General features: G+C 40.5%; 1 protein-coding gene across 1 annotated transcript; it reads left to right on the top strand.

The window, feature by feature from the left end:
* The first annotated feature begins 28,029 nt into the window (after positions 1–28,029).
* Positions 28,030–56,991, top strand: ZNF235 (zinc finger protein 235). Its single transcript, XM_034986681.1, has 5 exons — positions 28,030–28,323; positions 29,787–29,849; positions 32,702–32,828; positions 33,765–33,848; positions 54,009–56,991. Exons 1-5 carry the CDS (start codon positions 28,096–28,098, stop codon positions 55,946–55,948), a joined length of 2,442 nt encoding a protein of 813 aa, XP_034842572.1. The 5' UTR covers positions 28,030–28,095; the 3' UTR covers positions 55,949–56,991.
* Positions 56,992–72,089: the final 15,098 nt, after the last annotated feature.

Here is a 72,089-nt window from a genome sequence, read left to right as displayed (position 1 = left end):
TTATTCTTTTCCAATATACATATTTAATTATTTATATTTCCTTCAAAGTATGGCTTTGGTTGCATTCCATAAATGTTTATATGTGTTATTTTTATTACCACTCAGTTTAAAATATATTCCAGATTTCACTGAGTCCATCCACTGAGCTCTCATGGATGAAGAATCCACGGTTAAGACTGATTTTCTTAATCTTCAGACACACTCTAATTGTCTAGTAAGGATTTTATTACTGATTTTTAGCTTTACTGAATTTTGGCCAAAGAATATACTTACATCATTAAAGTGTTTTGAAATTTTCTGCTATTGCTTTATGGTCCAGCATATGGTCAAATTTTGTAAACATCCTATATATGCCCAACTAGATGCAAGCCGAAGATACTACTCTGCATAAAAGTATTAGATCAGATTTCCTGATAGTGCCAGATCTTTCATATACTTAGTGTTTTTACTGTTTTTATGCCTGTATTTATTCCATTAGGTAATTGGAGAATATTTCACCTTGTAGTTATGCCAATTATTTAAAAAATATTTGAGGGCACTTATTACATGTATAAAAATACACATTTGTGTTATGTTCTTGGAAGATTGAATCTCTTTTTCATTATGATGAATCCATTAGTAATTCCAGCATAGTGCCTTTGCCTTAAAGTTTATTTTGCCCATTATTTATGTTGTAGTTTTAAACGTAGTCATAATTTGTAACCAAGGATGATAATGTCTTTCTTCCACAGAAAATTTTATTTGCTGCTGCCAGTTAGCTGTGAGGCCATCAGAAATCCAGGATCAGCTGAAAACACTCTTGTGGATAGAGATGACTTGGAATTGGGCTGAAGGTCTACTTCCCTTTCACTGTGACTCTCAGTGTGTACTGCTTTGGAGACCTCTACATAAAACAACAATTGAAGGGAAAGTTAAATGACAGATGCGTCAGGAAACTGTCAGACAAATCCAGTATATGGGAATCCTACATGACAACTGATATGCTTCTTCAGCAGGTCAAGAGGATTACAAAAAGGAGGGACAGAGGTCAGTTCTAGATTACAACAGACTCATCAGACATACACAATGATCATGCAATGAATGGACAGGTTTTGATATGGATTCAAGCAAACCAAGTGTAAGGACTTAAGAGAGAATTTGGAACTTCAAATAAGGATTATTTGAAATTAATGTTAAGGAAGTACGGTTAATTTTCATTCAGTGTGTTATGGTTGTGTAAGGAAGTGTCCTTATATTTTTGAGAAATATATGACAAAAATTGATAAAATGTCATGGATTTGTATTTAATTTAGTTTGGTAACAAAAAGAAAACAAAGTGAGATATAGGAAGTGCGGCAACGTGTCAATAATTGTTGAATATGGAAGATGAATTTATGGACATTTAATTACTTTTTCCGCAATGTGTTTTTTTAAAGCTTTCATAATAGAAGAATATTGCATTTTTATGCAAGAGAAAAGCAGACAAGGGGCGCCTGGGTGGCTCAGTCGTTAAAAGCCGTCTGCCTTCGGCTCAGGTCGTGATCCCGCAGTCCTGGGATCGAGCCCCGAATCGGGCTCCCTGCTCGGCGGGAAGCCTGCTTCTCCTTCTCCCACTTCCCTTGCTTGTGTTCCTGCTCTCGCTAACTCTCTCTGTCAAATAAATATATAAAATCTTAAAAAAAGAGAGAGAGAGAAAAGCAGAGAAGACAGTCTTTCTGGGTTGTGTGTGTGTGTGTGTGTTTTCTCTTAATGGTGGTTGTTCTAAAATTTTTCTGGACTTCAGTCCATATCTCACAGAATAAATCATGACCACTCTGATTTCAATTGGTTTGTGGAATAATAAGGTATGTTATTGATTTATTTTATTTGTTATTAAGGATAGGTTAGAAGTAGGTGATGTTAGGGCGCCTGGGTGGCTAAGTCACTTAAGTGTTTGCCTTCAGCTCGGGTCATGATCCCAGGGTATTGGGATCGAGTCCCACATTGGACTCTCTGCTCAGCAGGGAGTCCGCTTCTCCCTCTTCCCCTCCCCCGGCTTCATGCCCTCTCTCTTTCTCTCTCTCACAAAAATAAATAAAATCTTAAAAAAAGAAGTAGGTGATGTGATACCTAAAGATGAACACAAAGAAGAAACATTTTCAAGGTTTTTTGTTTTTTGTTTTTTTAAAGATTTTATTTATTTGATAGAGACAGCGAGAGAGGGAACACAAGCAGGGGGAGTGGGAGAGGGAAAAGCAAGCTTCCCGCCGAGCAGAGACCCGATTCGGGGCTCGATCCCAGGATCCTGGGATCATGACCTGAGCTGAAGGCAGATGCTTAACAACTGAGCCACCCAGGCGCCCCCATTTTCAAGGTTTTATACAGGATTTACTCCTTTAGATACTGCAATGCTTTCTCCAATCCTCTGCCAGTGAAGCTTTCATTCATCTAAAGAGACCACATTTCTTTAGAGTGAGCAATTAAAACCAAGGAAATTCGAGAAGTTTTTGCTGCTTCTACATGACCTGATTAACGTTTGCATTTTTGTCATTTCTTGGTACCTTGGAATCCACAACTCATGCCAGCTAACAGTGTTAGAGTTCCAGATGCATCCAGCTACACATGGAAAAAAGAAAGTCCAGTCCAAGTAAGATTGACATTGTGTTCCTTAAATTTGTTGTCCAGTGCAGTTCAGGCCAATCCTCCTTCAAGATCTCCATTTTTAACCTACACATGGCTTCCATTTTATGATGGTCTTCACTTTGTGTATTTCAAACTTTACTTTTCTCTCCTATCCAAGATATTTTCTTGACCATTGCTGATTAGTATAGTTACATGTATAATTTTTTTAAAAAGCAAGAAAAAGGGGGCACCTGGGGGGCTCAGTTGGTTAAGCGACTGCCTTCGGCTCAGGTCATGATCCTGGAGTCCCGGGATCGAGTCCCGCATCGGGCTCCCTGCTCGGCGGGGAGTCTGCTTCTCCCTCTGACCCTCCTCCCTCTCATGCTCTCTGTCTCTCATTCTCTCTCTCTCAAATAAATAAATAAAATCTTTAAAAAAAAAAAAAAGCAAGAAAAAGGAAAGACTGGGCTTGACCGGAGGCGCAGAATTCATCCAAAATGAACCTGATTACAGGTTCCCACAACCTAAAAGTACAGCGTTCCTTCGAAACCTTTCCTAAGCCAAATGGCATGACAGAAGAGTATCCCCCACTTTCTGAACATTGGAACTACTTAGTTTTTATGAAAGACTTACATTAGTATGGTAATGGCTTTTTTCGTAAAAGTGAAAATACTCTTTGGATTTCTTCTGGGTAGCAAAGCCAGTACTAATGTAAGTCTTTTATAAAAGCAAAGTGGGGCAAAGCGAACTTTAGGAAACAAGGGATACCTGTATTTAAAATACCAAAGGGCCACCTGGCAGGAAGCACTTCTGCGCCAGGCAAGCGTGTCTGTGGCGCTCAGTCCACCAGAGCTCTGGGTTTTTGGAGACGTTTCGGCTCCAGAAAGACAGGTCTATGGAATAGTTTCCCCTCCAGGATTCTGGGAAATTTAATCCCAAATACTCGGTGTGGTAATCCACATCTCTGCCAGAGTGTCTGAACTGTAGTCATTGCTGCCCTTGGGCGTTGCAAGAAGCAGAGTCCAGACGCTCCCAGGGGCCCCAAGCACTTGTGCCCCTGGGAAGCGGGACCCGTGGACTTGCTCTCTCCCGACACTCTGGAAAGTGGAGTTCGGAAGCTCGGGGTAGTGGGAGGCACTTCTATTCCGCAAGGGCGGGGCTGTGGATGGTGTCCTCCTAGGCATTCTGGGAAATGTAGTCCCGGAACTCCATGTAGTCCCAGGCACTTCCGTTCCCGAGAAGCCGGTCCTGGGAAATTCTGGGAAATGTTGATCTAGAGCCGCTGGTGGGGGCGGGCACTTCCGGCTCAGGTGGGCGAAGTTGTGGCCGTGTTTTCCCTCCCGGTGGTTGTCAGTCGGGTATCCTGCTTCACTTTGTAAACCTGCTGTTGAGTCAGCAACAACTCAGTAGTCAGTTGGCGGGGGCCGGGGGGTGGGGGGTGGGGGGTAGGGAGAGCTGATGCTTGAGGTATGGGGAGAACAGTTGTAGTTCACTTAGACGGAGCCTTCTCGCGTTTGGGAAGGTTCTTGCCTCCCTGGGGTGGTGCAGCTAGGGTTGCAATTATCTCCGCATTCCACTCCCCACCGCCTCGCCCATCTACCAGCCATATAACAGTACAACATTGGGAAGAGTTACTTAATCTCTCTGTGCCTTTGTTTGCTCATCTGTAAAATAAGTTGAGAATAGTGCCTTGCTAATAGTGTTGGAATGACCAGTGTGGTTTGTTCTGGGGATAGTGATATTTCACAGCCTCCTTTCCTTCCCCAGCCCTGATTTCTCAAGAAGGACTGCGTGGAAGTGGAGGCAGTGACCCCTTGGCTCCTGGCATCAGGGCCCCATGTGAGTAGGACTTAGCATTCTTCTCCTACAAAGATATTCACGTAAGTTGGAGAACATGTGGAATGTGTACTTGGTCATGAGTAATGCCAGTAAGTAAGCCTTAATTTTTAAGTTCCAGTCTTAGGGCTTTCTTTATACTGTGAAAAATAATAAAGGGAAACATCATTTAAAATGGAGTGGGGAGGGGCGCCTGGGTGGCTCAGTTGGTTAAGCGACTGCCTTCGGCTCAGGTCATGATCCTGGAGTCCCAGGATCGAGTCCCGCATCGGGCTCCCTGCTCGGCAAGGAGTCTGCTTCTCCCTCTGACCCTCCCCCCTCTCATGTGCTCTCTCTCTCAAATAAATAAATAAAATCTTTAAAATGGAGTGGGGAGACCAGAAAGGGGAACTCTCACCTCCTATACCAATTGAGGTCAATCACAGAAAGAATTGTCAATTACAGACCCTTACAGAAGAATCTTCAACAGGAAAGAATCAATTAAGACCCCAAAAGGAAAAAAGGTACATTGCATCTCCTACAAGAAATTGCCCCAACACCTTAGCCAATGAGAAACCTCATCACTCTGAACTGTTGCCTTTCTCCAATGGACTTTCATTCAAAACCCCTCCCAATTTCCTCCTTCTCTATGAAATAACGTGCCTCTCCTTTGTTTGTTGCTCTTGACTATGGTTTTACCATAGCTTCCATGTCCCAAATTGCACTTGTCTGCTATTCCCAAATAAACCCATTTTTCCTAGTAAAATAACTTATTATTTTGTAAATTTATTTATTATGTTCAATTAGCTGTTTTATTTTTAAGGTCAACAATAACAAATTACATTTAGAGTGGTGCTATGAAATGTATTTTGCTATTTAGGAATTAGTACTTAAGCTTTTAGTTTATTAATTTATTTTTTAAAAAAACCAAACCTATAACATGAGACCATAAGTAACAGCATTTATGAGGAAACAGTATTTCCAAAAACAAACTTAATGAGAAAGGTGGTAATGTTTTAAATTTTTGTAAATCTCTTTAATTTTTCTGCCTTTAAGAAAAACAGCTGGATTGTCTTATCTTCTGTGTTCTATCTATTGTGATAATATTGTTTTGGTTGAAATAATGACAATCCAGCCTCCCACAGTTACAGTTGGAAAATAATTACTTTATCTTTTTCAAACTTTATTTATTTTAGGGAGAGAGTAGGGGGAGGAGCAGAGGATGAGAATCTCAAGGAGACTCCCCACTGAGCGTGGAGCCTGACCAGGGGCTCAGTGTCATGACCCTAAGATCATGACCTAAGCCAAAATCAAGAGCCAGCCACTTAACCAGCTGAGCCATCCAGGCACCCCGGAAAATACTTTAATACACTACAGTATCTTCTTTGATACTACACCAAAGTTCCACGAGTGATAGTTTCTTCTTTTTTTTTTTAAGTAGCCTCCGTGCCCAGTGTAGAGACTGACAGATGATAGTTTCTTAAAGATTATTGCAATGTAGAATCTGAAACCATATCAGTGTACTTTTTGTACTCTGTTACATTAAAATCCTTTAGTCTGTCTTGTACTTTGTGTCTTTTTTTTTTTTAAGATTTTATTTATTTATTTATTTGACAGAGACACAGTGGGAGAGGGAACACAGCAGGGGGAGTGGGAGAGGGAGAAGCAGGCCCCCCCCCCCGCCAAACAGGGAGCCCGATGCAGAGCTTATCCCAGGACCCTGGGATCACGACCTGAGCGGAAGGCAGATGCTCAACGACTGAGCCACCGAGGCACCCCTTGTACTTTGAGTCTTTTATACATTCGTGCTTTTGGGACATTATGCATTGCTCATTTAGAAAATATTAAATGGCTGAGTTTTGCATATCTTTCAGATACTGACACATTTGATTTTACAATATTTTTAAAAATTACAATCATCAATATCACCACTCATATTATCAGAAAAGTTTTGTTTCTAAAGACCTTAAGTCTTTAAGTAATGGGAACTTGTCAAGTTCTCAGTGGTGCAATTTTTTCAAAGTTCTGATATTTGCTTTACTTCATAAATTTTGTCATTGACAACAAATGCTGTCAGTAATTTTTTCTCAAGTGACAGTCTTGTTTTGTTCATTTCCAAAAGTTCTGCCAAATACCTAGGTGTGAGCAACTGTAGTTTGTTAGTTCTTTCAAGAGAGGGGTGTCCAATGGGAAAAGATGCCTAATTCACCTCTTAGCTCAAAGAATGGCACAACTGCTTTTCCTATGAACAATCATTGTATGCAGCAGTGCTTTATGCTCATCTGATAAGTAAGTAAACATAAATTTTACCACAGAATATTACAAGAACATATACTCAAGGATTGAGATGCAATAAAATTTATAAGTTTACTATTTCATCAAGTAATTCTTAAGTGAAACTTGGGGTGCCTGGGTGGCTCAGTCAGTTAAACGTCTACCTTCAGCTCAGATCATGATCCCAGCATCTTGAGACTGAACCCCACATCAAGCTCTCTGCTCAGCAGGGAGCCTGCTTCTCCCTCTCCCTCTGACCCTCACTCATGCTTGTTCTCTCTCTCTAGTGCTCTCTCTCTCAAATAAATAAATAAGTAAAATCTTTTTAAAAAAAGAGTTCATGGTTGCTGACTTACAAGTGTTTATAAATCTAGAAAATATGATTAGGTGTACATGTTGTGCACTAAGATATAAGCTCTATGAGAGCAGAGACATTATTCACTGCTGAAGCTACAGTCTTTTTTTGCCCAAAAAGCTTATATTTTATTTTTTAAATATTTATTTTATTGCTTTAATTCCAGTACAATCAATGTACAGTTTTATATAAGTTTCAGGTATACAGTATAGTGATTCACCAATTCTATACATTACTCAGTGCTCATCATGGTAAGTGTTCTTGTAATCCACTTCACCTATTTCACCCATCCTCCACCCACCTCCCCTCTGGTCACCATGAGTTTTTCTCTAAGGTTAAAGAGTCTGCTTATTTTTTTTAAAGATTTTATTTATTTATTTGAAACAGAGAGAGCGATAGAGAGAGCACGAGCAGGGGGGAGCGGCAAACAGGCAAAGGAAGAGGGAGAAGCAGGCTCTCTTCTGAGCAAGGAGCCCAATGTGGGGCTCGATCCCAGAACCCTGGGATCATGACCTGAGCCAAAGGCAGCTGCTTAACCAACTGAGCCACCCAGGTGCCCCAAGAGTCTGCTTTTTTTGTTTGTCTCTTTTTTCTGTGTTTCGTTTCTTAAATTCCACATATGAGTGAAATCATATGGTATTTGTCTATTTGGCTTTCTCTGAATGACTTATTTCACATAACATCATTCTTTCTAGCTCCACCCATGTTGTTGCAAATGGCAAGATTTCTTTCTTTTTTTTTGTGGGTGAGTAATATTCCATATATATATATACATATATATGGAGACTATATATATAAATCTCACATCTTCCATATATATATGTACATATATATATATTTATATATATATATATGAGAATATATATATCTCTCACATCTTCTTTATCCATTCATCTGTGGATGGACAATTGGGCTGCTTCCATAACTTGGCTATTGTAAATAATGCTGCAGTAAACATAGGGGTGCACATATGTTTTTGAATTAGTGTTTTTGTACTCTTTGGGAAATAACCTGTGCTGGAATTACTGGGTCATATGGTAATTCTATTTTTAATTTCTTGAGGACCCTCCATCCTGTTTTCCATGGTGGCTGCTTGAGTTTACATTCCCACCAACAGTGCAGGAGAGTTCCTTTTTCTCCACATCTTTGCCAACATTTTTTGTTTCTTGTGTTTTTGATTTTAGCCATTCCGACAGGTGTGAGGTGATACCTCATTGTGGTTTTGATTTACATTCCCTGATGATAAGTGATGTTGAGCATCTTTTCATGTGTTTATTTCTGGGCTATTTTGTTCCATTGATCTATGTTTATTTTTGTGTCAGTATTGTACTGTTTTGATTACTATAGCTTTGTAGTATATCTTTTAATATGGGATTGTGATGCTTCCAGTTTTGTTCTTTTTCAGTATTGCTTTGGCTGTTTGGGGTCTTTTGTGGTTCCATACAAATTTTAGGATTATTTGTTCTAGTTCTGTGAAAAATGCTGTTGGTATTTTGATAGGGATTGCAATAATCTGTAGGCTGCTTTGGGTACTATGGACATTTTAACAATATTCATTCTCCCAGTCCATGAGCATGGAATATCTTTCCATTTGTTTGTGTGTCATCTTCAATTTCTTTAATCAGTGTTTTATAGTTTTCAGAGTACAGGTCTTCTTTCAGTTCCTTGGTTAAATTTCTTCCTAGGTATTTTTAAAAATACCTTGTAAAATAGGATTGTTTTCTTAATTTCTCTTTCTGCCACTTCATTATTAGTGTATAGAAATGCAACAGATTTCTTTATATTGATTTTGGATCCTATGACCTCACTGAGTTCATTTATCAGTTCTAGTAGTTTTTTGGTGGAGGCTTCAGGATTTTCTATATATAGTGCCAAGTCATCTGCAAATAGTGAAAGTTTTACTTTTTCCTTGCTGATCTGGATGCTTGTCATTTCTTTTTCTTGTCTGATTGCTGTGGCGAAGGCTTCCAGTACTGTGTTGATTAAAAGTGGTGAGAGTGGATGTCCTTGTCTTGTTCCTGACCTTAGGGGAAAAGCTCTCTATTTTTCACCATTGAGTATAATCTTAACTGTGGGTTTGTCATGGCCTTTATTATGTTGAGGTATGTTCCCTCTAAACCTACTTTAAGACTTTTAGTCATGAATGGATGTTGTACTTTGTCAAATGCTTTTTCTACATCTACTGAAATGATCATTTGGTTTTTATCCTTTCTCTTGTTGATGGGATGTTGATTTGTGAATACTGAACCACCCTCACATCTCAGGAATAAATCCCACTTGCTTGTGGTGAATGATTTTTTAATGTATTGTTTGATTCAGTTTGCTAATATTTTTTGAGGATTTTTTGCATCTATGTTCATCGGAGATACTGGTCTGTAGGGTTTTTTTGTGGTGTCTTTATCTGGTTTTGGTATCAGGGTAATGCTGGCCTCATAGAATGAATTTGGAAGCTTCCCTTTCTCTTCTATTTTTTGGAATAGTTTGAGAAGAATAGGTACTAACTCTTCTCTCAATGTTTGGTAGAATTCACCTGTGAAGCTGCCTGGTCCTGTACTTTTGTTTGGTGGGACTTTTTTGATTACTGATTCTATTTCATTGCTGGTAGTTGGTCTGTTCAAATGTTCTATTTCTTCTTGATTCAGTTTTGGGAGGTTATATTTTTCAGGGAATTTATCCATTTCTTCTAGGTTGTCCAATTTGTTGGCATATAATTTTTCATAATATTCTCTTATAATTGTTTGTATTTCTGTGGCATCAGTTGTTATTTCTCCTCTTTCATTTCTGATTTTGTTTGAGTCCTCTCTCTCTCTCTCTCTCTCTCTCTCTCTCATGAGTCTGGCTAAAGGATTATCAATTCTGTTGATCTTTTCAAAGAACCAGCTCCTGGTTTCATTGATCTGTTCTACTGTTTGTTTCTATTTCATTCACTTCTGCTCTAATCTTTTTATTTTCTTTGAAGTAAATATTTATTATTTAAAGGTGTGATCACTGTGGCCATATCTTTCTTTTTTTAAATTTTATTTTATTATGTTAATCACCATAAATTACATCATTAGTTTTTGATGTAGTGTTCCATGATTCATTGTTTGCGTATAACACCCAGTGCTCCATTCAATACATGTCCTCTTTAATACCCATCACCAGGCTAACCCATTCCCCCTCCCCCTCCCCTCTAGAACTCTCAGTTTGTTTCTCAGAGTCCATAGTCTCTCATGGTTCGTCTCCCCCTCCAACTTCCCACCCTTCATTTTTCCCTTCCTACCATCTTCTTTTTTCTCTTTTTTTCTTTTTTTTTTTTAACATATAATGTATTATTTGTTTCAGAGGTGCAGGTCTGTGATTCATCCGTCTTACACAATTCACAGTGCTCACCATAGCACATACCCTCCCCAATGTCAATCATCCAACCACTCCATCCCTCCCACCCCCCACCACTCCAGCAATCCTCAGTTTGTTTCCTGAGATTAAGACTTCCTCATATCAGTGAGATCATATGATACATGGTCTAATCTTTATTTCCTTCCTGCTACTGATTTGAGGTTTGGTTTGTTCTTTTTCTAGTTCCTTTAGGTATAAGGTTAGGTTGTTTATTTGAGATTTTTCTTGCGCCTGGAGTTCAGCCTGTATTGCTAAACTTCTGTCTTGGAACAGCTTTTCCTGCATCTCCAAAATTTGGGACTATTGTGTTTTCATTTTCATTTGTCTCCATGTATTTTTTTATTTCCTCTTTTTTTTTTTTTTTGAGCAATACAAATAGGAAAGTTTATTAAAGTGAGAGTATACTCTCAAGATGTGAGAGTGGTGCCTGGGGTTTGGGTCTCTTTTATACTCAATTAGCCAACATATAGAACATCATTAGTTTCAGATGTAGTGTTCAGTAATTCATCAGTTGCATATAACACCCAGTGCTCATCACATCATGTGCCCTCCTTAATGATTTCCTCTTTGATTTCTTGGTTGACCCATTCATTGTTTAGTAGCATGTTATTTAACCACCATGTATTTGTGTTCTTTCCAAATTTTTTCTTGTGGTTGATTTCTAGTCTCACAGTGTTGTGGTTGGAAAAGATGTAAGGTATGACGTCAGTCTTTTTGAATTTGCTGAGACTTGTTTTGTGGCCTAATTCATTTGGGACATATTCCTCTGTCTCCTCATTTTGTCTAACTCTCTGTGCCTGTTTCTATGGGTTAGGAAAGTCAGCTATGTCTCTCGATCTTGAAAGTAGTGACCATATGAAGAAGAGGCCCTGTAGTGCCCTGCAGTGCGATACCCCCGTATCCACCAGAACCTGGCACTTCAAGTGTGTCTCCTCTGTGTTGTGTGCACCCGACTGTTGTGGCTGAGCTACATTTGCCTTCAGTCCAGTCATGTGCAGTGCCTCTGTTTCCTGGCTATGGGCAGGCTATTTGGCCTTTGTGTTGTTAGTGAGAAGTCTGAGGCCACCTTGGGCTTGAGTTGGGTCAGATCAGGCATTTGCCAGAGATGCAGCAGTACTGAACTGCAAGGCACTCTCCCTGTGTTGTCTCCTGAGAAGCTTTCATTGGTTGGCAGGGCCTGCAGTCAGACCAAATATTTGCCCCCCAGCCCATTGCTAGGGCCACAGTTGGACGGATGTGTGTGCTTATCTTTCCTTATCCCTGGAAAAGGAGTTACTTTGGAGTGGTACCGGCCTCTGTTGTGGCTACTTGCAGACTGCCATGTTTGTGTCACCACTTTGGATGGACTCCTACTGAGGGTGTGTGCAGGAGAGTGCAGGGCACATGATGTTAGCCAGGTTTGCACAGGTCTGCTTTGGGGGACCTGTAGCCACTTTGGGATACTGCTGAGGGTGGGCTAGAGGGGGTCATCTGCAGGAGACGTGGTGGTGGAGCACACTGTTAGCAAGCTAGGTGGAGAGTGTTCACACTGCACTGGTTCCTGCAGGTGTCTATGTATCTAGACTGGGGGAGTGGAGGGAAATTGTGCCTGCCAGTTCTTTTGATCTTGCAGAAGTCTCCTAAAAATCCCTGCCCCTCTAGCACATGTTCTGAGATTAATAAATAAATCTCCTTCCCATATACCCCAGGCATTTTTCAAACTTCTGCTTCTATGCTGTATCTCAGTGGGGCTGTTTGTTATGCTCTTTTTAAGTCGGGGGGCGGGCGGGGGGAGGCTCTGCTACCTGTCACCCTCCAGTTCTCCCAGAGCCAAGCCCCACTTATTTTTAAAGTTCTAGGTATTAAAGCCCACTGATTGTAAGAACTCACGAGGTTAAGCCACTCTGGTTTTCAAAGCCAAATGTTACTGGGATTTGTCTTCCCATTTGTCTTACCCCATGCCTAGGGTGCCTGATGTGGTCTGCTTCTCTCCCTTCTCTCTACTTGAGGCATCCTCTCTCGTGTACAGCCCTGCAGGTCAGTTTGGTTCCTATCCACATCTTCACCCTTCCTACCCTTCTTGATGTGTCCTCTTCTCTACATTTAACTGTAGAGAGTCTGTTCTGCCAGTCTAAGAGTCATTTTCTGGGTTATTTACACAGATGTGGGTGTTATCTAGACGTATCTGTGGGACAAGGAGAGCTTAAGATCCTCCTACTCCCCCCTTCCTGAAGCTACACAGTCTTACCACTGCTTAGCACTTTGTAGCTGTGCCCAGAACTTGTTTGTTAAATAGGTAAAAGGGAGAAAATTATATTGAGTTAATCTCAAAAATTTCATATAAAATTTATTCAGAAGAATCCTGCAAAAGGTCTTAATAAAATTAATTCAGGTAAATAGTCAAAATGAAGGCCAATGATACCGCAGTCCGTGATACTAATTTGGCCTGACACTATTGTGATCAGCTCCCATCCTCTCCAAGGCCTCTGTTCTTGTAGCTCAAGTATTTGGGAGGTGATCAAAGGAAAAGACATGACCACGAATTGGCAGTAGCACAGAATGCGTTTTATTTGCGTGGTGCTTTGACAGATATTCGTGTGAGGGGGAAGTTTCTCACAACACAAGAGCTTCCAGAGACAGCAGGGTGTGGCCCCCACCCAGAAGAGGAAGAGGCAAGGGAACTCGAAAGGGGAAACAGAAATTGGAAAGGGAATTTATAGGTCCAAGTGATGGTGCAATAAGGAGTCTCTGGGGCAAAGACTGCAAAAGGTGGCAGCAGTTTAGGGTCTGTTACAGCTGTAGGATTTGCTTTATCTATGGCTGTCAGATACTGGATGCAGTTTTGCAGAATATACAAAAGAAGCATGCCCTAAATGATTAAAAATGTGCTTATTTGGGCTATAATTTAAACAATTGAATGTGTTTAATTGGATTTGAGTGTGGCACCATCAGGCTTCTAAGCTAATGGTCCCAGCCTGCTCTGAAGAACTAAACAACATAGGGCCAAGATACAGAGGCCATCTTTGGCTAATTTATAAAACAGTTCTCAAGTTGGGCTCTTATCATTTGGGACTCTGTCTAGTGTTCCACTGCTTATAGACAATGTGAGTTTAACCATCCTTTGTGATTTTTATGACAGTACAGCCTAACTGAAAATTATTTTTGTTAGCTTTTCAGTAAAAGGACACTACATAACACTTGGATCTTTTGTCCCCACTACAGTGTTAAAGTAGAATTTTAATATAACATTTAGAAAGTGTCAAAAGTACATAATGAAAAATTTTAAAAGTAGTTACTAATAACAAAAATTGTCATAGTAAACTCTTAATTGGTAATTGCTTTTTTTATTCTGTATATTTTCTTTCTTTCTTTTTTTTTTAAGATTTTATTTATTTATCTGACAGAGAGATAACAAGAGCAGGAACGCAAGCTGAGAGAATGAGAGAGGGAGAAACAGGCTTCCCGCTGAGCCGGGAGCCCAATGCGGGGCTCTATCCCAGGACCCTGGGATCATGACCTGAGCTGAAGGCAGATGCTTAATGACTGAGCCACCCAGGTGCCCCTATTCTGCATATTTTCATTGAGGCTTTGATATGATTGTATTCAGAGTGTGGTAGCATTTCTTCCATCAACTTTTCAGGTAGGGTTATGTTGAATTTAAAGGATAGTAGTTTTCTCAAGTTCCCTATTCAGTATTCTCCCTCCCAACCCCCAAAGGAAAAGATTTTTTTTTTAATTGTTAGCATTTGGTCATTTAATTTTTCTTTTAAAAGTAGGCTCCATGCCCAGCACGGAGCCCAACATGGGGTTTGAATTCACGACCCTGAGATCAAGATCTGAGCTGAGATCAAGAGTTGGACACTTAACCATCCAGGCCCTCCTGGTCATTTAATTTTCTTTTCTTTTTTTTTTTTTTTAAGATTTTATTTATTTATTTGACAGAGAGAGAGAGACACAGCGAGAGAGGGAACACAAGCAGAGGGAGCAGCAGACTTCCTACGGAGCAGGGAGCCCGATGCGGGGCTCGATCCCAGGACCCTGGGATCATGACCTGAGCCGAAGGCAGACGCTTAACGACTGAGCCACCCAGGCGCCCCTGGTCATTTAATTTTCAAATGTATTCATTATTGGGGCAGGGTTGACATCTTTACGCACTTTTCTCTATGTGTGCCAGTAAAAACATGCACAGAGGTTGGAAAGGAATTGGCCAGTATATTTTAAACTGTTTAATGTGTATCTCTTAGATCTACAAATCCTAGAATAGGAAATTTAAAACATAGAAAAGATAAGTATCATATCAATGATGTCATTGAGTTTTTACAAATGGATATAACAAGTGTTCATCAATAGGATTCTGAAAAGATTTGATCTATTCCTGTAACAACATGGAGTTGTTAAAATGATAGCATAAACATGACAAAACATGGGGCACCTGGCTGGCTCAGTCAGTGGAGCACGTGACTCTTGATCTCGGGGTTGTGAGTTCGAGCCCCATGTTGGGTGCTTAGATTACTTAAAAATAAAATCTTTAAAAAAAATGACAAAACATAATGTAATTTACAGGTTTTTTTTTTTTTTTTTTTAAGATTTTCATTTATTTAACAGAGATAGAAAGCACAAGTAGGCAGAGTGGCAGACAGAGGGAGAGGGAGAAGCAGGCTCTCCGCCGAGCAGGGAGCCCGATGTGGGGCTCGATCCCAGGACCCTGGGATCATGACCTGAGTCAAAGGCAGATGCTTAACCAACTGAGCCACCCAGGCGCCCCTACAGAAAACAGGTTTTAGTTTTCACAGATTAATATAAAAAATATGTGTTTGTGTCCGTATACATGCATCAAATAACGTGCAGGATACCTCACATAATTATTCTGATAAGGAGGATTTTATGTGGGTTTCTTCTGTCTTTTAGATTTTGCAGTGAATGTCACTTTACCAAAGTAGTAAATCTATGTGAAATGTGGTATCTGAAATTATTAAGTAAATATTAATCCTTTCTTAATTTCAGTTTTGGATTGTCCATTGCTAGTGAATAGAAATTAATTTTTTATGTTCATCTTCTATAGTCTTGCTGAGCTTACTTATTCTAATAATTTTAAGTCAACTTCATAGGATTTTCAACATACAAGATTATCATATGCAAATATAGTTTTACCTCTTCCTTTTCAATCTGAATGCCTTTTTTTCTTCTTCTTGCCTACTGGCCCTGGCTAGAAACTCCAGTACAGTGCTGAAGTAACAAGAGCAGATATTCTTGCATTATTCCTGAAAACATTCAGTGTTGGCTGAATGTGGGTTTTTCACAGATGTCTTTTATCAAATTGTGGAAGTTTCTTCTCTTCCTATTTTATGGACTTAATAATGTGGGTTTTGTCCTTTATTCTATCTGTATGGTACATTGCATTAATGATAACTCAGATATCAAACCAACCTTGCATTCCTGAGATAAACCCCACTGGTCATGCTGTATAATCCCTTTTGTGTACTGCTGGATTAAGTTAGCCAGGATTTCATTCAAGACTTTTATATCTACATTCACAAGGAATATTAGTCTTTAGTATTCTTTATGATGTCTTTGTTTGATTTTGGTGTTAGAGTAATATAGGTCTTATAGAATGAGTTGAGAAGTTTCCCTTGCCTTCTATGTTCTGGGAGAGTTTGCAAAGAATTGGTGTTAATTTTTGTTTAAATATTTGGTGGAATTCACCAGTAAATCCATGGGCCCTTTTGTAGGGCTTTGAGGCTTACCCCAACCTGAGGAGGGCTCTTCTTAGCCATCTCTCTCTCTGGTTCTCTCTGTCAAGCCTCTCAGAGGTATTCTGGTTTGGTTGCTGCTACCATGGAGGTACCAACCTCCTCTTAATTCCTCTTCTCCAAAATCTCCCTTGTTTTGAACAATGACCTTAGGCTTGCACTCACCCACGCTCTTTCAAACAAAGTCAGTCCCTTTAGGGAGAGCTACAGAGCTCTCTGTTCTTATGGTCTACCTCTCCTCCTGGGCAGAATGACACTCCTCTGGGGCCCACAGGGGCTAGGACAGTGACCCTCCTCTCTATAAGCAGAGTACTGTACAGAGATAGTAGCTCTTGGTTTATTAGCTAGCCTTTCGTGGGGTAAGACTTCTGTCCCATGAGCAAACTGGGACAGGATCAATTAGGGTCCATTTTTCTGGTCCTCGCTCCAAGTGGGGACTGAGTGTGGAAAGGAGTCCCGGACCTCTTGGCCATGCTTGCCTGGAATAGAGTTTCTGCAATATAAAGCTGGAGGGGAAGACAAATGATGTTAGCTTGTCCCTCCTGGGTAGAAACCATAGCCCTATACTGGGAAATGGAGGGATAGGGTCTTTTCTTCTTGGCCCTACTTGCCTAGAGTAGAGCTTATGTCACACTGAGCTGGGGGATTCCGTTAGAGGAAATGATTCATGGCTGACATGGCATGGACTTATTGGTCCTAATGAGATTTAGTGGATTTTCTTGAATAAGTGATTCTCCATTTCCTGTATGCCTTTGGGACAATTTACAGAGACCAAGTGATTGTTGTTTTTAAATTTTCACCGTTTTGGTGGTTTTTCTGGGGCGAGGTCCTATGGAGCTCCTCACATGGCTATTCCAGAAGTACTTCTGAAAAACTTCACAAAAGACAGGGAATTAGATGCTTACACAACTGTGGGCAGGACTAAGGAAAATAAAGATCAGCATCAAAATGGTGGTTTTCAAGAGCTTCCCCTGAGACTTCTGTCAATCATAAGACTTTCTGGAATGACTCCATCAATAATCTGAATTTGTAGCAGGAAAGTGGGTGATCTGGAAATTGTTTTATACTTTACTTCTTCCTCCAACCACCTTCAGAGAATAATTCCTCTCTTCTTCCACCTTCTGAATATACACAAGGGCTTCCTTAATTTTTGTTTGTAACTTAGAACCATGTTGGGGAGGAGTATCTGGGAAATGGAGAGATACTGACTTATTTTCTTCAATGTAGAGTAGTCCTTAGAAGGGATTAGTGATGGTGCCAGGTCAACAACAGCCAATCCAACACAGGATTCTAAGGGCTTGCCATACAGCACAAGTCTCAAGACACATCAGAATCCACACACCTGTGTCCAAACCATATAAAGCCATACCTCAGCAATATCACAGGTTTTGTTCCAGACCAACACAATAAAGTGAATATCACAATAAAGCAACTCAAATGAATTCTTGGGTTTCCCAGTGCATGTAAAAGTTATGTTTATACCATACTGTATTCTATTAAATGTGCAATAGCCTTGTGTATAAAAAAGTACATACCTTAATTTAAAAATTTTTTTTTATTTTTGAAAGAGAGAGCACAAGTGGGGTGGGGACAGAGGGAAAGGGAGAGAGAGAATCTCAAGCATGGAGCCCAATGCGGGGCTCGATCCCACAACCCCCTGAGATCATGACCTGAGTCGAAATCAAGAGTCTGACACCCAACCAACTGAGCCACTCAGGTGCCCCTAAAAATATTTTTAATGCTGAAAAATGTTAACCATCATCTGAGCTTTTAGCAAGTCATAATCTTTTTGCTGGGGGAGGGTCTTACCTCTCTATCTTGATGGCTGCTGACTGATCGGGGTGATGGAGCAGCTGTGGGAATTTCTTAAAATAAGACAGCAATTAGCCATGACATGTCAATTGACTCTGCCTTTTACTTGAATCTTTAGAGGCCATTGTAGGGTTACTGATTCATCTATTTTCAGTGTTATTTTGTCAGGGAAGAAGGGGCCCTGCGAGAGGAAAGGAGACAGGGAACCAGCTGCTGAGTGGGGCAGTTAGAACACATTTATTGACAAAGTTTGCCATCTTTTTTTTTTTTTTAAAGATTTTATTTATTTGCGAGAGAGAGAATGAGAGACAGAGAGCATGAGAGGGAGGAGGGTCAGAGGGAGAAGCAGACCCCCCGCCGAGCAGGGAGCCCGATGCGGGACTCGACCCCGGGACTCCAGGATCATGACCCGAGCCGAAGGCAGTCGCCCAACCAACTGAGCCACCCAGGCACCCCAACTAAGTTTGCCATCTTATATAGGTACGGTTCCTGGTGCCCCCAAACCATTACAATGGTAACATCTAAGATCACCCATCACAGATCACCATAAGAAATATAATAATGAAAACGTTGAAATGTTTTGAGAATTACCAAAATGTGACACAGAGACATGAAGTGAGCAAATGCTTTTGGAAAAATGGTGCCAATAGATTTGCTTGACACAGGGTTGCCACAAGCCTTCAATTTGTAAAAAAAAAAAAAAATATATATATATATATATATATATATAATATCTGTGAAGCGTAATGTGATATGCAATAAAACAATGTATGCCTGTATGTGTTGCTGCAGTAAGGGCTAGAAGTTCTCACCTGCTTGTAGACATCAAAGTGGTTGACCATCCCTATCAGTGATGTGTGAGGCAAGGGTTTTAGCGATAGCTCAGATGGAATATTTTCAGTGTGTCAAAAAAAGACAAAGGATTAGAAATCAGAAGAGGAAAACCAACAGCACACATAATTTAAAAAATCAAAAGGTAAAATTAATAGAAAAAAATTGCCACAGGAAATGAACATGCAAGTCACTGAAATAAAAGTCCTAATTGCCAGTGAAGATATGAAAGGATATTCAGCCTTCTTGGTAATTAGAGAAATCAAAATCACAACCAGATCCATCCCCCCAATGTTATAAAAATTAATTTTGATATCAACTATTAAAGGAATGGAGAAGCAGCTACTCTCATAAACTGCTAGTGGAAGTGTAAATTAGTGCAGTCACTTTGAAGGATTACTCAGCAGTAGCTATGAAATACTTAAATGCGCAGACCACATGACCTTACAATTCCATTCCTAGGCCTCCTCCATGGAGGGTGCTCATACTTGAATGATCACAAGCATGCATGAACACGATGTTTTCTGCAGCTTTGTTGTAATAGTGAAAAACTGAAAACAATTTCAGTATCTTCTATCAGCAGGAAGATTAAATAAACCATATGAGCACATTTGTAAAATATTATGCAGCATATAAAATGAATGATGTTGTTTTCATCTTATAACAACATAATCTACACATTTAAATGGATAGAAAGTAGTCTTAAAGGATAGATACTAAACTGATTTTGGCTTCTACTTCAGGGAGCGGAAATGGGAGAGAGTACGAGGCAGCTATGGTGGTCAAAGGAGAATTTTGCTTTATCTCTAATGTTATGTTTACAAGAAAATAGTTTATTGTTATTTTTTTTTAAAGATTTTATTTATTTATTTATTAGAGAGCGAGCGAGAGAGAAACAGCATGAGAGAGGAGAGGGTCAGAGGGAGAAGCAGGCTCCCCGCTGAGCCGGGAGCCCGATGTGGGACTTGATCCCAGGACCCTGGGATCATGACCTGAGTCGAAGGCAGTCGCTTAACCAACTGAGCCACCCAGGCGCCCCAGTTTATTGTTATTTTTATGATTAAAATCAGTAATATGAACATCACTACTAACAGTAATGGAAATTAAAGTGATAAATGGCCCATGACATCACAGGAATGGAAAATGCAGTTTCTCAAGCTTGAATGAATGGAGGAAATATTTCTCAAAGTTTAACTAAACATGCTATCAACAGAAGTGTGTACTGGGTGATATTCCAGATTGGCATCCTTTCAGGGAAAGCAGGCTTTTTGCCCCACAGAGAGCCATTGTTGCAAGTTGGGTTCTTTGGACAGAGGCTCTGAAATGGACATGCAGATTGTTGATGCAAGTACTCTTGAGATCACCACCTGAGGAAGGGCCAGGAAGAAAGCAGGATTGGGCAGGGGGAGACACTGACCTGCAGTTCAGTCTAATAAAAGATTCATCAGACCCCTTGGGGAGCATGAAGATACAGTGGCCCTTCAGAGTTGTCCCAAGTTGGAGCAAAGCGCTAGGTCATTGTACCCCCACGTCAGTCAGTGGATGTGGGTCGCCCCAGGAAAGAGATGTGGCTTAGGAGAGGTGTCACTTTAGCTGAGGAAGTTCCAAATGCACTTAAAAATATTTGTTGAATGGGGGCCCCTTGGTGGCTCCGTTGGTTGAGCATCTGACCCTTGATTTCAGCTCAGGTCTTGATCTCAGGGTCATGAGTTGAAGCCCTGTGTTGGGCTCCCCATTGGGCATGGAGCCTACTTAAAAAAATATTTGTAGGGGCACCTGGGCAGCTCAGTTAGTTAAGCATCCGACTTGTGGTTTTGGCTCAGGTCATTATCTCATGGGTCTTGAGATCAACCCCTGTGTCAGGCTCCATGCTCAGCCGGGAGTCTGCTTGGATTCTCTCTCTCTGCCCCTCCCCCCTCGATAAATAAATAAATCTTTTAAGAAATATTTGAATGAATGAATGAATGGAAAAAAGTACAGTATCTCAATGCCCCAAGTTTATAATTCTTGCCAGGCTTTCTCATTCTGGATCTTTGCTTTCTCTTTTTTTCTTTATTTCTTCCTTGCTTCCTTTCAAACAATCGATTTAAATTTAGTTATTACATAATCACAATTACAGCTGGGATGTATGCACCTCTTGAGCACAGTAAAACTTCTCAAACCTTGACATCAGATTGGATACTGACATCCTCACTTCCTCACTCTTGAGACACCCACTGAGGCTTTTTCCAACAAAGAGGAAGAAAGCTCTGGCTCCCTCACCTGGACTACAGGGAAGCCCACAGTGTTATTCACCTACAGGTCTGAGCAGCTGTGGGCTGTCTCAAAAAATACAGGTAACTGGGAATTAGGAGTAGAGAGGAACGGGGGCCCATTCAGGACATCCTGTTCCTGTAATATGCCTTTCAAGTGTCTTTGACTGTTTTTCTTTCTTTCTTTTTTTTTTTTAAAGATTTTATTTACTTATTTGCGAGAGAGAGAATGAGAGAGAGCACATGAGAGGGGGGAGGGTCAGAGGGAGAAGCAGACTCCCGGCCGAGCAGGGAGCCCGATGTGGGACTCGAGCCAGGGACTCCAGGATCATGACCTGAGCCGAAGGCAGTCGCTTAACCAACTGAGCCACCCAGGCACCCCTTGACTGTTTTTCTATTGGCTTGTGCCTCTTCTTATTGAATTGTAAAGTTCTTTTTATATCTCTAGCCTCCTTCCCCCCTACAGATTGATATCACCTGGTTCAAAGTACCAACCCTTGAGTCACGTGGTTAGTTTTTCTGGTGTGATCAGCCCCCATCCTGAGTCATCCCATCATCATAAACTATCTAGGGGCCCCCCATAACTCATCTTTCCAGCATAAACTAGCAGGTGTAGTCTGAGGGACCCCCATGAATAAGAAAGACTCCTATCACTCAGCAGATTCTGAGGATTTAATGGCTGTCTTCCAGGACCTGGAGACAGAGTTCAGCCAACCTATTTATTATACAGGTGCATACAATTTAGAATTGTTCTATGTTCCTAGTGAATTTAACATTTTATCATTATGGTCTCTCTAGCAATGTTTTTTAAATGGCTGTATTGATATAATTCACGTATTATAAAATTCACCCTTCTAAAGTATACAATTCAGTGGGTTTTCAGTATATTCATAGACTATGCAACCATTTTTCTCACTCCAGAACATTTCCATCACTCCAAAATGAAACTCGATACCTATGCACAGTCACTCCAATTCTGTGTTCCTCCCAGCCCCTGGCAACTACGGACCTACCTTCTGTCTCTTTGAATTTGTCTCTTCTGGACATTTCATGTAAATGGAATCATTTAATATGTAGCCTTTTGGGCTGGTTTCTTTTATTTAGCATAATGTTTTCAAGGTTCATCCATGTATCAGTACTTCATTCCTTTTTTATGCCAAGTTATATTCCATTGTGTGGATAGACCACATTTTATTTACCCATTATCAACCCATCAGTTGATAGACACTCGTTTCCACCTTTTTGGATATTGTGAGTAATAGGCTATGAACATCCATGTGCAACTTTTGTGTGGTCTATCAATGCTTTTTGCCTTAAAATATATTTTATCTGATATTAACATTAAAAAATTTGTCAAAATAATTTCAGGCTTAAGGTGTTATCTTTTGTCCAAAGAGGATATTCACTTGACTCTCAGGTAGCTGAGGGTATTAGCAAATTCAGGATTCTTTTTATATAGTTTCAAGGATATAGCTAATTTGGATTTGGGCTTCAGACTCCTGCCGGGGCAGATCTATGAGCTGTTTACTCTTTCCCCTAGGTGCAGTGGTTCCTGGTATCCAACACAAAATATAGCAGTTTTTTTTTTATTAAAGATTTTATTTATTTATTTGACAGAGAGAGAGATATCGAGAGCAGGAACACAAGCAGGGGGAGTGGGAGAAGGAGAAGCAGGCTTCCCGCCGAGCAGGGAGCCAATATGGGGCTCGATCCCAGGACAATGGGATGATGAGCCAAAGGCAGACACTTAACGACTGAGCCACCCAGGTGCCCCAAAATATAGGAGTTTTATCAGTTACCTACTTTTGGCAGGCCCTGGACTCAAACTTTTATAACCCTACACCCATGCCCATGTCAAAAATAAGTGTCTTGCTTCTCAACCTTACTGTTTCCAGAACTGGCCTATGCCCCTGAGGGGAAAAGTAACTCCAAGTAACCAGCTTTCTCTCTAGGTTTCCCTATTCTCCTAAATTACAGGCTTATTCATCCTGTACACATTGTCAGCTTACTGATGCTTCCCAATAGACTTCGTGTGTGTGTGTGTGTGTGTAAGTTAATGGTAATTACCTATTTTGCCATTACTCAAAATGGAAGCCTCTGTTATATTTTTTAATTTGGTAGTCATTTTTGTCTTTCCTATTATCAGATTGATCCTGTTTAATATAAGAAACTGCAAAACAAATATTACCAAACATTTTTACTTTTGAGAGGAATCCTTTGATCTTAAAATGGTTAATCCTTAAAATGGTTCTTTTCTTTAAAACCATTATTTTTCTATTGTGGACATTGCTGCTATAAACATCGGGGTGCACGTACCCTTTCAGATCCAGACTCTGAGAAACAAACTGAGGGTTCTAGAGGGGAGGGGGGTGGGAGGATGGGTTATCCTGGTGATGGGTATTAAAGAGGGCACGTATTGAATGGAACACTGGGTGTTATACGCAAACAATGAATCATGGAACACTACATCAAAAACTAATGATGTATGGTGATTAACATAATAAAATAAAATTTAAAAACAAAACAAAACAAAACAAAAAAACCATTATTTTTCACATACTTACTGTTACTTATTTTCCTACTCAGAGGAACACTGCCCAGGATTTGAATTGGCTTCAGTTGGTCTTGTTCAGATATTTCCAGTATCATCCATGGCTTTTTTGTCAAAAGAGATGAACCCAAATCTAATCAGGACTTTAGATTTAAACTTGACAGGAATTGAATCACTATATTGTACACCTGAAACTAATATAACACTGTATGTTAACTAATGGAATTAAAAACTTGAAGAGGTGCCTGGGTGGTTCAGTCGATTAAACGTCTGCCTTCAGCTCAGGTCGTGATTTTGGGGTCCTGGGATTGAGCCCTGCATCGGGCTTCTTGCTCGGTGGGGAGTCTTGCTTCTCCCTCTGCTACTCCCCCTGCTCTTGCTCTCTCTCTGTCTCTTGAATAAATAACATCTTTTAAAACAAAATAAAAACTTTACAAAATAGGGGTGCCTGGCTTGTTCAGTCAGAAAAGCATGCAACTCTTGATCTCAGGGTCATGAATTTGAGCCCCAAGTTGGGTGTAGAGATTACTACTACTACTACTAAACAACTTAAAATAATAAACTTTACAGGAAACACATAGGATAGAGGAACAAATTATTTAATGACACAAAACATAATTGGAGAGATCCAGGATGTGGGACATCATGACAACTGACCCAATTCCTCAACAGGTCAAAGGTTTGAAAAAAGGAACAGAAGGATAGTATTCAAGAATAAATGTGCCTGAGCAGATAAATAGAATGAATGGGCTCTGTTTGGACATTGACTTGAACAAAGCAGTTATGAGATTTTGGAGGTAATTGACAAATTTGAATAGGGATTGGGTATGTCAAAAAGCCATTTCTGCTTACTGAATAAAACAAAGCAGAAGGATGTGTTTACTGCAAGGCTTTTGACCTGCAAACCAGGAAACTCAAGGCTACAGAAACAATGAGTTCTGAGTTGTTCACAGGCTAAGGGATACTTATGGGATAAATATAAAAGTCATTTGGCTTTTTTTAGTTGATTGGTTGCCTAGTCATCTTCTTTCTTATTTGGATCAGGGTAGCTGAGTCAAGGAAAGGAAGTCCAGAGATGGCCACGAACAGACTTGGCATTCGGGAATTGGCTGGTGTCTTCTGATTTCTGAGAAGAGATGTAAATTCCTTGAAGGTTGGGTTATAAGTTTCCTTTTTTGCACTTGCATTAACCATCTCCATTTTAGTTTGTTTCTGTAACCAAACTAATGTGAGCTTGCTCCTTGGGGAGTTACAGATAGAGACTGTACCAGGTGGAGTTGTCACACAAAGGAACTTTTATTTGCAGCAAATAAGGCGATCACAGGAAATAACTTCCGAAGCTGTGACTCCCCTAGCAGGGATGAGATGTTTCTTTTTAGGGGTTAGAATGAATATTCAGCAAAGGGAGCGTTGTCATTGTATGCAAAGGTGGACATAAGGTTGTGCATACTATTTAGAAAACATGCCTATACAGGCATTCTGTATTATGGAAATGAATCTTGAGGTCCTCCTAGGGTGAAGACTTTAGTAGTATAATGAAGCAGAGGTAACTGTCGGGCAAGGGTTAGGGGCTATGGGCCTGCTCTGAGACCCAGTATAAAGTGAATGAGGTCTTGGTCACATTGTCTTGGGTAAGGAACACAGGGTCTTGCTTACTTTTTTTTTTTTAAAGATTTTATTTATTTATTTCAGAGAGAGAGAATGAGAGAGAGCACATGAGAGGGGGGAGGGTCAGAGGGAGAAGCAGACTCCCCGCTGAGCGGGGAGCCCGATGCGGGACTCGATTCAGGGACTCGATCCAGGGACTCGATCCAGGGACTCGATCCAGGGACTCGATCCAGGGACTCGATCCAGGGACTCGATCCAGGGACTCCAGGATCATGACCTGAGCCGAAGGCAGTCGCTTAACCAACTGAGCCACCCAGGCGCCCCTCTTGCTTACTTTTCAAACAGCACTGGGAGTTCTACCGCTGATTTATTATCTCTGATGTGGCTAGGCCATATCCTGGGCTGCTAGAGACAGTTTTTGCATTTCCTTTGTTCCCTTAAAATCCACAACTACTGAGGTTTTTGCATTTCTTTGTGATTCTGACACCTCCTAGGAAGTTCCCAAAAGGTGTGCTAAGGCAAGTAGAACCAGGAGGGCATGGATAACGGAAAATAGCTGGGGGTCTAAAGTAACTTCTGCCATGAAAGCCATGTCTCTCCTTTCTTTTTCTGGAGAACCCTAACTCTTTCTGCTTACAGTTCTACAGGTATTAGGAGATATGAAGGATTTATTGGTAATTATTTATTGAGTGTGAGAATGATATTGTGGGTTTGAAATAAAATATTTTAAGCAAATATTTAGCAAAGTATTTAGGGGTTAAAAATATGATGCCAGGGGTTTGCCTGGGTGGCTCAGTCGGTTAAGCATCTGCCTTCCGCTCAGGTCATGATCCCAGGGTCCTGGGATAGAGTCCTGCATTGGGCTTCTTGCTCAGTGGGGAACCTGCTTCTCCCTCTGCCTGCTGCTCCCCCTGCTTGTGCTTTCTCTCTCTCTCTCTCTAATAAATAAATAAAATCTTTTTTAAAAAAATGATGCCAGGGATTTGTTTGAAAATTCCGTAAAATTAAAAAATGACAGATGAATTAGATGGTTAAAACAGTTATTAACTTAAATTTGGGATATGAGTATATGGGGTACATTTCATAATCTCTGTTTTTGTATATGCTTGAAAACTTACATAATAAAAAGCTACAGATGCATTTCTGGCTGAGGAGAAAAATCGTGGCTTCCTGGTTTCACTTGGGTTATTCAATCACAAAATATTTATGTCTGGACAAACAGTGAAAGTATGTAATGAAATAATCTGAAGCTGAACGTGAATTACAAAACAATTTAAATTTTATATAGACACACATCACTGTATTTTCTGAAATTCCCTGCAATAGAGCTATTTTCATCTGCCACAACTATAGAGAGAGAGAGAAAGAGGAAGAGGAAGAGAGAGAGAGAAAAAGAAAGAGAAAGGAAGGAAGGAAGACAAAGAAAAAAGAAAGGAAGGAAAGAAAAAAGAAAAGAAAGGAAAGGAAGGAAAGGGAAGAAAGAAAGGAAGAAAGGAAAGAAAGAAAGAAAAACAAAACGAACAGGACTAAGGTGTCACTTGCCCCCAGGACAGCAAACTAAGACTTATTTCCCAGGAACGGAATTTTAAACCCATCAGCCTAGAATTCCCTGGTCAGCATTAGTGAGGTAATTTGCCTGATAAGACTCCCTGCCTTCCCCTAAGACAAGGTAACCTGGCCTGAAATAATCCTTTCCTTCTTTCTTTTTTTTTTTTTTTTTTTGCTAATAACCTCCTTATATGGGAGCTCCCTTCCATTTACTAGAAGGGAATGCTGCTCAATTCATGAATCGTTAAATAAAGCCAATTAGATCTTTAAATTTACTTGTTTTTTTTAACACAACTCATTTTTGTAAATGAAATTCAAGATACTTCTCTTTGGAGCATAATCAATGTTTGTATCAACTTTTTCTAAATTCCCAGCTTATTGGAATGAGTAGCTCATGCCACAAAACAGCGTCAAGTGCCCTTAGGTGCCTTGTGGAATAAAGGACGCAGAGGAGTCAAACAGATTCCCCTTACCTCTGTTCCCTCCCCTCCGCACAAGACACACTGCGTGGACAGCTTGGACACAGAAGAATGAAACTTCCTATCTACCTCCCTCCCTTCCCACAATTTACCGTCTATGTTAACATAACTGTTCAGTTGTCATTAGCACGCCTTTACTATTCCAGGAGATTGCTGTCCAAGCAAATTGCTTGATTGTTCATCACAGGTTACATCAACTCTTAAATCCTCTATCAGCTCTTCAATCTCTTCGAAAGAAAGCAACAGCTGGCACCTAAAAACCCTTGCTGTTCCCCCCAATCCTGGACTGTAGTACCATGATCCTTGCGCAAACCTAATCAAGTCCGTCGCATTGAAACCAAGCTTGCAATTCCCAGTGAATTCCAACCTTGACTTCGTGGCCCCGTTAAGGGGCTGTCTGTAAACTCCGTTTATTATCGACGGTTGTATTGGTGATATCGGAGGAGCTGACATTTGATGCAGGTTTGAGATCTTAAGTTCGGCGTTCAGCGGTTCAGCTTGTCACTACGTTTTCCATTTTTAGCCTACCCCTTACTCCCGCTAAAGATTTTGTTAACTTCACAGTGCAAGCTTTGTTTTTCTCTTTTATACGACCGAATTTTTTTTCTTTTTTTTTTTTAAGATTTTATTTATTTGAGAGAGAGAGAGCACATGAGAGGGGGGAGGGTCAGAGGGAGAAGCAAACTCCCTGCCGAGCAGGGAGCCCGATGCGGGACTCGATCCCGGGACTCCAGGATCATGACCTGAGCCGAAGGCAGTCGCTTAACCGACTGAGCCACCCAGGCGCCCACGACCGAATTTTTTCAATTCGCAATTACTTTCTCGTGAGCTGTAAGAAACGTACAAAACAAAAAAGAAATCTGACAGTTACAGCGCCAGAGGAATGACTCAAACTGAAACCCCCTCTCGGTCCGAAACGAGAGCCAGCTGGTGGACATTGCGGTCCCGCGAGCTGCATTCTGGGAAATGTAGTCCAGCAGGTGCGCGAAACCCGAGGCGCTTCCCCTTGGGCATTCTGGGAAGTGTAGTCCAGGAGCTGGGTACAGTCGGAGGGTCGGCGGCACTTCCGCTCGGGGAAGGCGAGGTCGGGGCCGAGACTGCTGGCCGTGAGGTGAGTTAACCCGCGTCCCTGCCGTCCCTCCGAGGCTTCTCGGCCTCGGCGTGGGGCCAGCAGCCAGCCGGCCCTCGCTGCTGGCGAAGGGGAGCCGCGGCCGGCGGCTGAGGGCGGGGACAGAGGCAGCGGCGGCAGAGTGCCGCTGCCCGGCGGAGCCTCCGCGTCGGGGCGGGCGCGCGTGGCGAGCGGAGTTTGAAGGTCTCCCGCGCTCTCCGCGCCCGCAGCCTGGGTCCCGGACCTGCCAGCTGGCTCTGCGTGCGCCTCGCGGTGACACCCTGGGCGAGTGACATAGCATCTCCTTGCGTCGGTTGCCTCTCGGCTAAAGAGCGTTAGTGTCTTCCCAGTGGTGGTCTGAGAATGAAATGAGATTAGATATGAAAGCTAAAAATCAGTGCCTAGTGCAGCATTGGATGGGACCGTGACTTCTGTCATCATCCTCGGGCCCCCTGTTGTTGGGAAGATCCTGGGAGCCCGGCGTGGGCTCGGAGCCCCGGTTGCAGCTCCGCTGGCCCTTCACTGATCTCTGCTGCGGGGCGGGTCCTGGATTCCTGGACTCTTCCGAGACACTTGTTTAGGAAGCAGAGTTATCTTCAGCCGGACCCTGAGGAAAGTTCTCTGTGGTTTATCGCAGAGAAACAATCGTGATCACGGCTTCGCAGAGTGCCTGCGGCGTAGCGAGTCCTTAACTGTTCACAACGTGTAACAGCTGCGTGTCGTTAATTTAAATGCAACAGGATTTCTTAGTCTGCGGTTTTTATTAGTCATCATTTGCCTCCGTGCACACGGGAGAAGAGACTTTGTTGAGGCCCTTCCAGCTTAATAACATGCTCAAGTAATTACACCTGTTAAAATGGTGTAATTGGGGGGAAAATCATGGCAGCTTATCATTAGCCGCAGAACAAATTACCTGTGGGACAACCAGTCAGAATTAGACTTTCCTAGGGTAACGGTAACTCATGGCTCTGAATTCTGGGTTTCTTAAAACATTCCTTTTCTGAACAGCACATCTGCAAGGGAGGTTTTATGAAGCACAATAGCATCTGCTTGTCTGACACTGGAGGAAATAGGGAATACCGGCATTATTATGATCCCCATTTACAGGTGACTGGATTGAGGCACAGGAAGATTAATACCTCGCTCAGGGTTTGCACTGCTGGGAAGTAGAAAACAATAAGTAGAAATGCAAAATTTGAACCCAGGCACTTTGGCCCCATTAAGTTAAATTATATTGCCTGGATGTCTCTCATTACCTCTCCTACCTAGGCTCAGGAATGCTCTGGAAGCTACCAGAAGCACTTAGGTTAGGGACTGTTCATGAACAAAGGCAGCTGACTGAGGGGGCCTAGGGGATGCTGGAATCCAGCCCCTGTTCTAAATTTTGCCTGGAGAAAGCAGCTTCCTGTTGGCACAAAGCGCCGCACCGACTACCAGCTCTCTCATGAGGACTTTCCCTTCCACAGTTTTGCCTTTCCAGAGCTCTGCCTCTCCCCAGAAGGAAAAGAAGAAAAATGACCAAGTTCCAGGTAAGTTGGGTTTGCCTTTCTGTTACTTAAAATGACATCTCATTTCATAAAGATTGGATGCATTTTTCCCTTGCCTGGGAAGGGTAAAAAGGAACCCAAGGCACCTAATTGTTGTATACCAGGCTCTTGCTTTTTGTTTATTTCCAAATAATAGTGTGAAAAGTAATAGGTATTTAAAAAAAAAAATAACTCCCACATTACAAACGTGTTTACAAATCAGCAGTTTTAATTGTCCCGCATTCTTTCTCATTTGTGTTGACATGTCTAGATTTATAATCCTAGTTTAAGTACCATTTTGGGTTTTTCAAATGTAATTTTATATTACCTACAATTTAAATGGTCACATCATTTCCCATAATTTACCTACTGCTTTACCCCATTCTCCATTTATATGCGGATTTTACTATTTTAAAGATGTTTGCAACAACAGTTTGCTAACATATAACCTTTCTTCCTGTACAGAAACTCTGAGATTTCAGCCTTTTTTTTTTTTTTTTTCCTCTTTAAAGTTCCAGGGACTCCATGGTTTTCTCACGTGTGGTGCCTCCCATTTTGTGATAAGAATGTCTAACGTACGGCTTGGTGCAGCAGAGTCCACCTCAGACTGAACTCAGAGAAAATAATTTTAGTTGTTTTCAAACAAGAAGAGCTAGATTTGGAGTGTGCCTGGCTGGCTCAGTCCATAGAGCGTGCGACTCTTGATCTCGGGATCTTGAGTTCAAGCCCCACGTTGGTCGTAGAGCTCACTTAAAAAATAAATAATTTTAAATAATAAAAAAAAGCTAGATTCCCTTTTTTAAGTTAAACTGTGTGTGTTATAGTTAGATGTTTATTTTATTCATTGAGATGTTAATATGTTTTAAAAAAGTACATACTTAGTTTTAAAAATCCTTAGTACTAGGGATTTGCCAGGCATTTACTCTGTGGAACAGCTGTGTGAGGATATAGATGGTCTTACCTGCATTTTAACATGAAGAAACAGATTTGTGAACCTTCAGATACCTACTGAAATCCACTCGGTGCCCAGACACTAAAGTTCCTGTTGTCTAAGCAGGGAGGTTCAGGTGTTTAATCACAGTAAATGGAAAGACCCAGAAGAAAAGAGACTTCTATTCGGGGACCTGAGGCAGGCTGCATGTGTGCATGTCTGGTAGGCGGAGGCCTCCAAAAGTAATATCCTCAGCTAATTCCTTTTCTTAGTGGCTTTCTTTCCTTTGTCAGATGTATCAACTAGTTGTTTAATATATAGATGCTCAGAACTCTAGCTAGAGTTGAGATAATTTTTATTGCCATACAAAAGGTTGTGAGACATATAGGAAACAGGAGCCGGGGGTGGGGTGAAGGTGGGAATTTATACATACTAGGAAAAAGGCTTAATATTCTCAGTAGGAAATTTACTGATATATAAGATATTCCAGTAGGATTATAAACAAAGGAAATGAACAGGTAATATATTTTTAAAAAATCAAAAGATTTTTTATTATTTGAGTATAGTAAAGACAATCTTTTTAAATAAGTGGAGGGCACCTGGGTGGCTCAGTTGGTTGAGTGTCTGACTCTTGGTTTCAGCTCAGGTCATGATCTCAGGGTCATGAGATCAAGCCCTGAGTCAGGCTCCACACTCAGCACAGAGTTGGCTTGAGATTCTTTCCCTCTCCCTCTGCCCCTCCCCCTGCTCGCATACACACACTCTCTAAAATAAATAAAATCTTTTTAAAAAATTAAAATTAAGTTGGTGGAAAATTTTTAAAAAGTTTATCACTTACCAAATTACCCAAGATTTTAAAAATAAGATATTGTCCAATTTTGGCCAGAAGATAGAGAATCAGGGATACTTCTAATCTCTTACAGGAAGAGTTAATTGGGAAAATTGTCATTATATTAGCAAAATAAAGGTGCATATTTTTCAACAGTGCAATTGCCACTTCTTGGAACTTATCTTAGGGAAATAACAAGACAGTTGGCTGAGATCTGTATAAAAATGTTTTCTGCAGCATTAATAATTAAAAAAAACATACTGTTTAATTACTTGGAATCATTAAATATGTTCTAGATCACCACTTTTGTGGAATACTATGCAACCAGGAACAAGGATGGTAGCAGTAATCGCGATGGCTGACGTTTGTTGAGTACTTAGTGTGTGTCAGATGCTGTCCTAAGTCCTCTATGTATTCTGTTTGGTCCTTTCAAGTACCTTATGATGTGGTACTATTACACAGATAAGGACATTGAAGTATTGAGAAGTTAGGTGACTTGACCAGGGTCCCAAAGCCAGTAATGGACAGAGCCTTAGAGGCATGTAGTCTCCAGAACATATGCTCTGAACCTCAACACTGAATGCTGCTGCGGTTGACAGATAGGTCATGCTCCTGAGATCATAGAGAATGAACTGCGCGCCTGCCTGGGAGGGGTGCTGAAGGCCTGTTAGGTGCGCACACGTGGACGAAATCGTGGTACTGCCCAGTGAGAGGAGGAGACGGGCACTATTAAATACTGTTGGGATGAATTCCTGAAACATTTCTTGTAAAATTTGTCACTATCAGTCAAGTTCTAAAACGTGTATATGCCATGATTTGACCATGGCAGTTCCAGAGACTTAACTATATAAAGGGCACCACGTCACATGTACACAGGTATTTTTCTTTTTCTTCTCTTTCCTTCTCCTCGCCCCGTGACCCTCGCATTTTTGGTATGATTGTGGAAGGGGAGGAGGAGAAACTATTAAGAAGAGTTGCTCAGATCCCTCAGAATCTGGAACCACTTCCCACATAGCTCCTCCACCCCCTCAGCGTTGCCCTGCTCCCCGTGGCCACCGGGTGCGAGATTGAGGTTGCGTGTGCTCGGTGTTGTAGGAGACGGTGACGTTCAAGGACGTGGCCGTGGTCTTCAGTGAGGAGGAGCTGGGGCTGCTGGATTCCACCCAGAGGAAGCTGTACCGAGACGTGATGCTGGAAAACTTCAGGAACCTCGTCTCTGTGGGTGAGCACAGGATCTTTCTGTAACTCATCCCCTCAAGCAGGGTTTCTTAACCTAGGCACTATTGACATTTGGGGGCAGATGATTCTTTGTTTTGAGGACTGTCCTGTGGATATTAGGGTGTTTAGTGGCATCCCTGGCCTCTGCCCACTAGTTCATGGCTTCAGGACTCCTCAGAGGCCAGAGTTTTCTAGTCCCTTTGGAGCACGGAGACAAGACGTTTCTAGTCTTTGGTTCAAGGCAGACGTTGTCGCATGTAAATGAACTATAAATGAACAGTTAAGCTTGTCTTCGCCTGGCTCCATATTTCATAGATATTTTTTCAACATGTAGATCATGATCTATTGGTGGGTCAGGAAACTGATTTAGTAAATTGCATCAGCAGTCTTACAGAACACTTACAGAACCGAGTAATAGTATCAGAGCTCCTTAGAATGGTGCACGTTGGTGCACATGGTAGCAGTAACAGCAAGCTGTTTCTAGTGAGGGGTGTCAGACTGGGAAGAATGTGACAAAAACAGACATTGGTTAGAAACCGTTCATTTGAGGGGTGCCTGGGGGGCTCAATTGGGTAAGCATCTGACTCTTGACTTTGGCTCAGCTTACGATCTCAAGGTTGTGAGATGGAGCCCTGAGTGGGGCTCTGAACTTAGCATGGAGTCTGCTTGAGATTCTCTCTCTCCCTCTATACCTCCCTCCACCCCCTCTTAAAAAAAAATAAGAAACAGTTCATTTGATCATTTATTTCTAGACTTTGTGTGGTAGTGATATATCTCTAATGATACCAAGTGTATTTCTTACTATGGGTGGTGATAGGAAAAGTGTTTGACAAACACTGCTTTGGGGAGGGGCAGAGCCTTATTGTATTATGGGATGAGAACCAAAATTTTTTAGTACTTTCCCCTTAATGTTTTTCACTTTTATCTTATCTTTTCATAGGGCATTCATCCTCCAAACCAGATATGATATCCCAGTTGGAGAGAGAGGAAAAGCTTTGCATGAAGGAGATCCACACTGAAAGAGGTAGGCACTCAGGTAAAAACTGTGCAACCGGGGTCTTTTGTAGGTGACGGTCCCATTGTTCTGCCTCTGTTCTGGAAAATCTTCATGCAGCAGCCAGAGAGACCCTTTGAAAACATAAATCATATCATGTCACTCATCTGTTTCAAACCCTCCACAGCCTTCTCCCTTCACTCAGAATAAAACTGAAAGTGTTTGTGGCACCAGGGTGGCTCAGTCATTTAAGCATCCAACTCAGTTTGGGCTCAGGTCATAATCTCAGGGTTGTGAGATCGAGCCCTGCGTTGGGCTCCATGCTCAGTTCAGAGTCTGCTTGAGATTCTCTCTCTCCCTCTGCCCCTGCCTGTGCTCTCTGTCTCAAAACAAAACAAAACAAAAACCAAAAAATGGGTGCCTGGGAGGCTCAGTTGGTTAAGTGCTTTCAGCTAAGGTCATGATCCCAGAGTCTCAGGATCAAGCCCTGCATCAGGCTCCCTGCTCAGTGGGGAGTCTGCCTCTTCCTCTGCCCCTCACCCTACTCATGTTCTCTCTCTCTCAAATAAATAAATAAAATCTTTAAAAAAACAAAAAGAAAAACCAAAGTGTTCAAGCGGCCTGGAAGGCCCTATGGTATGTGCTCATTCCCCCAGCTTAAACATTCATTCTACATTTTTCTTCAGTCATCCCCCCCCACCCCACTGCTTTGTCTGCCGGCCTCACTTTTGCCTCAGCACAAATATGCTCTACATCAGGACCTTTTCCATTCTCTTCTCTGTCTGGAATTCTGCCAGCCCGTACACATCCAGTCGCTCTGGCTTTCTTACTCATGTCGAAGGCCTTTCTTCCAAGGCCTTCTCTGACCACCGCTTAAAATGCCATGTCCCGTCACTCTCCATATCCTTGACTTGCCTTAATTGTGTGTAAGCGCTATACCACCAGGCTTACTAACATATATGATTTTTAAATTGTGGTAAAATATACATAACATAAAATTTATTTTAACCATCTCTAAATGTACAGCCCAGCGGCATTAAGTACATTCACGTTGTTGTGCAACTGTCAACACTGTCCATCTCCAGAATGTTTCCATCATCCCAGACTGAACTCTACACATCAAACAATGACTCCCTGTTCTTCCCTTACCCCGGTTCCTAGTAGCCACGGTTCTCCTTTCTGTGTCTATGGATTTGACTCTTCCAAGTACCTCACATAAGTGGAATCATGCAGTATTTGCCATTGGTGTCTGGTTTATTTCTCTTAGCATAATGTCTTCGAGGGTGATCGTGTTGTATGTCAGAATTTCCTTTTTTTATGACTGAATAATATTTCACTGTATGTACATACCACATTTTCTTCATCCGTTGATGGACATTTGGGTTGTTTGTACCATTTGGTTATTGTGAATAATGCTGCTGTGAACATGAGTGTACAAATATCTGTTCAAGTCCCTGCTTTCCAATTTTTGCATACATACCCAGAATAGAAATGCTGGATTGTATAGTAATTTTTTTTTTTTTTTAAGATTTTTATTTATTTATTTGACAGAGAGAGATAGTGAGAGCAGGAACACAAGCAGGGGGAGTGGGAGAGGGAGAAGCAGGCTTCCCGCCGAGCAGGGAGCCCGATGTGGGGCTCGATCCCAGGACCCTGGGATCATGACCTGAGCCGAAGGCAGACGCTTAATGACTGAGCCACCCAGTCGCCCTCAAATAAATAAAATTTTTTAAAAATTACCATACAGGGCGCCTGGGTGGCTCAGCTGTTGGGCGTCTGCCTTCGGCTCAGGTCATGATCCCAGGCTCCTGGGATGGAGCCCCACATCGGGCTCCCTGCTCGGCGGGAAGCCTGCTTCTCCCTCTCCCACTCCCCCTGCTTGTGTTCCCTCTCTGGCTGTGTCTCTCTGTCAATAAATAAAATCTTTAAAAAAAAAAAATAATAAAAATTTTATTTATTTGAGAGAGAGAGCGCACGCATGCACGGGGTGGGGAGGGGGACAAGGGGGCGGGAGGGGCAGAGGGAGAGAGAGAAGCAGACTCCCCTTGAGCGGAAGTCTACCAAAGGCAGATGCGTAACCGACAGCCACCCAGGCGCGCCTCGTATGGTAATTCTATTTTATAGTGAGTTTCCTAATATTAGAGGAAAAGCTTTCATTCTTTCACCATTGAGTCTGATGTGTACTGTGTGTTTTTCATTTAAGACTTTTATTATGTTTAGGCAGTTTCCTTCTATTCCTAGTTTGTTGAGTGTTTTTATCATGAAAGTATTTTGAGTTTTTTCATACGCTTTTTCTACATCAACTGAGATGATTATGTCGTTTTTTCCTTTATTCTGTGAATGTGGCATATCACATTGATTTATTGTGTGCCAAACCATCCTTGCATGTCAGGAATAAATACCACTTGGTCATGTGGTAGTATCCTTTTAAGATACTACTGAATTTGGTTTGCTAGTATTTTTAGATCAGTGTTCATAAGGGATATTTGTCTTTAGTTTCCTTTCTTACTGTGTCTCTGTCTGGCTTTAGTGTCAGGCAGTCCTGGCCTTACAGAATAAGTAGGAAGTGTTCCTTCCTCTACCATTTTTTGGAAAAGTTTAACAAGGATTGATATTCTTCATTTTTATTTTTTAAAAGATTTTTATTTATTTGAGAGACAGAATGAGAGAGATCACAGAGGGAGAGGGAGAAGCAGGCTCCCCGCTGAGCAGGGAGCCTGACATGGGGTCCGACTCCAGGACCCTGCAATCAAAACCAGAGCCAAAGGCAGACGCTTAACCAACTGAGCCACCCAGGCGCCCCAAGGATTGGTATTCTTCTTCAAATGATTGGTAGAATTCACCAGTGAAACCATCTGGTCCCTGCTTTTCTTTGTTGGGAAGTTTTTGATCACTTATTCAGTCTTTGCAGTAGTTATAGGTCTACTTAGGTTTTCGGTTTCTTCATGATTCAGTCTTAGGTTTGTTTCTAGGAATTGTCCCTTTTATCTAGGTTATCCAATTTATTGGCACACAATTATTCATAGTGCTGTCTTATAATCTTTTTTTGTTTCTCTACAGTCAGTAGTAACATCCCCACTTTCTAATTTTAGTAATTTGAGTCTTCTCTCTTTTCTTAGCCACTCTAGCTAAATTTTTGTCTATTTTGTTGATCTTTTGAAGAACCAGCTGTTGTTTCTCATTGATTTTCAATTCTGTATTTTATTTATCTCTGCCTTTTGTTATTTCCTTCTACTAGCTTTACGTTTAGTTCTTTTTCTTTTTTTTTTTTTTAAGAAAGAGAGAGTTTGCATGAGCAGGGGCGGAGGGCAGAGGGAGAGGAAGAGAGAATCTCAAGCAGGCCCCACGCTCAGTGCAGAGCCTGATGTGGGGCTCGGTCCCACGACCTTGAGATCATGACCGGAGCTGAAATCAAGAGTTGGACGCTCTGCTGTTTGAGCTATCCCAGCACCCCAGTTTGTTCTTTTTCTAGTTCCTTATGATGTAAAGTTCCTTTTTTTTATGATGTAAAGTTTCATTGTTGATTTGAGATCTTTTTAATTTTTTTCCAGTATTATTGAGGTAAAATTGACATATAACATTGTCCACGTTGTACAACGTAATGATTTGATATTTGTATATATTACAAAATGATTAATAAGCTTAGTTAACATGCATTACCTCATATAATTTTTTTCCTTGTGTTGAGAACTTTTAAGATCTACTCTTTAGAAACTTTTAAACATATAATACAGTATCGTTAACTATAGTTATCATGTTGTACATCTCCAGAACTTACCTTTTTTTAAAAGATTTATTTATTTGAGAGAAAGGAGGGGAGAGGCAGAGAGAGAGAGAAAGATAGGGAAGGACTTTTGCCATTTTGTTACTTGTTTTGTATTTGTTTCATGTATGTCTTTTTTTAAATTCTTTTTTTTAATTTAAATTCAGTTAGCCAATATATCATTAGTTTCAGATGTAGCCTTCAGTAATTCATCAGTTGTGTATAATACTGAGTGCTCATCACATCACGTTCCCTCCTTAATGCCTAGCACCCAGTTAAATTCAATTAGCCAACATAAAGCACATCATTAGTCTCAGATAGTGTTCAACAATTTATCATTTGCATATAACACCAGTGTCTTAAACCTTTTTTGCCCCTATTTCATTATTACATTTGTTTGTGTTTAGTTGATTTTTTTTGTAGTGACACATTTCAGTTCTATAATTTTTTAAAGATTTATTTATTTTAGGGGTGCCTGGGTGGCTCAGTCATTAAGCGTCTGCCTTCGGCTCAGGTCATGATCCCAGAGTCCTGGGATCGAGCCCCACATCGGGTTCCCTGCTTGGCGGGAAGCCTGCTTCTCTCTCTCCCACTTCTACTCTCCCTGCTGTGTTCCCTCTCTTGCTGTGTTTCTCTCTGTCAAATAAATAAATAAAATCTTTAAAAAAGAAAGATTTATTTTAGAGAGAGACCATGCAAGCAGGGGGGAGGAGCGGGGTGGAGGGTAGAGAATCCTCAAGCAGACTCTCCATGGAGCACAGATGCAGGGCTCAATCCCACGACCCTGAGATGATGACCTGAGCTGAAATCAAGGAGTCAGACCCTTAACCAGCTGAGCCACTCAGGTGCCCCTCAATTCTGTAATTCTGACACCAGTTCTAATATGTGGAGGTTATTGCCATACTAAGCAATTAGGATGCCAGCTGGGTGTCACACATTTCTACTCAATTTTGACACCATCTGTCTGGATATAGCATCAGATCCTACAGGTTAAGGGCTTGGTCCTATAGGATTCTCACCCCTCACCCTTCACCCCCTTTCAGCGGCCAGTCACAAGTCCAGGTTGTTAACTGTGCTTTAGAGGTTCCTGCAGCCCCCACCTGGGGTTCAGTTAATTTGCTCAGTGGCTCACAGAGCTCAGAATATAGTTTATTTACTAGATTGTCAGTTTATTATAAAAGGATATAACCCAGAACAGCCACATGGAAGAGATGCACAGGGCAAAATATGTGGGAAGGGGTGCGGAGCTTCCAGGCTCTCTCTAAGCTCACCACTCTCCCTGCATGTCCACTGACCTGAAAACTCACTGAACCCCTTCCTTTCAGGTTTTTAGAGAGGCTTCATTACTTAGGCATGATCAATTAGGTCATTGGCTATTAGTGATTGGTTCAGCCTTCTGCCCCTCTCCCTTTCCCAGAGGTCAGGAGGTGGGGCTGAAAGTTCCAAACCTCTAATCATGGTTGATTGCCCCACATCGTGGCAACCGGCCTGCCATCCTTAGGGGGATTTCCAAAAGTCACCTCATTAACCTAAACTCAGATATGGTTGAAAGAGGTTTATTAGGAAGTACAGGACCCATGTCACCTTTATGGCTACGGAAGGGTTTCGGGAGCTGAGAACGAGACATCAAATATTATAACAAAGATACTCCCGTTGTTCTTTTGTCTTAGGAAATTCCAAGGGTTTGGGGATGTGGGCCGGGAACTGATGACCAAAATACATATTATAAATCACAATATCACATTTTATAGTATTCAGTGGATATGTTTTATTAATCTTTAATTTTTTGATGCTAAATAGAATTATTTCATTTTTCAGTTATTTGCTTTTACAACTTAGGAATATAATCAGTTTTTGACATCAACCTTGTAGGCTGCAGTCTTCCCATATTGGTATATTCTAGAGGCATTTTTGTACTTTTTTGTACATTCCTAAAGATTTTTTATGTAGAAAATTGTGACACAAAAATGTACATTCTTTCTTCTTTTCCAATATGAACACTTTTGATGGCTAGTTTGTTTACCTGAATGCATGTGGACAGCATTCAGTCTTTCACCACTGTTAATGGTGTGAACCACAGGTTTTCTTATTGGGTTGAGTTCCCGTCTGTTCTTAGTTTCAGAATTTTTATCATGAATGGGGATCAGTATATGTATATTTGTATTTTATAATATGCTTAGTCTGCATTTACTGAGATGATCATAAGATTTTCTTCTTTATGCTGTGAATATGGTAAAATGCATTGGTGATTTCACATGTTAAAACCACCTTGCATTCCTTCTAGTAAACAAAATTCAGCTGACTACATATTCAAGATCTTATTGGCTTCATTCAGTGATTCATGAATCAGGCAACATTCATTATAGGAGATAGAAAAGCTCCCTGAGGAGCTATATAAAATAAGAGACTTTTATAGGCAGAAGGGAACAGGAACCAGGAAGTTAAATGAGGCAAAAAAAAAAAAAAAAAAAGCCGGTTGGTTATTGCAGGGTTAGTTTCCCTTAAAAAGATAGCAGAGGTAACTAACTAGAGCAGATGGGGATTGGTTTAAGATTTTGTTTCTGGGTGAGCCAAAATTGATAAGTCTTGGTTTGGTGGCATGGGGCTTAGCATAAGCAACTCCATTTGGGGCCTGTTGTTTTGTTTTAACATTGGGGATTAACCCCACTTTCTCATGATGTACTAGTATTCTTTTTATTACGTTCCTAGAAACAAGACTTGACCTTTGTTAAGGATTTTTGCACCTGTGTTGAGGAGGGCTTTTGTCATATTCTTGGGACTTGATGTCTTTGTCTGGTTTTGATATCAAGGTAACACTGCCCTTAAACAATAACTTTCAAGTATAGCTTCCTCTTCTGTTTCCTGAAAGGACTTTGTATAGGACTGGTATTACTCTTTTCCTGAGTGCTAAGTGGAATTCACTGGTGAATTCCATCTGGTCTTTTTGTGTGAGTGTGATAATTTATGAATTAAATTCCTGAACTGTTTAGATTTTTTGCTTTTCTTGCAACAGATTTGATAATTTGTTTCAGGGTATTAGTACCTTCTTAAAAAACCTAAGTTGTTGAATATATCTCCTTATTTTAATGCCTCTAAGATCTATAGTAAAAGTCTATCTTTGGGGCGTCTGGGTGGCTCAGTTGTTAAGCGTCTGCCTTCGGCTCAGGTCATGATCCCAGGCTCCTGGGATCGAGCCCCCCATCGGGCTCCCTGCTCCGCAGGAAGCCTGCTTCTCCCTCTCCCACTCCCCCTGCTTGTGTTCCCTCTCTTGCTGTGTCTCTGTCAAATAAATAAATAAAAAAATCTTAAAAAAAAAAAAAAAAGTCTATCTTTCATGCCTGAAGTTGAATTTTCCTAATGTTTCCATTTATTTGATTTTTACTCTGATTTCCTTAATTTCCTTTTTTCATGGCTTCTTGAGATGGAAACTTAGAAAACAAGTCTAAAATCAAAAACCTACTATAAACATTTAAAGCTATAAAATTATCTGAATGCTATTTAACTGCACATCAGAAATTGTGATATTTTTCATCATTTCAAAATTTTTTTGAGAGCCAAATTGAGACTTTTTTTAAATTTATTTTTTATTATGTTCAGTTAACCACTGCCTAGTATATCATGTTTTTGATGTAGTGTTCAGTGATTCATTAGTTACGTATAACACCCAGTGCTCATCACAGCACATGCCCTCCTCAATACCCATCACCCTGTTACCCCCTACCCCCACCCCCTTCCCCTTCCCCTCTGAAATCCTCAGATTGTTTCCTGGGGTCCCTAGTCTCTTATGGTTCATCTCCCCCTGATTTCTCCCCCTTCGGATTTCCCTCCCTTCCCCTATGGTCCTCTGTGCTATTGCTTATGTTCCATATATGAGTAAAACCATATGATAATTGTCTTTGCTTGACTTCACTTAACATAATCCCCTCCAGTTCCATCCATGTCGATGCAAATGGTGGGTATTCATCCTTTCTGATGGCTGAGTAATATTCCATTGTGTATATGGACCACATCTTTTTTTTTTTTTTTTTTTAAGATTTTATTTATTTATCTGAGAGAGAGAATGGAAGACAGAGCATGAGAGAGGGAGGGTCGGAGGGAGAAGCAGACTCCCCGCTGAGCAGGGAGTCCGATGTGGGACTCGATCCCAGGACTCCAGAATCATGACCTGAGCCGAAGGCAGTTGCTTAACCAACTGAGCCACCCAGGCACCCCTGGACCACATCTTCTTTATCCATTCGTCTCTTGAAGGGCATCTTGGCTTCTTCCACAGTTTGGCTATTGTGGACATTTCTGCTATGAACATTGGGGTGCATGTGGCCCTTCTTTTCACTACATCAGTATCTTTGGTGTAAATACCTATTAGTGCAATTGCTCGGTCGTAGGGTAGCTCTATTTTTAACATCTTGAGGAACCTCCATACTGTTTTACAGAGTGGCTGTACCAGCTTGTATTCCCACCAACAGTGTAAGAGGGTTCCCCCTTTCTCCACATCCTCGCTAACATTTGTTTCCTGTTTTGTTAATTTTTGCCATTCTAACTGGTATAAGGTGGTATCTCATTGTGGTTTTGATTTGTATTTCCCTGATGGCTAGTGATGTTGAGCATTTTTTCATGTGTCTAAATATTTTCTAATTTCCCATGCAATTTCCTGTTTGACATGTGGGTTAGAGTATATTTAACTTTGATATAAGGCCATTTCTGGATATCTTACTGGCTTTAAATCTAATTTTTTTATTGAAGTATAGTTGACATAAGGTTACATTAGTTTCAGGTGTACAACATAGTGAATAGACAACTGTATACATTATGTTACTATGTGTCACCATACAGCACTATTACCTGACCGTTGACTGTGTTCCCTATGCTGTACTTTTCATCCCTATAACTCATTCATCCCACAGTTGGAATCCTGTACTTCCTACCCTCCCCGCACCTATTTTGCTCATCCCCCGACCCCCTCTGGCAAGCACCAGTTCTCTCTTATTTATGGGCCTGTTTCTGCTTTGTTCACATGTTTTGATTTTTAGATTCCACATATAAGTGAAATCAAATGTATTTGTCTTTCTCTGACATATTTCACTCAGCACAATACCTTCTAGGTCTATCCGTGTTGTTGCAAATGGCAAGATCTCGTTTTTTTATGAGTAATCCATTATGTGTGTGTATGTATACATCTTCCTTATTCATCTGTTGATGGACACTTGGGCTGCTTTAATGTCTTGGCTCTTGTAAATAATGCTGCAGTAAATATAGGGGTGCATATATCCTTTTGAATTAGTGTTTCATTTTCTTTTGGTAAATATCCAGTAGTGGAATTACTAGCTTATGTGGTAATTCTGATTTTTTGAGGAACCTTCATACTGTTTTCCATGGTTGCTGCAAAAATTTACGTTCCCACCAACAGTACACAAGGGTTCCTTTTTCTCCACATCCTCACCAAAACTACTTATTTCTCATCTTTTTGATTCTAGCCAGTCTGACAGGAGTGAGGCGATATCTCATTGTGGTTTTGATTTGCATTTTCCTGATGAGTGATTTTGAGCATCTTTTCATGGGTCTCTTGCCCATCTATATGTCTTCTTTGGAAAAATGTCTATTCAAGTTTCTGCCCATTTTTTAATTGGATTATTTGGGTTTTTGGTGTTGAGTTATAGAAGTTCTTTGTATATTTTGGATATTAACCCCTTATCAGAGTATCATTTGCATATATCTTCTATTCACTAGGTTGCCTTTTTATTTCATTGATGGTTTCCTCTGCTGTGCAAAAGCTTTTTATTTTGCTGTAGCCCCCATAGTTTATTTGTGCTTCTGTTTCCTTTGCCTGAGGAGATAATCTAGAAAAATGTTGCTAAGACCGATGTCAAGGAGATTACTGCCTGTGCTCTCTTCTAGGATTTTTATGGTTTCAGGTCTCACACTTAGGTCTTTCATCCATTTTGAGTGTATTTTTGTATATAGGGTAAGAAAGTGGTCCAGTTTTCCCAGCACCAGTTATTCAAGACTGTCTTTTCCCCATTGTATAATTGTGCCTCCTTTGTCATGCTCTCCTTAATGCCCTTCACTGTTTTACCTCATCCCCCCCACCCCCTCCCTTCTGTAACCCTCAGTTCATTTCCCAGAGTCCAGAGTCTCTCATGGTTTGTCTCCCTCTCTGATTTCTTCCCATTCAGTTTTCCCTCCCTTCCCTATGGTCCTCTGCTCTATTCTTTATGTTCCACATATGAATGAAACCATATGATAATTGTCTTTCTCTGCTTGACTTCACTTAGCATAATACCCTCCAGTTCCATCCATGCTGATGCAAATGGTGGGTATTCATCCTTTCTGATGGCTGAGTAATATTCCATTGTATCTGTGGACCACATCTTTATCCCTTCATCTGTCGAAGGACATCTCAGCTCCTTCCACAGTTTGGCTGTTGTGGACGTTGCTGCTATGAACATTGGGGTGCAGGTGCCCCTTCTTTTCACTACATCTGTGTCTTTGGGGTAAATACCTAGTAGTGCAATTGCTGGGTCGTAGGGTAGCTCTATTTTTAACGTGTTGAGGAACCTCCATACTGTTTTCCAGAGTGGCTGCACCAGCTTGCATTCCCACCAAGAGTGTAAGAGGGTTCCCCTCTCTCCACATCCTTGCCAACATCTGTCATTACATAACTTGTTAATTTTTTGTCTTTCTAACTGGTGTAAGGTGATTTCATTTTGGTTAAAGTGGTTGACTTTAGGGGTTCAGATCTTGTTTTGTTTCAGATTTTTTTTTTTAATGGTCTAATTGTTTTTTCAGCAACTAAGACAAGTGTGTTGAAATCTCTAACTCTGTGGTTTTGTCCATTGCTCAGTTTGTTTTTGCTTTATTTTGTAGTCTTTGTTAGATACATAGGCATTTGTAATGGTTACGTTTTGCCATATTGACCCTTTTGTTACAGCTCTCTTTGTCCTTAATGGTGTTCTATTTTGTAGTCACTTTTTGTCTGATATTAATTTAGCCACTTAAGCTTTCTTAGGCTTTGCAGAATGTATAGGTCTTTCTATTCTTTTAATTATTTGTATTTAGAATAGGTTTTTTGTTGACAGCATATAGTTGGATCTTTGTTTTTATGTGATCTGCCAACACCTGCCTTCTGATTTTAGGATAGTACATTTACACACAGTGTATTTATATGGGTGTGTTTACATTTACATTTGCTTTTGTTTTGGTCTTCTATTTTTGCTCATCTGTTTGCTCTTTCCTGTAATATTTTGGGAGGTTGAATATTGTTTAGTTTTGCTCTAATGTCTCTATTGACTTTTGGCTGCTGCTTTTTCAGTCCATGCCCTTGGGGTCTTTGCTACATAAGCATAGTTGAGAGATCTGCCAAAGATGTGGGCAGAGTTTAGTCCTAGTTAGGAACTGACCCTCAGTGATTCCCTTACCTTTGATTTTTCTCCCTTAAATTTCCAGTGGTATTTCCAGCCTTGAGTTCTGACCTCTGACACCTCAAACTGTGTGTGGGTTAAGTAATGCATTGAGTCAAAAGAGAATCAAACTCGCAAATTTTACCCTGTGCCATTAATTGTCAGCCAGGGATTTGGGAGAAACTTAGATTAATGTTACTCCTGTGGCTCTCAGGGCAGAAATTCTGGAAGCCAAAGTTTCCTACTCCCTGGCCCTGAATAGTTTTGGCTTTTTCCTGTCTGATCTGGAAGGGGGGTTAATTTGGGAAGCACTCTAAAGCAAAAAAAAAAAAAAAAAAAGAATCTTTAAAAGTTGTACAAAATTCTCATTCCCATTTGTAATCTCTCCCTCTCTCCCCTTCCTGTCCCCTACCCATCCCCAGGCAACTACTGATCTACTTCCTGTCACTCTACATTACTTGGAATTTTTAAAAATTTTTTTATAAATGGAATCACAATATTTTTTTTTCAGTTGTCTTATTTTACTCAGTATAAGTTGAGATCCACCCATGTTGTTCCATCTATCAGCAGTTCATTCCTTTTTATTTCCAAGTAGTATTCCAGTGTGGATATACTACAATTTATTCATTCACCTGTTGATGGAGGTTTGTTTCCAGCTTTGGGCTCTTGCAAATGAAGATCCTGAATGTTCTTCTGTCCATGGGTGTATTGCCATAGGCCTTCGTTTTTCTTGGGTAAGAATAAGGAATGGAATGGTTGGCTCATGTGGTTGGTATATATGTTAATTTTCATTCATTTTTTTCACTGATGTGTGTGTGTACATATATATTTTTAATAGATTTTCACACCACTTTCAGGTTCACAGCAAAAGTGAGAAGAGAGTTCCCATAGATCATGCACACACATCAGCTTTCCCCTACCAACATTTGATACAAGAGTGGTACCTTTGTCATAACTGATGAACCTACACGGATATATCGTTGTCGCCCAGTGTCTGTAGTTTACACTGGAGGTCACTCTTCGTGTTGTACGTTTTAGGTGTTCAGATTTATAATGGTATGTATCTACCCTTAAAGTACCATACAGAATAGGTTGCCTTACAATTCTCTGTGCTCCACCTGTTAATTTCCCTTCCCCTCTCCCCACGGTCAACCAGCGATCCTTTTGTCTCCACAGATTTGCCTTTCCCAGGATGCCATGCAGGTAGACTCAGAGCTTTTAGCTGTTTCAGATTCACCTCTTTCACCTAGTAATTTACAGTTAGTTGAAGGCTCGGTAGGTCTTTTCTTTTGAGCACTGGATAATAGTCCATTGTCTGGATGTACCAGTTTATTCATCCATTCAATTGATTGCTTCCAAGTTTTGACAGTTACAAATAAAGCTGCTGTAAACTTCTGTGTGAGGATTTTTGTATGAACATATTTGGGTAAAGACCAAGGTCCACAATTTACTTTTGTAGTTTTAAGAGAAACTGCCAAACTGTCCTCCAAAGTGGCTGTATCATTTTGCATTTTCAGCAACGGTGAATTGAGAGTTCCAGTTGCCCCACATCCTCACCAGCAATGGTGTTGTCATTGTTTGGGATTTTGGCCATTCTAACAGGTGTAGTGGTATTTTAATTTGCAGTTCACTAAAGACATATGACGATGTCGAACACCTTTTCATGGGCCTGTTTGCTGTCTGTATAATTTTCTTTGGTGATGGGTCTGTTCAGGTCTTTTTACCCATATTTTAAATGGATTGTTTTCTTATTGTTGGCTTTGAAGAGTTCTTTATGTATATGTTGGGTAACATTCCTTTATCACATATATTTTTTACAAATATTTTCTCCCTGTGGCTTGTCTTATTCTCAACAATGGCTTTCACAGAGCAGAAACTTAGGAGTTTGACAGTTTTGTATTTACATTAAGGTCTATGATTTAATCTTTGTGAAAAGTTTAAGCTCTATAGATTTTTTTTTTTTTTTGCATGTGAATGTCCAGTTCCAGCACCATTTGTCAAAAAGACTATCTTTGCTTCATTGTATTGCCTTTACTTCTTTGTCAAAGATCAGTTGATTATATTTGCTTGGGTTTTAGGTCTATTCAGATTGTCTGAGTTTGGCAAATTGTTTCTTTCAAGGAATTGGTCCATTTCATCTAGGTTATTAGATGTGGGCATAGAGTTATTCATAGTGTTTGTTATTCTTTTCATGTCCATAGTATCTGTATTGATTTTTTTTTTTAATTTTATTATGTTAGTCACCATACAATACGTCATTAGTTTTTGATGTGGTGATCCACGATTCATGGTTTTCGTTTGCATCTGATTATATTTGCTTGGGCCCATTTCTTAGCTCTTTATTCTATTCCAGTGGTCTGTTCATCTGTTCTTTTTCCAATACTACATCATCTTGAATACTGCAGCTTTAGATAGTAAACTTAGAAGTTGATTAATGTCAGTCCTCCAGCTTTGTTCTTCTTCAATATTGTTCTGGGTCTTTTGTGTTTCCATATAAACTTTTTTTTTTTTAAGATTTTTATTTATTTGACAGAGAGAGAGATAGCGAGAGCAGGAACACAAGCAGGGGGAGTGGGAGAGTGAGAAGCAGGCTTCCTGCCGAGCAGGGAGCCCGATGTGGGACTCGATCCCAGGACCCTGGGATCATGACCTGAGCCGAAGGCAGATGCTTAACGACTGAGCCACCCAGGCGCCCTCCATATAAACTTTTAAATCTGTTGGTCAGTATCCACCAAATATCTTGCTGGGATTTTGATTGGGATTGCAAAGGACTGACATCTTGACAGTATTGAGTGTTTTTATCCCTGAACATAGAATATTTTTCCATTTACTTAGATTTTGTTCATCAGTTTTATAATTTTTCTCATACAGATCTTGTTAGATTCATACCTACATATTTCATTTTGGAGGGTGCTAATGTAAATGATAATGTGATTTTAATTTCAAATTCCACTTGTCCATTGCTTATGTATATGAGAGCAATATACTTATCTATATCTTGTGTCCTACATCTTTGCTGTAATGGTTTATTCCAAGAGTTTTTTTGGTTGATTCTTTGGGGGTTTCTACATAGACAGTCATATCATCTACCAACAGTGAGTTTTATTTCTTCCTTTGCAATCTGTATCCTTTTTACTTCCTTTTCTTGCATTTGCTGGGACTTACAGTACAGTATTGAAAAGGGGTACTTTTCAAATCAGAAGGGACTTTCAAAAAGGATATCCTTTTTCCTGATTTTAATAGGAAGGTGTTGGGTTTCTCACCATTAAGATATGGATAAAGAAGATGTGGTCCATATATACAATGGAATATTACTCAGCCATCAGAAAGGATGAATACCCAACTTTTACATCAACATGGATGGGACTGGAGGAGATTATGCTAAGTGAAATAAGTCAAGCAGAGAAAGTCAATTATCATACGGTTTCACTTATTTGTGGAACATAAGGAATAGCATGGAGGACGTTAGGAGAAAGAAGGGAAAAATGAAGGGAGGGGGGAATGGGAGGGAGAGATGAACCATGAGAGACTATGGACTCCGAGAAACCAAACTGAAGGTTTTAGAGGGGAGAGGGGGTGGGGGGATGGATTAGCCCCGTGATGGGTATTAAGGAGGGCACATACTGCATAGAGCACTGGGTGTAAAATGAAAACAATGAATCGTGGATCAGTACATCAAAAACTAATGATGTACTGTATGGTAACATAATAAAATAAAATTTAAAAAAGATATTAGCTGTTAGTTTTACAGGTGTCCTTTATCCAGTTGAGTAATTTCTTCTATATTCCTAGTTTGCTGAGAGTTTTTATTATAAATGAGTATTGGATTTTATCAAATGCTTTTCCTCTTTTGATAGTATCATGTGATGGATTATATTAATTTTCATGTTTTGAACCAGTCTTATGTGCCTTGTGCACTTGGTCACAGTGTGTAATTCTTTTTATACATTGTTGCATTTGATTTGCTAGTATTTTTTGACGATCTTTGCATCTTTTTTTTATTATGTTAGTCACCATACATCATTAATTTTTGATGTAGTGATCCATAATTCATTGTTTTCATATAACACCCAGTGCTCTATGCAGTATGTGCCCTCCTTAATACCCATCACTGGGCTAACGCATCCCCCTCCCCTCTAAAACTTCAGTTTGTTTCTCGGAGTCCATGTGTTAATGAAACATATTGGTCTGTAGTTTTTTTTGTCGTGTCTTTGGTTTTGGTGTTAGGGTAATGATGGCCTCATAGAATGAGTTAGGAAACATTCCCTCTGCTCTTGTAGAGAATTAGTATTATCTCTTTCTTAACTGTTTGGTAGAATTGACACGTGAACCCATCTGGGTCTGGTGCTTTCTCTTTTGAAAGATTTAGCTCTATTCAGATTGTCTGAGTTGGGCAAATTGTGTCTTTCAAGGAATTGGTCCATTTCATCTAGGTTACTAGATGTGGGCATAGTTATTCATGGTGTCTTATTCTTTTCGTGTCCATAGTATCTATATTGAGGTCTTTTTTAATTTTATTAGGTTAGTCACCATACAATATGTCATTAGTTTTTGATGTGGTGATCCACGATTCATGGTTTTCATATAACACCCAGTGCTCCATGCAGTACATGCCCTCCTTAATCATGGGGCTAATCCATCCGCCCCAACACCCTCCCCTCTAAAACCCTCAGTTTGTGTCTTTTTCTTTTTTAAGATATAATTGACCTAAGCACTGTAAAATTTTAAGGTGTAGATCATAATGACTTGATTTACATATATTACAAAATGATTTACCATAGTAAATTTAGTTAAAAATCCATTACCTCACATAACCATTTTTTAAAAACTTTGATGAGAACTTTTAGGATTTACGTTCTTAGCAGTTTTCAAATATACTATATAGCAGTGTTAACTATATTCATCATTACATTACATCCTCAGTACTTATTTATCTTATAACTGGAAGTAGGGACCTTTTGATCCCTTTCATCCATTTCCCCCATACTTGGTAACCACAAATTTTATCTTTTTTGAGTTTTTTTTCCCCTACCTATGAGAGATTATACAGTATTTGTCTTTGTCGGACTTATTTCACTTAGCATAGTGCCCTTGAGGTCCATCTATGTTGTCATAATGGCAAGATTTCATTCTTCCTTATGGCTGCATAATATCCCCCCCCATTTACACACAATTTCTTTACGCATTCATCCATCGATGGACACTTGTTTCCTGTGTGCTAGCTATTGTAAATGCTGCTGCAGTGAACATGGTGCAGATCTCTCTCCCACAGACTGATTTTGTTTCCCTCAGATATATACCCAGAAGTGGAATGCTGGGGCATGTGGTAGTTCTGTCTTAAATGCTTTGAGGAGGGACGCCTAGGTGGCTCAGTCAGTTAAGCGTCTGCCTTTGGCTCAGGTCATGATCCCAGGGTCCATCGGGCTCCCTGCTCAGCAGGGAGTCTGCTTCTCCCTCTGCCGGCCGCTCCCCCTGCTTGTGCGTGTGCCTGCATGCTGTCTGTCTGATAAATAAAATCTTAAAATCCTTTGAGGAACCACCACTGTTTTCCATACTGGCTGCCCCAGTTTCCAATCCCGCCAACAGTGCACAAGCTTCCCTTTCTTCCACATCCTCTCCAACATTTATAACCTCTTGTCTGATGCTAGCCATTCTAACAGGCATGAGGTGGCATCTCCTTGTGGTTTTGATTCGCATTTACCTGATGATTAGTGATGTTGAACGTCTTTCGTGTGCAGGTTTCCCCTGCTCTCCGAAAGTAGAGGGTTCCTATGGAAAAATAACAGCAACAATGACAAAAAAGATACAACTCTTTCTAGATTAACTAGAAATATGCCAGATTTATATGAAGGCAATTATAAAACTTTCCTGAAGGCTATGAAGTATTGTGGTCCTGAATGGGAAGAGTCAATCAATAGCTTAAAGAAGTCAGTCCTGGGCGCCTGGGTGGCTCAGTCGTTAAGCGTCTGCCTTCGGCTCAGGTCATGATCCCAGAGTCCTGGGATCGAGCCCCGCATCGGGCTCCCTGCTCGGCAGGAAGCCTGCTTCTCCCTCTCCCACTCCCCCTGCTTGTGTTCCTGCTCTCACTCTCTCTCTGTCAAATAAATAAAATCTTTAAAAGAAAAAAAAAAAGTCCTTCCCAGATTAATATGTACAGCCAATGCAATATCAATAAAAATATGCATGAATAAAAAAAATATTTGGTAAACAAAATGGCATAAAGAAACAATTACCAATAATTTCTATGGAAAATTTTTGGCTGTTCCCAGACCCCAAAAATAACCTCAGGCTTTTTTGGTACCTAAGACACATCTTGCTAGTGGATGCACAGAATAAGTTGAGATAAAGCACAGATGCCCCCAGACACAGTTCAGAGCCGTAGTGGCTGAATGGAGTCCCTGAGAGCCTCACCGTCTGCCGCCCCGGGTACACGCGGTGTCTACAAGGGCTCACTGCAAAACACACACTAAATTCAATGTTCACTTTTCACCTATTTTCATAAAAGTGAAAGATCCTCTTTGGATTTCTTTTGGTTAGCAAATGCCAGTACAAATGGAGGTTTTTGTCAGAATGAAGTGGAGTAACACAAACTTTCAGAAAGCAGGTACCTGTAACTGTTGGCTATTTGAATACAGGCGTACCTGCTCTACAGAACTTCACAGATACCGGGTTTTTTGCACTTCTGATATTTGTGGGTTTTTTTGTTTTTGTTTTTTTTTATGTTAGTCACCATGCAGTACATCATTAGTTTTTGATGTAGTGTTCCATCATTCATTGTTTGCTTATATACACCCAGTGCTCCATGCAATACATGCCCTCCTTAATACCCATCACCGGGCTAACAAATCCCTCCACCCCACCCCCAAAACCCTCAGTTTGTTTCCCGGTGTCCATAGTCTCTCATGGTTCATCTCCCCCTCTGATTTCCCCCCTTCTCCTAATGTCCTGCATATTCCTTATTTTCCACAAATAGGTGAAACCAGGGATAATTGACTTTCTCTGTTTGACTTATTTCACTTAGCATAATCTCCTCCAGTCCCATCCATGTTGATATAAACTTTGGGTATTCATCCTTTCTGATGGCTGAGTAATATTCCATTGTATATATGGACCACATCTTCTTTATCCATTCATCTGTTGAAGGGCATCTTGCTTCTACAGTTTGGCTATTGTGGACATTTCTGCTAGAACATTGGGGTGCATATGCCCCTTCTTTTCACTACATCTGTGTCTTTGGGGTAAATACCCAGTAGGGCAATTGCTGGGTCATAGGGTAGCTCTATTTTTATACATTGAAGGTTTATAGCAGCCCTGCATCAAGTCTTTCAGCACGGTTTTTCCAACAGCATTTGCTCGCTTCATTTCTCTGTGTCACCTTTTGGTAATTCTCACAATATTTCAAACTTTTTCATTATTATTATATTTGTTGTGATTATGCCCGGTTCCTGATCTATAGAGGAAAGTGTTTCATCTGATTTTTGAATGTTAAACCAACCTTGCATTCTCGAAACAATCACTCCTTCATGATTTAGTGCCCTTTTTATACATCATTGGATTTAGCTGGCAAAGCTTTGTATGGATCTGTAGTTGTCTTTTCTTGTCTGATTTTGGTGTCAGGGTAACGCTGGCCTGATAAAATACATTGGGAAGTAGTCACTCTTATTCACTCTTCTGGAGTCGTCTGTATGTCATGATTACAGCTTTGTAATTCAGCTTGAAGTCTGAATTGTGATGCCTCCAGCTTTGGGTTTTTTTTTTTTTTTTCAGTATTCCTTTGGCTATTTGGGGTCTTTTCTGGTAGGTTTGGTTTTTTGGAGATATTTTCCTTTGTAGGAGTTAGGCTTCCTTGTTTGCAACCAGGAACTGGGCAGCCTCCTCCCACCCTTGTCGCACACTCGCCAGGAGGGGTGGGGCAGGCAAAAACTCTGGGAAATTCTGTAGAGCTTTGAGTACATCTTTTACTTGGTTAAACATTGTATTAGTTGCTGCAGCTTAACTGGTTTTCAGAGTTCTCACAAAGTCATTGCTGTCTGTGTGGTGTTGGTTATCTGTTGCTCCTATGTGGTACTGAGGGCTGGACCATCCCATTCTGTCTTCCTGCTTACGTCGCTCTCTCGTGTAGCTCTTTGAGTGTATTTCAGACAATTCTAAAGACCTTGTCTGATATTGCTGATACCCGTCACAGACTATTCGTTGCTGCCACTTTATTCCTCCAAATAGGCCATATTTTTCCTGGTTTTTTTTGGTGGGGTTTTTTGTATGCTTTTGAGACCAGCTCTTTTTTCCAGGGAAGACCTTCACTAATGTGCAGGGTGTGTTGTGAACCCCGGGGTCTCCCCGTGGTGAGGGCTTAAGGTCTTCTCAGGAATGTTCTGAGCCTGTGTCTTGCCTGTGCCTGAGTGGTTTTTTTCAATTCTATCATATACAAAGATGCTTAGAAGGGTCTGAACCTCCCAAAGATGGTCACCCTAGCTCTATGGGGACATAGGTGTTCTCTTGCATTCCTTCACACATAATCATTCTCCCCAGCCTTCTGCAGGTCTGTAATCCCCCTGCAGCTCCCACGAGGTTCTGTCTCCAAGTCAGGCAGAACAGACACTGGTCCCTCCAGCAGCCCCCAAACAGGTTAGACCAGTGCAAATAAAGTCTGCTCTGCTCTGCCCAGTTTGAAGTAGGGAATTGCAAGGTGGGCTCCTGCATCCTTCAGACTGCACCTTACCATAAGTAAAACTGCCACTACCTTTAAAAGTAGCTGCATATGGAGAATGGGGAAAAACCCACACAGCCCCAAGGTAAGACATACTCCGTAAAGACCTGAGAAGACCTTAAACCCTCACTCTGGGCTGATCCCAAATTTCCTCCCATTTTAAGTGTGTTTTTTCTACTGGAAGGTCCCTTGTTTGCTATAGATCTTTTTCAGCTAGCCTTTTTTTTTTTAATGTTTTCTTTGGGGAACAAGGGCTTGGAGCTTCTCCATTTACCACCTTGCTGATGTCTCTTTCTGTCCCTAATTCTTTATCCTTATTCTTTCAGGAGGCAGGAATCAAAATGAGGTGGAGACTCTTCATGAAGCAGGAATAAGGTGCCTTTCATTGGGAGAGCTTTCATGTTGGCAAATCAAGAGACATGTTGTGAGCAAATTAAACAAAAATCACGACTCTGTGATAAATATTCAAGGAAAGAGTTCTCAGTTCTCCGACCAGTGTGAGTCCCCCTGTCAAGTGGGAGCAGGAATATGTATTCAGGCTTCTGTGGAGGACAGCTGTATCATGAATCTTCTAGAGGATCATTCCAAGATTATTGAAAAGCAAGAATTTCTGGCTGGGAGAGCTCATAATTCTTGGAGTAAAATATATCTCAGTGAAACACAGAATTATCAGAGAAGTTGTAAGACTCAGATGAAAAGCCAGTTATGTATATTTGCTCCATACGTTAACATTTTCAGTTGTATTTCACACCACCATGATGACGGTACAGTGCACAAAAGAGACAAAGCTCACAATAGTGACTGTGGTAAGGTGTCCCCTCTTATCCAGCAGACCTACCACTGTAGTGAATGTGAGAAAGCATTCAGTGATGGCCCCAGTCTTGAACTTCATCAACAGGTACACTCGGGAAAGAAGTCCCCCGCTTACAGTGCACATGAGAAGGACACCAGTTATAGCCCAGCTGTTCCCATTCAGCAAAGTGTTTACACAGGAAAGAAACGCTATTGGTGTCATGAGTGTGGGAAGGGTTTCAGCCAGAGCTCAAACCTGCAAACTCACCAGAGAGTCCACACAGGGGAGAAGCCGTATTCATGCCTTGAGTGTGGTAAGAGCTTTAACCAGACCTCACATCTTTATGCCCATTTGCCTATCCACACAGGAGAGAAACCCTACCGATGTGAAAGTTGTGGGAAGGGCTTCAGTCGTAGCACTGATCTGAATATTCATTGCAGAGTTCACACTGGAGAGAAACCTTACAAATGTGAGGTGTGCGGGAAGGGCTTCACTCAGAGATCACATCTTCAGGCCCACGAGAGAATCCACACTGGAGAGAAACCATACAAATGTGGAGATTGTGGTAAACGCTTTAGTTGTAGCTCAAATCTTCATACCCATCAGAGAGTCCACACTGAAGAGAAACCATACAAGTGTGATGAGTGTGGGAAGTGCTTCAGTTTGAGCTTTAACCTTCACAGCCACCAACGAGTCCACACTGGGGAGAAACCGTATAAGTGTGAAGAGTGTGGGAAGGGTTTTAGTTCAGCCTCAAGTTTCCAGAGCCATCAGCGAGTTCACACAGGAGAGAAACCATTTCGCTGCAATGTGTGTGGTAAAGGCTTCAGTCAGAGTTCGTATTTTCAAGCCCACCAGAGGGTCCACACTGGAGAAAAACCATACAAATGTGAGGTGTGTGGGAAGCGCTTCAATTGGAGCTTGAATCTTCACAATCATCAGAGGGTCCACACAGGAGAGAAACCTTATAAATGTGAAGAGTGTGGGAAGGGCTTCAGTCAGGCCTCAAATCTTCAAGCTCATCAGAGTGTCCACACCGGGGAGAAGCCATTCAAGTGTGAAGCGTGTCAGAAGCGATTCAGCCAGGCCTCACATCTTCAAGCCCATCAGAGAGTCCACACCGGAGAGAAACCATATAAATGTGATACATGTGGTAAGGCCTTCAGCCAGAGGTCAAATCTTCAAGTTCATCAGATAATTCACACTGGAGAGAAACCATTTAAATGTGAGGAATGTGGGAAAGAATTTAGTTGGAGTGCTGGGCTCAGTGCTCATCAGAGAGTTCACACAGGAGAGAAACCCTATACATGTCAGCAGTGTGGTAAAGGCTTCAGTCAGGCCTCGCATTTTCACACACATCAGAGGGTCCACACTGGGGAAAGGCCATACATATGTGATGTCTGTTGTAAAGGCTTCAGCCAGAGATCACATCTTGTATACCATCAGAGAGTTCACACTGGAGGAAATCTGTAGACATGTGAGGTGTGGTGTAGCCTTCAGTTAAAGTTCACATCCTCCTCTCTACTGGAAAATCGATGCTGGGAATTGTGGAAAGTTCCTTCAGAACTCAGAAGCCTCAAGGAATCTTCACATGCAAGTAAGCTCTGTAAAGTGCTGTTTTAAGGACTCAGTTGGGAGATAAATTCTTTACAAACATCAGATTTCACAGAGAGAAAACCTATAAATACAGTCAATGTTTGAGTTCTGAATGTCCCAACCTTCAGGATGCAACGCAAAAGAATTTCAAAATTCATCTGAGTCTACCCAGGAAAGAGGCCTTATAAATGAAGATTAGGGGCAGAACTTTAATGAAAGTATCGTAAGGGACAAGTAAAATTAACGGCAACGGCAATGTAACCTCCATGTAGGGAAGGATGTTTTTCACTGCTTTATCTCTACCGTGTAGAAGTGTGCTTGGCTCCTAATAGATGCCCAGCAATTACTGAACAAGGAGAAAATCTATCATTAGGACAAGTATTTGAAAATTGTACTCCCCTACCCAGATTTCATAACAACATACTCAAAAGGAATCCTGCAAGTAGCCTTAATGAGATTTCAGGACAAGTACAGAAAATCATGTCATGCTGCCATCTGCAGTAATGCAAATTTGGGATGCAATTTGTGAATGGCCCCCATCCTCCATCCGGCCCTGGTTCTTTATAGTATGTCAGCCCTTGTGTACAGTGTAATATTTAGTATCATTAGTTTGTATTTTATAGACTGAAAATACTGTTTTTAACTAATAACATACTATAATTTATATGCCTGGAAATTTTGGACCCTAATTCATTAAGGTAGGATTTCACTGTTACTCTTTGAAAGTGTTAAAAGTAGTTACTAATGACAAGAAGTTTTTTAGTAAACTTGAATTGTTAGTAATTGGTTTCTTCTCATTATTTCTCTTCACGCATAGGTCAGATTGCCTTTCCTGTGCACAGTCCTTCATCCAGACCTGTGTAGGCAGGGGCTTTGGCAGATTTCAAGGACATTAATTTTGTCACACCCCACCTCCATCTCTTCCCCCCCACCCCCAACAAAGGAGGGCAGAGCAAGAAACCAGTTGGGTTCTTATTGGGGGATGTAACAATTTAGGTGGATTACCATTGACAGGGCATTCTGTGTTCAATACCTCTTGTCAGGAGTGGACATAAACTGGTCAATATATATCAAAATACCCTTTGATCTGGCAATCCTAGCACTAGATGCTTTGTTTAAGAGATTATAGCAAAAGTGAGCATGTATATAAGGATGTTTATACTGATTTTTTTTAAAGGAAATAAGTATTAGCAAAATAATGGAATAAATATATTCTAATACACAGCCACCAAAAAAAAAAAAAAAGGACCTGGTTTGTAAGGACAGAGAACCATCATTCATGAGAAAGCTACATTAGAGGCTTCCCAGTATGTGTGGCCCAAGTAATAATATGTATACCTACAGATGCACTTACATACAAGGAGGTAATATGTGGAGGGATGTTCACAGACCTGCTACCTGGTTTACTCTGGCAGAGAGGCTTAGGGAGGTTTTAGCTTTTTGAAAAATTATCTACAGTGACTATTATTACTGTTTACCAAAACAGTAAAACTATGAGACAGTAAAATTAAATAAATATTCCTTAATGCTAAATCTAATGTAAATCTAAAGCTTGGGGTGCAAGCGTCTGCCTTCAGCTTAGGTCATGATCCCAGGGTCCTGGGATCAAGCCCCACATCGGGCTCCCTGCTCTGCAGGAAGCCTGCTTCTCCCTCTCCCACTCCCCCTGCTTATGTTCCCTTTCTCGCTGTCAAATGAATAAATAAAATCTTTAAAAAATAAAAATTAAATCTAAAGCTTAGAGCTAAATCTAATAATCTTATCTCACCATAGGGCATGAAACCTATTTACAGATCCACATGAAAGGATGTTCATTGTTTCATTATTGGTAATGGCACAATTTGCATTCATCAGTTAGACTGACAAAACAATTTAGGACCTATCCATTCAGTGGAATATTATGCAGAATACAATGAAAAAGTAAATTTATGGTTACTAACATTGGTAAATACCCAGAATATGCATAGAAAAGTGGCCAGAGACATAAGGTTTTGTAGGAGATAGATATACATGTAAATCTCTAATGCCCCCTTTAAAGGTAACCAAATCATATTCATACCTATAAGTTTGTGATCTATATGTAGAATATTCTCATATATGTATAAATATGATCTGATTATTAGTCACCATACAGTATTTCATTAGTTTTTGATGTAGTGTTCCATGATTCACTGTTTGCATATAACACCCAGTGCTCACTGCAATATGTGCCCTCCTTAATGCCCATCACCAGGCTAACCCATCCCATCCCCCTTCCCTCTGAAACCCTCAGTTTCCCCGGAGTACATAGTCTTTCATGGTTCATCTCCCACTCTGATTCCCACCCCCCTTCATTTTTCCCTTCCTTCTCCTAATGTCCTCCATGCTAGTCCTTATGTCCCAATGTTCATAGCAGCAATGTCCACAATAGCCAAACTGTGGAAGAAGCCAAGATGCCCTTCAAGAGACGAATGGATAAAGAAGATGTGGTCTATAGATACAATGGAATATTACTCAGCTATCAGAAAGGCTGAATATCCACCATTTGCATCAACATGGATGGAACTGGAGGGGTTTATGCTAAGTGAAGTAAGTCAAGCTGAGAAAGACAATTGTCATACGGTTTCACTTATAGGTGATCTGATTACTTTAAAAGGGGTTATTATAATACATTTTTAAACTTGTAATGTTTTGAGAGTGTTTTAAAGCCTGTATTTTCAATGTATTCTCAACTTTCAGGAATGATGCAAGAACAACAAAATTCCTAAATAGCCTTAGTGTATCTACTGTGATTAGAGTCCAGCCAGATCATTCAGTTGTCTAGCACCTGAGCTGAGAGAACCCAAACAGCTTTTGTCCCTCAAGCATGTCTTTCTAGCTTTATGTGGACCCTTTGGCATGGCCACTTCATACTGACTGGATGCTATGTGGAGGCTCAGAGTATCCTAAGAGAAACCAGCAGGAGTACTATGGCCTTGTCTAATCTACCGTTGGAGGTTACAGTGTTAGAATCTGAGGAGGCCGTCACAAAAACCTATCTAGGATCAAGGAGAGGGAGCATGGACTCCACCTCTTGATAAGAGAAGTGTCAAGGAATTTGCAAACATATTTTAAGACTACCGGACTTTGCTTACAATATTTTCTAATCTACAACTTATTCAAATTCCACAGTTGTCCCATATGTTTATATCAATTTTTTTTTTTCCTATTCCAGGATCAAATCTTAAGATGGGTCATACCACCCTGCATAAAGTTGTCGTGTTTCTTTAGTCTTTGAATCTGGATCAGTTCCACGGCCTTTCTCTGTCTTTCATGAAATTGGTATCTTCAAAGAGTATGGGGTATTTTGTAGATTATCCCTAAATATGAGTTTGATTCCTTGTGATTAAATCCAAATTAGTGTGGCAAGAATATTCCATGAGTGACACATAGTCTCAGCACATTACAACAGGAAACATGTTTTATCAGTGATAGTTTTGATCCCTTGAATATACTGATGACTTCAAGGTTCTCCACTATAAAGCTGCTGTTTTGCCCTTGAAATTAGTAACTAATTTGTGGGAGATCTTTATGTAGTAACTACCTCATTATCTTTCACCTGCTAGTTTTAGTGTTGATATTTTTGTCTGAAACAGTTATTACTATGATTGCAAAGTGATGGCTTTCTTGGTCCATCCTTCCTCTTATATTTAGCATTTGGCATGCTATCTATAGAGGAGCTTTCCCTTCTTCCCTAGGTCTCTTTTCTCTATCATCAATATGAATGCTTGTTTTCTGATATAATAAAATCTTGGGTTTATCTTGTATACGGTCTGCTGCAGCCACAGATTCTACAGAGACCTGATTCCTTTGAGCAGTTTGGTATTTAGAAACTAAGATCTGGGTGCTGTGTGTTATCATTATTGAGATACCAGTCTTTCATGTTTATGTATGTATGTGTAAAATGTGGATACCTTCAACTTCAAGTAAGTATTTCTAGTTTTTCCGTATTCCATGTTAACTTCCAACAGTCAAATTGGCTCCAACTATCATCAATCTGTTTACTGATTTGTTCAGTCCTCTAATACATAGCAAGTAGTTTGGAGTTGCTACACAAGAGCATTGTAAAAAACAAACCTGATTGTGTTCAGGATTTGTTTATGGGTTCTTTTTCTCTTTAGACCAAGTATACATAGACAAAGTACTTTTAAACAAAGTTAGTTTGCCTATTTCTTTTATCTCCATTCAACCAGTTATATTATTCATGTGAAATAAAGTTAGATTATTTTCTTAAATGTTGATATTCCCTTTCAGGTTCTCCTCTCCCCATCTTGTAATTTATAAAAATTGGGAAGGGAATTAAATTCAGATGAAACTCTAGTTCCCAAAGTACCCTAATATATTTTTTATTTGTGCTGATTTTATTTAGCTATATGGTTTAGACATGTTTATTAAAGTTTTTGATTTACCGCCTTAGAAATATACAATAAGTACTTTTTTTCATGAAATTAATCTTTAATGACTGTATTATATTCCTTTGGGGGACAGGTCATAGGAATGGGGAGGTTATAATGCATGGTGGAAATTGGGTAGATTCACAAAAGTTGGATGGCTTGTAAATGGATGGCTTGTAAATGGTTATATTTTTCTTTATATTTGAAATGTGCCAGGGTTAAAATTTATATATATTTTTATATATAAATGAAAAGAGAGCTAGCGAGTATAGACGTTTAGGGTCAAAGAAAGTTTACCAACTCCGCAGTTGATACAGTTGCCCTGAGGCTTGGACAGTTTAATGGGAAAAAAATTCTACCTGTAAATGAGGCATTGTTAATAACTATTATGAAAGTTCAATGAAGAAAGTTGTCCTCCCACCAAGGACTCTAACTCTTCCAAATGGTCTCCTGTTTTCTCTCATGCTCCTTACCCTAGTTACCAGGTTTGGACATAGGATGTATGTATCTTTGTTCATTTTCCCTTCCAAATGATTGTCTCCCTCTCCACCCATTAATTTGTACAAACTACCCACTATTCCTTCGTTCAGCCACCTACCAGTCTCTGTTCATTCTTCCTTGTTCCTTGGTTTTTATCTCCAGAACCAGTCTTGCTACCCTGTCACTACTCTTGTCAGACTACTTGCAGATTATTATATCCACTTCCAAAACCCTGGCCTCTCAGTTCCTTGACTACTCTGCCACCAACGGTCTTGTCTTCCACAGCACCTCAGCCCCTGGCTCCAAAGGTAAAATCTTGCCAGCAAGAAAGTAAACGGAGGGAATGTGATGTAATGAGCATTGGGTGTAATATGCAACTGATGAATAACTGAACTCTACATCCGAAACTAATGATATACTATATGTTAATAGAAATAAAATAAGATAATGTAAATGGAAACCCCTCTGTAATCGCAGATTCAAACACTCCATTCTATCTAATCAACTCTTGTTTTACCAGCTTATACCCTCTTTGTTCTCATTTTAATAACTCTTAGAACTCACAAGGGCCTAAAATCCATTACTTCTACCCCCTTTTCACTCTCTCTTACCTTAATTCCCCCTATATCTGGAAAGGAGAGCAGACTTCCATTTACATCCCAGTGCCCAAAACTGTGTCTCATGTCAACCTCTAACACAGGAAGAAATACTTCAAGAGTGTTTATGTTTCCCAGTCTATAGAAGAGGCAGAGAAGAGCAAATTGGGTTAGGAATATATGCTAGATGAAGCAATCTACAATATGTGGTCCAGATAGGCTGTGACTTATGTGTATTTTTGCCCACTAGTTCCAACCCTAATTTTTATCTTTCACTTAAGAATATTGCAATTCTCAGAAAAAAGGCTATTACAGTAATAATGCCAACACTCAGGATTAAAAAAAAAAGTTTCAGACTTTTGAGATTGATCAATTGTTAGAATAAGTTATCTGTGCAACATTTCATGAGTTGTCATGATGTAGCTGGAAAATGGCTTTAGAGGTGCACTGCTTAATAGTGTAAATATATGTAAACAAGTAACCATAAGTAACCATATATGAATTTTATGATGATAGAAGCATTTTAAATGTGCTGGCCAAGTAGTTCTATTTTGCATTAAAACCCCAGCAGATAACAAGTATAAATTCTAGACCAAATATTAAAACTATCCAAAGGCACTGGAGAATGAACAAAAGCAGGCAGATTCTGGAGATGGGTCAACAGTTGGAAGAAGGAAATAATAGAAGGTCAGTTTCCTACTTTTTATGGCTTTAACCCTGAAAGCAAGTCCAGTCTGCACTATTTTAGGGCAGCTAAAACATACACGGAAAACCCTAAGTTTTCCAACAAAAGGGTTCAAGGCCTATACGTAACTGCTATTGGAAAATGAGGTATGTAGGATATCCTGGAAGAGGGCCAGGGAAGGGAAGCTCCAAATTCTGTGTATAAGCATTTTGCAAATATGTGGCTGACTCCTCAACTATAAAGGACAGAGGATACTTAAAGGAGCCAAGCCAATACTAACAGAAGTGAATTAAAATTTGAGCTGCCACCCACAGGAAAGTTGAGCCCAACTAAATTAAGTGCCTAATAAAAATATTTTTAAAAATACTCTGGAGGAACATAATGAAATCCAGTTTCCTCAGTATATTAATCACAATGCCCAGGATATAATTTAGATATTTGAGAAAATGAAAACTGGAAAACATGATCTATTCTCAAGAGAAAACAGATCAATGGAGATCAATGCCAAGATGATCCAGATGTGGGAATCAGAGAATGATTTTTAAAAGCTATTATTTTAAAAAAGCTATTATAAACTATGCTTAAAATGTAAAGGAAAATATCCTTACCATGAAGGAAAAAATAAGAAATCTTAACTAAGAAATAAAGACTATCAAAAAATAACCAAATAAAAGTTCTAGGGGGTTGACAGTGGAGTAGGAGGACTCTAAGCTCACCTCTTCCCACAGATATACCTAGATAACACCCAAATCAGTGTAAATACTCCCCCAAAATGACCCAAAGACGAGCAGAACAGACTCTCCAGGCCTACATGTAAAGAAGAGGCCACATCAAAGAGGGTAGGAAGGGCAGAGACACGGAAGCTAAATGAACCTGTGAAACAGTCTGGGCGGGGGGGTGCAGAGGACACACTATGGATGCAGAGTGGGGAGAAAACCAGACCCCAATCCAGGCACCCAGGCATGGGGGACCCACACAGAAGAAAAATCTCCATAAAATTTGGCTTTGAAAACCAGAGGAGCCGAATTTCATGAGTTTTTACTATCAGTGGAGCTGAGCAACTGGAACTTTAAAAATTAGCAGGTGGCCCTGCAAACGCTTGGAAGGCGGCCCTGCAAAAGCTTGGAAGGCAATAGGAAATGGAGTTCTTACCCTTAAAGAGACAGCAAAACAAACAGCCCTACAGATATAGCATAGAAGCTGCACTATGAAAAATGCCACGCATTCTCCTGTGGACCTGCCCTGCCCTAAGCAGGAATTCTGGGTGGCTGCAAGTCCCCTCTTTAGCTGACCAGTGCTGACCTTGCTGGTACCATGCACCCTGTCCCCACATTCTCCTGAAGACCTGCCCCCTCCAATATGTCCTTGGCCAGATCCTATCCAAAGCAGTGCCACAAGCCTGGCAGTGTTCAAGCATCCCCGACAAAGGCCACCACCACTCCACTCCTGCCCAAGGGAAAGGGGAAGACAACCACAAACACCAGTTGGACTGCGGCCCCAGCAGTGGGCATGGGGGCAGACATTGTTTCGGACTACAGACCCCACCCACCGATGAAAGCTTCTCCAGGGACAACACTGGGAGAGTGCAGTTCAGTGCTGCTGCAGCTCTGGAAAATGCCTGGTCTGACTCAGTTTAAGCCCAAAGCAGCCCCAGACTGGCTCACTAACAACCCTGCCCTCAACAGGCAAAGAGAACCATTGCAGATGATTGGACTAAAGGCAAAGCAGCTCAGCCACAGCAGCAGAGTGCATGTAACACACATAGGAGATACTAAGTTCCAGATTCTGGAGAATAGGGGACATTTCACTGCAGGGCACTACACTATCTTTTCTTCATAAGGCCACTACTTCCAAGAGCAGGAAACATAACGGACTTTCCTAACACATAGAAATAGACACAGAGTTAGACAAAGTGAAGAAACATAGGAATATGTCCCAAATGAAAGAAGAGGACAAAATCAAAGAAAGAGCTAAACAGAGATAAGTAATATGCATGATAGAGAATTAAAGTACTGGTCATAAAGATATTCACTGGACTTGAGTAAAGAGTGGAGGACCTCAGTGAGACCCTTAACACAGAGATAGAAAACATAAAAAAGAACCAATCAGAGATGAAGAACTCAGAATGAATAGACTTGAGGAAGCAGAAGAATGGATCAGCAACCTGGAAGATGGAGTAATGGAAAGCAATCAAGCTGAACAGGAGAGCAAAAACAAAAATGAAAATAGATTAAAGGAACTCTGACACAATCAAGCCTAATAACATTCACATTATTGGGATCCCAGAAAGGGAAAAGGGGGCAGAAAAATTAACTGAAGAGATAATAGCTGAAAATCCAAATCTGGGGAAGGAAATCAGATCCAGGAGGCAGAGAGCCCCCAACAAAATTAACCCAAGGAAGTTCACATCAAGACATATAGTAATTGAAATGGCAAAAAGCAGTGATAAAGAGGGAATTTTAAAAGCATGAGGAAAGAAAATAGTTATGTACAAGGGAAACCCCAGAAAGTATTCAGCTGATTTTTCAGCAGAAACTTTGCAGGCCAGAAGAGAGTGGCATGATATATTGAAAGTACTAAAAGAAAAAAACCTGCAACCAAGAATACTCTATTCAGCAAGCTATCATACAGAATAGAAGGAGAGATAAAGAGTTTCCTTTCCCATACAAACAAAAGCTAAAGGAGTTGATGGCCACTAAAGCAGCCCAATAAGAAACGCTAAAGGGGGCTATTTGAGTGTAAAGGAAAGACCATAAACAGGAGTAAGAAAAACAGAAAGCACAAAAGGAAAAAAGTATATCTATAAAAATCAGTCAAGGGGCTCACAAAATAAAAGGATGTAAATTATGACACCATAGACCTAAGATGGAGAGGTGAGGGGAGTAAAGAATGAGTTCAAACATAAGTGACCATCAACTTAATATAGACTGTAAATATGTAGATGATATTATATACAAACAGAATGGTAACCATGAATCAAAAACCAGTAACAGATACGCAAACAATAAAAAGTCAAGTATATCAATAAACAAAGCTAACAAACAGAAGACAGCAAGAGAAAGAAAAGAGAAAAACAACCACAAAACAAGTAACAAACTGGTAATAAGTACACAGCTATCAATAGTTACTTCGAATGTAAATGGACTAAGTGCTCCAATCAAAAGACAGTGGAAGCATCAAAAAATTAAAAATAGAACTACCATATGATCCATCAATTCCACTACCGGGTATTTACTCAAAGAATACAAAAACAGTAATTCAAAAAGCTTTATGCACCACTGTGTTTACTGCAGCATTATATACAATAGCTAAATTATGAAAGCAGCACAAGTGTCCATTTATTAATGGATAAAGAAGATGCGGTGTATATATGTACACATGTTCCTGACCATAGAGGAAAATCTTTCAATTTTTCCCCACTGAGATGATGTTAGCTGTAAGCTTTTCATATATGCCCTTTATGATGTTGAGGTACGTTCTCTCTATCCCTACTTTGAGGGTTTTTATCAAGAATAGATGCTGTACTTTGTCAAGTGCATTTTCTGCATCTATTCTAATCCTCTCTTTTATTAATGTGGTGCATCATATTGATTGGTGAAAATATTGAACCACCCTTGCAACCCAGGAATAAATCCCATTTGGTCATGGTGAATAATTCTTTTAATATACTGTTGGATTTGGTTTGCTAGTATTTTGTTGAGAATTTTTGCATCCCTGTTCATTGAGGATATTGGCCTGCAGTTCTCTTTTTTTTTAGTGAGGTCTTTATCTGGTTTTGTATCAGGGTAAAGCTGGCCTCATAGAATGAATTTTCAAGTTTTCCTTCCTTTTTTTTTTTTTTTGAATAGTTTGAGAACAGGTATTAACTCTTTAAATGTTTGGTAGAATTCCCCTGTGAAGCCATCTGGCCCTGGACTTTTGTTTGTTGAGAGATTTTTTATTACTGACTCAATTTCTTTGCTGGTTAGCAGTCTGTTCAGGTTTTCTATTTCTTCCTGTTTTGGTTTTGATAATTTATATATTTCTAGGAATTTAGCCATTTCTTCCAGGTTGCCCAGTTTGTTGGCATATACTTTTTTTTCTTTTATTTCCTGAACCCCCTTGTCTCCAAGTCTTAGTAAGCAAGAGTTTCTTCATCGGAAAACTGGATAATGATACTTGTCCTGTCTACTTTAGAAGAGAAACAAAAATTATGCTTAATATGGTACTGGCACAAACAGATATATAGACCAATGGAACAGAAGAGAGAGCCCAGATATGGGCCCTCAACTCTATGGTCAAATAATCTTCAACAAAGCAGGAAAAACTATGCAATGGAAAAAGACAGTCTCTTCAATAAATGGTGCTGGGGAAATTGGACAGCTATATACAGAAAGAAACTTGAGGGGGCGGAGCAAGATGGCGGAGGAGTAGGAGACCTGGATTTTGTCTCCTCTCAGGAATTCAGCTGGATAGGGATCAAACCATTCTGAACACCTACAAACTCAACAGGAGATCAAAGAAAAGAATAGCAACAACTCTCTGAACAGAAAAGCGACCACTTTCTGGAAGGTAGGACGTGTGGAGAAGTGAATCGAGGCAATATTCAGGAGGATGGACGGCGGGGGAGGGGCCTCCGTCAGCCGCTTCTGGCAAGTGATAGAGCCGCGGAGCACAAAATCGGAACTTTTAAAAGTCTGCTCCACTGAGGGACGTCACTCCGGTGGCTAAGCAGGGGGTGGAACCCTCGCGGGACAGTGTGGTCTCAGGACCCTCGGGGTCACAGAAAGACCGGGGGTGCCTGAGTGCGGCAGAGCTCCCAGGTATCACAGCGGGGAAGCCGGCTGCAGAGGCGGAGCCGAGAAGCGGGCTCTCAGCTCGGGGTTGCCATAAACCGTGATCTGCGGCACAATCGGGCCACTGCTCCTCCAGCAGGGACCCAACAAGCAGCAGATCCGGGGAGACTCACCTTCCTCCCCTGGGAGGAGCCGCCGGGAGTGCACTGCAGGGATCTGCTGGGTTTGGAGACTCCACCTGGGGTCGGGTGCCAGAGATAGAAACGTGCGGTCACAGGCTGGGGAAGCACAGGGTGCAGCCGGAGACCGGGGAGACGGGAGTGACTGACGGCTTTTCTCTGGGGGCTCACTGAGGAGCGGGGCCCCGAGTTCTCAGCTCCTCCAGGGCAGAGATTGGGAGGCCACCATTTTCACTCTCCGCCTCCAAAGCTGTACGGAAAGCTCGCAGGGAACAAAAGCTCCGGAGAGCAAACCCGAGCAGATTACTTAGCCAGGAGGGGGCAAGGGCTGGGCAGTTCCGCCTCCGGCAAAGACATTTAGAAACCATGGCAACAGGCCCCTCCCCCAGAAGATCAACGAGAACAGCCAGCCAAGACCAAGTTTACTGATCAATGAGAACCACAGAACTCCAGCGCTAGGGGAACACTGCACATAGAATTCATGGCTTTTTTACCATGATTCTTTAGTCTTTCAAAGTTAATTTTTTTTATTTTTTTTTATTTTTCTTTTTCCCTTTTTCAACCAAAATCTTATCAATCCCTTTTTTCAAAAAGCATTTTTTTCATTTTTAGAGTCATATTCTATCCCTTCATAGTAGTTACCCGTATTTTTGGCATATATATATATATATATATAAGTTGTTCTCTCTTTAAAATTTTGAGATAGTTTCTTCTAACAGATCAAAATATACCCTAAATCCCTAGTGTATGGTTTTTTTCCTACTCCCCTGCCTGATCACATTCTTTCTTTTTTTTTTTTAAATCCTCTTTTTTCAAACTTATCAATTCCTTTTATAAGAATTTTTATAATTTTCATCTTTACAATCATATTCCATCCCTTCATCATATCAACCCTTATTTTTGTACATATATAAGTTTTTCTTTCTTTAAAATTTTGGGAGGCACTTTCTTCTAACAGACCAAAATACACCCAAAATCTAGTGTGTGGCACTGATCTATATACCAGCCTGATCATATTTGATCACATTCTGGTTTTTTGTTGTTGTTGTTTTGTTTTGTTCTGTTTTTGTTTGTTTTTATCTTTATCTTTACTTTTTTTTTTTTTTCTTTTTTCTCTTTCCCTTTCTTTTCCCCCGGATTCAGGTCTTTTCTGATTTCTTTAGAGTATATTTTCTGGGGATGTTGTTACCCTGCTAGCATTTTGTTCTTTCATTAATCTAGTCTCCTCTGCACAAAATGACAAGATGGAAAAAATCACCTCAACAAAAAGAACAAGAGGTAGTACCGACTGCCAGGGACCTACTCAATACGGACATTAGTACGATGTCAGATCTAGAGTTCAGAATCATCACTTTAAAGATACTAGCTGGGCTTGAGAAAAGCATGGAAGTTATTAGAGAAACCCTTTCTGGAGAAGTAAAAGAACTAAAATCTAACCAAGTAGAAATCAAAAAGGCTATTAATGAGGTGCAATCAAATATGGGGGCACTAACTGCTAGGATAAATGAGGCAGAAGAGAGAATCAGTGATATAGAAGACCAAATGATGGAAAATAAAGAAGCTGAGAAAAAGAGAGATAAACAACTACTGGATCACGAGGGCAGAATTCGAGAGATAAGCGATACCATAAGACGAAACAACATTAGAATAATTGGGACCCCAGAGGAAGAAGAAAGAGAGAGAGGGGCAGAAGGTATAATGGAGCAAATTATAGCAGAGAACTTCCCTAATTTGGGGAAGGAAATGCATCAAAATCCAGGAAACACAGAGAACCCCTCTCAAAATCAATAAAAATAGGTCAACACCCCGACATCTAATAGTAAAACTTACGAGTCTCATAGACAAAGAGAAAATCCTGAAAGCAGCTCGGGACAAGAGATATGTAACCTACAATGGTAGAAACATTAGATTGGCAACAGACCTATCCACAGAGACCTGGCAGGCCAGAAAGGACTGGCAGGATATATTCAGAGCACTAAATGAGAAAAATATGCAGCCAAGAATACTATATCCAGCTAGGCTGTCATTGAAAATTGAAGGAGAGATAAAAAGCTTCCAGGACAAACAAAAACTAAAGGAATTTGCAAACACAAAACCAGCCCTACAGGAAATCTTGAAAGGGGTCCTCTAAGCAAAGAGAGACCCTAAAAGCAACATAGACCAGAAAGGAACACAGACAATATACAGTAACAGTCACCTTACAGGCAATACAATGGCACTAAATTCCTATCTTTCAATAGTTACCCTGAATGTAAATGGGCTATATGCCCCAATCAAAAGACACAGGCTATCAGATTGGATTAAAAAACAAGACCCATTGATATGCTGTCTGCAAGAGACTCATGTTAGACCCAAAGACACCCCCAGATTGAAAGTGAGGGGGTGGAAAACCATTTACCATGCTAATGGACACCAAAAGAAAGCTGGGGTGGCAATCCTTATATTAGACAAATTAGATTTTAAACCAAAGACTGTAATAAGAGATGAAGAAGGACACTATATCCTACTTAAAGGGTCTATCCAACAAGAAGATCTAACAATTGTAAATATCTATGCCCCTAACATGGGAGCAGCCAATTATATAAGGCAATTAATAACAAAAGCAAAGAAACACATCGACAACAATACAATAATAGTGGGGGACTTTAACACCCCCCTCACTGAAATGGACAGATCATCTAAGCAAAAGATCAACAAGGAAATAAAGACTTTAAATGACACACTGGACCAAATGGACTTCACAGACATATTCAGAACATTCCATCCCAAAGCAACGGAATACACATTCTTCTCTAGTGCCCATGGAACATTCTCCAGAATCGATCACATCCTAGGTCATAAATCAGGTCTCAACCAGTACCAAAAGATTGGGATCATTCCCTATTTTCAGACCACAATGCTTTGAAACTAGAACTCAATCACAAGAGGAAAGTCGGAAAGAACTCAAATACATGGAGGCTAAAGAGCATCCTACTAAAGAATGAATGGGTCAACCAGGAAATTAAAGAAGAATTTAAAAAATTCATGGAAACCAATGAAAATGAAAACACAACTATTCAAAATCTTTGGGATGCAGCAAAGGCAGTCCTAAGAGGAAAGTATATAGCAATACAAGCCTTTGTCAAGAAACAAGAAAGGTCTCAAGTACACAACCTAACCCTACACCTAAAGGAGCTGGAGAAAGAACAGCAAATAAAGCCTAAACCCTGCAGGAGAAGAGAAATAATAAAGATCAGAGCAGAAATCAATGAAATAGAAACTAAAAGAACAGTAGAACAGATCAACGAAACTAGGAGCTGGTTCTTTGAAAGAATTAACAAGATTGATAAACCCCTGGCCAGACTTATCAAAAAGAAAAGAGAAATGACCCAAATCAACAAAATCATGAATGAAAGAGGAGAGATCACAACCAACACCAAAGAAATACAAACAATTATAAAAACATATTATTAGCAACTCTATGCCAGCAAATTAGATAACCTGAAAGAAATGGATGCATTCCTAGAGATGTATCAACTACCAAAACTGAACCAGGAAGAAATAGAAAACCTGAACAGACCTATAACCACTACGGAAATTGAAGCAGTCATCAAAAATCTCCCAAAAAACAAAAGCCCAGGGCCAGATGGCTTCCTAGGGGAATTCTACCAAACATTTAAAGAAGAATTAATACCTATTCTTCTGAAACTGTTCCAAAAAATAGAAATGGAAGGAAAACTTCCAAACTCATTTTATGAGGCCACCATTACCTTGATCCCCAAACCAAAGACCCCATCAAAAAGGAGAATTACAGACCAATATCCCTGATGAACATGGATGCAAAAATTCTCACCAAAATACTAGGCAATAGGATCCAACAGTACATTAAAAGGATTATTCACCACGACCAAGTGGGATTTATCCCTGGGCTGCAAGGTTGGTTCAACATCCGCAAATCAATCAACGTGATACAATACATTAACAAAAGAAAGAACAAGAATCATATGATCCTCTCAATAGATGCAGAAAAAGCTTTTGACAAAGTACAGCATCCTTTCTTGATCAAAACTCTTCAGAGTATAGGCATAGAGGGTACATACCCCAAATCATAAAAGCCATCTATGAAAAACCTACAGCTAATATCATTCTCAATGGGGAAAAACTGAGAGCTTTCCCCCTAAGGCTGGGAATGCGGCAGGGATGTCCACTATCATTAATGCTATTCTACATAGTATTGGAAGTCCTAGCCACAGCAATCAGACAACAAAAAGAAATAAAAGGCATCCAAATTGGCAAAGAAGAAGTCAAACTCTCACTCTTTGCAGATGATATGATACTTTATATGGAAAATCCCAAAGACTCCACCCCAAAACTGCTAGAACTCATACAGGAATTCAGTAAAGTGGCAGGATATAAAATCAATGCACAGAAGTCAGTGGCATGCCTATACACCAACAAGACAGAAGAAAGAGAAATTGAGTCGATCCCATTTACAATTGCACCCAAAACCATAAGATACCAAGGCATAAATCTAACCAAAGAGGCAAAGGATCTGTACTCAGAAAACTATAAAATACTCATGAAAGAAATTGAGGAAGACACAAAGAAATGGAAAAACGTTCCATGCTCATGGATTGGAAGAACAAATATTGTGAAGATATCGATGCTACCTAGAGCAATCTACACATTCAATGCAATCCCCATCAAAATACCATCCACTTTTTTCAAAGAAATGGAACAAATAATCCTAAAATTTGTATGGAACCAGAAAAGACCCCGAATAGCCAGAGGAATGTTGAAAAAGAAAAGCAAAGCTGGCGGCATCACAATTCCAGACTTCCAGCTCTATGACAAAGCTGTCATCATCAAGACAGTATGGTACTGGCACAAAAACAGGCACATAGATCAATGG

This window comes from Mirounga leonina, unplaced genomic scaffold (genome assembly GCF_011800145.1).
Source record: "Mirounga leonina isolate KUSES-001 unplaced genomic scaffold, KU_Mleo_1.0 Mir_376, whole genome shotgun sequence".
NCBI lineage: Eukaryota > Metazoa > Chordata > Mammalia > Carnivora > Phocidae > Mirounga > Mirounga leonina.
Note: the sequence above shows the minus strand (reverse complement) of the source record. Positions and strands in the feature narration are given on the sequence as shown.

Bases quoted from the DNA above. Each gene is read 5' to 3' on its own strand.
- ZNF235 (XM_034986681.1), top strand. From the start codon at position 28,096: ATGACTCAAACTGAAACCCCCTCTCGGTCCGAAACGAGAGCCAGCTGG. The intron at 28,324-29,786 runs GTGAGTTAACCC...TCCCTTCCACAG, and splicing joins CCGAGACTGCTGGCCGTGAG to TTTTGCCTTTCCAGAGCTCT. The intron at 29,850-32,701 runs GTAAGTTGGGTT...TCGGTGTTGTAG, and splicing joins GAAAAATGACCAAGTTCCAG to GAGACGGTGACGTTCAAGGA.